Raw genomic sequence first — 72,089 nt, forward strand, 5'->3', positions numbered from 1 at the left:
CTCAGTCACTGGACCACCAAGGAAAGTCCCATTCAATTTCTTTATGGTGAAGAATATGGGAAAATAAACATCCATCAAGACATCTAGTAGTTTGAACATATTCTGTACCCCGTGAAGCTGCTCAGCATCATATATCTCCAGGGTGGCAATTCTGTGATTCAATTCTTACTCTCCTGAACTCTAATCCAGCACTCTGTCCTGGCACAATACCTGAATATATGTCCCCTTTCATTCAGATTTGGTCACCATCTGGATCTTGTGTTTCAACCTCAGTAAATTCACCTAGAGTGAGGCAGCTAGACCCAACAATTTATTAGCACCTGACCTGTTCTAATCTTCTTGGCTTTGCAGTTTTTCTGTCCTAGTGATACATGTTCAAACCTTATTTTGGAAGCATACTAAGTATATGCAGAAAAGTTCAACCATGCTGAAAATCAAATAAATAATTTATTTGTCAGTGTATTTTCTGTTTGGACATAGAACGTGATCTGATAAATGCTGAAATCCAGGATTTAAGCTCTATGAGGGCAAAGATTTTTGTCTTTTTTTCCTCCCTTCACTTCTGTGTTCCAGATATTTGCATCAGCCTGGCACACTGAGAACTTCTCAGTAAGTACTGTTGAGTAAATGAATTTGGCAAGAACTAGCAATGGTATTAAGAACAGGCACTATTTCATAACTCCCATTCAACTATTCTGAGTCTGTACTTGAAGTGGCTGATATCAGCCTGCAAGACTGGAAATCCAATCCATTTACAGTGATGGATTAGTAAAAGGAGGGATACAGAGAGTAGAACTGAGGTTAATAGAGACAACACTGTAAGAGGTGAAGACAAAGTACTCACTAGGCAATTTTGACAAAAATCCCTTGTGGAGGATGGATAAGAAACAAAACTTGATGTGACTAAAAGGCAAAATTTCTTGTTGGAGAGAGTGTGGAGAAAAGGGTACCCTCCTATACTGGTGGTGGGAATGTAAATTGGTACAGCCACTATGGAGATTCCTTAAAAAACTAAATATAGAAGTTCATATAGAATGTATGATCCCACAATCCCACTCCTTGGCATACATGCAGAGAAAACCATAATTCAAAAAGATACATGCTCTTCAATGTTTATTGCAACAAAACTGTTTATTCACCAAAACTGGGACAAGGAAGCAACCCAAATGTCCATCAAGAGAGGAATGATTGAAGATGTGTACATATATACAATGGAATATTACTACGTTATGAAAAAGAACAAAATAATGCCATTTTCAGTAACATAGATGGACCTAGAGATTATCAAACTAAGTGAAGTAAGTCATACAAATATATAGTATCACTTACATGTGGAATCCAATAAAAAATGATACAAACAAACTCACAAAACAGAAAGACTCACAGACCTCAAAATCAACCTCATGATTACCAAAGGGAAGCGTGAAGGGTGGGGGTAGTGATAAATTGGGAGATTGGAATGAACATATATACATTACTATGTATAAAATAGACAACTAATAAGGACCTACTGAATAGCACTAGGAACCCTACTCAATATTCTGTAATCACCTATGTGGGAAAAGAGTCTGAGAAAGTATGGATATATACATATAACTGATTCACTTAACTATATAGCAGAAACTAACACAACATTGTGAATCAAGTGTACTCCAATAATTTTTTTAAAATATTCTGTGGTAACCTATACAGGAAAAGAATCTGAAAAAGAATAGATCTGGGTACATGTATAACTGATTCACTTTGCTGTGCACCTGAAATTAACACAACATTGTAAGTCAACTATACTTCAATAAAAATTTTTTAAAAGAGGCAGGATTTCAAACACTTGAATGCCAATATAGTATACTGAGTAAATGCAACCTGTTGAGTAATTAAGCATAGGTCTACATTCTAAAATTCAATCAGTGGTCATTAAAAAACACTCTCTCTACATATGTAAAATTATTAAATAATAGTTGATAGTCTAAGTTCATGAAATGTGTTCCTAAGACAATTCTGAAATTGTTTAATGAGCTGAATGCAAGATATTTGCATTAAAATGTATATGCTTTGCTTAAATAAAATACATGTTTATTCAAATCACACATACAAGAAAGAGGCAGGATTTCTTTAGCCAACTACTGCTATCACTGTCAGCTCAAAACCCTGGATCAGTGTTCCCATCACTGAACACAGAGTGTTCTTCCAAGGACTTTTTGTAGAGCCCTCTTGATGTCCCTGTTCCTCAGGCTGTCGATGAAAGGGTTCAGCATGGGGGTGACCACAGTGTACATCACCGAGGCAATCATGCCTCTCCAGGAAAATGAATCAGAACTGAGATACACACCAAGACCTGTCCCATAGAACAAAGAAACCACGGACAGGTGAGATGCACAGGTAGAAAATGCCTTATATTTCCCATGAGCTGATGGGATTCTCAGAATGGAGGAGACAATGCGGGTGTAGGAGAAAAGGATCCCTGAGAAGGGAGCAATGCCAAGAAAGCCAGTCACCACGTACAGCAGGATGTAACTGATGAGCGTGTCTGAGCAGGCAAGTGTGAGGACCTGAGAAAATTCACAATAAAAGTGTGGAATGACCCAGTTGGTACAGAAGGACAGCTGTAACATCAGCAGACTCTGGATCAAGGAGTATAATAAGCTGATGAACCAAGACACAAGAACCAACAGACCACAGAGGCAAGGGTTCATGATGACTGTGTAGTGCAGGGGGTGACAGATGGCCACAAAGCGGTCATAGGCCATCACAGTCAGGAGAAAAGTGTCCATAACTCCAAAAACCGTGAAAAAATACATCTGGGTGGTGCAGCCTGCGTAGCTGATAGATTTGCTCTGTGTCTGGATGTTCACCAGCATCTTTGGAACTGTGGTGGAAGTGAAACAGACATCGGTAAAGGCCAGGTTGGAGATGAAGAAGTACATGGGGGTGTGGAGGTGGGAGTCTGAGCTGATGCCCAGGATGATGAGCAGGTTCCCAAGGACAGTGACCACAAACATAGATAGAAACAGCTCAAATAAGATGTGCTGGTGCTCTGAGTCTTGGGAAAATCCCAGGAGTAAAAATTCTAAAACACGTGTTTGATTTCCTGCTTTCATGTTGCTGATGCATCTGCTAGATGATTGAAGAAAGGGGGGAGAAACATGAAATAACCACTGGACTGACTCTAGAGTCTCTCTGTGTGTGTTAGAGGAGCCCACTAGGCTCCTGTGTCCATGGAATTCTCCAGGCAAGAATACTGGAGTGGGTAGTCTATCCCTTCTCCAGGGGATCTTCCTAACCCAGGGATCGAACTCAGGTTTCCTGCATTTCAAGCAGATACTTTACTGTCTGAGCCACCATGGAAGCCCATAGAGTCTTTCTACTTCTTTAATTTCTTAAAGTGAATGATTGGGTATAAAAGCATTAACATGACAAAACTTCAGAATCCTATATTGCTATTTGTCTATACAGCATTTCAACCACTGTCCACTGACCTTTGGGATACACATCCATCCTCTTCACTCTGGCTTGTTGTTGGTTAGTCACTAAGGTGTATCTGATTCTTTGCAACTGCATGGACTACAGCCCACCAGGCTCCTCTGCCCATGGGACTTTCCAGGCAAAATAATGGAATAGGTGGCCATTTCCTTCTCCAGAGTCTCTTCCTGATGCAGGGATCAAAATCGTGTCTGCTGCATTGCAGGCAGATTCTTTACTACTGAGTCACCAGGGAAGCTTCTATCTCTGGCTTCAGTTCAGTTCAGTTCAGTTGCTCATTCATGTCTGACTCTTTGCAACCCCATGAACTGCAGCATGTCAGGCCTCCCTGTCCATCACCAACTCCCAGAGTTCACCCAAACTAATCTCCAAGGATTTGGTGATGCCATCCAGCCATCCCATCCTCTGTCGTCCCCTTTTCCTCCTGCCCCCAATCCCTCCCAGCATGAGTCTTTTCCAATGAGTCAACTCTTCACATCAGTGGGCCAAAGTATTGGAGTTTCAGCTTTAGCATCATTCCTTCCAAAGAACAGCTAGGACTGATCTCCTTTAGAATGCACTGGTTGGATCTTCTTGCAGTCCAAGGGACTCTCAAGTCTTTTCCAAAACCACAGTTCAAAAGCATCAATTCTTTGGTACTCAGCTTCCTTCACAGTCCAATTTTCACATCCATAAATGACCGCCAGAAAAACCATAGCCTTGACTAGATGGACCTTTGTTGGCAAAGTAATGTCTCTGCTTTTAAATATGCTATTTAGGTTGGTCATAACTTTCCTTTCAAGGAGTAAGCATCGTTTAATTTCATGGCTGCAATCACCATCTGCAGTGATTTTGCAGCCCCCAAAAAAGTCTGACACTGTTTCCACTGTTTCCCCATCTATTTGACATGAAGTGATGGGACCAGATGCCATGATCTTCGTTTTCTGAATATTGAGCTTTAAGCCAACTTTTTCACTCTCCTCTTTCACTTTCATGAAGAGGCTTTTTAGTTCCTCTTCACTTTCTGCCATAAGGGTGGTGTCATCTGCATATCTGAGGTTCTTGATATTTCTCCTGGCAATCTTGATTCCAGCTTGTGGTTCTTCCAGTCCAGCATTTCTCATGATGTACTCTGCATAGAAGTTAAATAAGCAGGGTGACAATATACAGTCTTGACATACTCTTTTTCCTATTTGGAACCAGTCTGTTGTTCCATGTCCAGTTCTAACTGTTGCTTCTTGACCTGCATACAAGTTTCTCAAGAGGCAGGTCAGGTAGTCTGGTATTCCCATCTCTTTCAGAATTTTCCACAGTTTATTGTGATCCACACAGTCAAAGGCTTTAGCATAGTCAATAAAGTAGAAATAGATGTTTTTTCTGGAATTCTCACTTTTTCCATGATCCAGCGAATGTTAGCAATTTGATCTCTGGTTCCTCTGCCTTTTCTAAAACCAGATTGAACATCTGGAAGTTCATGGTTCACATATTGCTGATGCCTGGCTTGAACAATTTTGAGCATTACTTTACTAGAATGTGAGATGAGTGCAATTGTGTGGTAGTTTGAGCATTCTTTGGCATTGCCTTTCTTTGGGATTGGAATGAAAACTGACCTTTTCCAGTCCTGTGGCCACTGCTGAGTTTTCCAGATTTGCTGCCATATTGAGTGCAGCACTTTCACAGCATCACATTTCAGGATTTGAAATAGCTCAACTGGAATTCCATCACCTCCACTAGCTTTGTTTGTGTGATGCTTTCTAAAGCCCATTTGACTTCACATTCCAGGATGTCTGGCTCTAGGTCAGTGATCACACCATCACGATTATCTTGGTCATGAAGATCTTTTTTGTACAGTTCTTCTGTGTATTCTTGCCACCTCTTCTTAATATCTTCTGCTTTTGTTAGGTCCATACCATTTCTGTCCTTTATTCAGCCCATCTTTGCATGAAATGTTCCCTTGGTATCTCTAATTTTCTTGAACATATCTCTAGTCTTTACCATTCTATTGTTTTCCTCTATTTCTTTGCATTGATTGCTGAGGCAGGCTTTCTTATCTCTCCTTGCTATTCTTTGGAACTCTGCATTCAGACGCTTATATCTTTCCTTTTCTCCTTTGCTTTTCGCTTCTCTTGTTTAGGATCATCAAATCTAAAAGTTAGTGCAGGACTTCCCTGGTGGTCCAGTTGATAAGAATTCACCTGCCAATGCAGGGAACATGGGCTTGATCTCTGGTCCAAGAAGATCCCACATGTTGCAGCACAACTAAGCCCATATGTCACACCTGCTGAAGCCCTCATGCCCTAGAGCTCATGCTCCACAAGAGAAGCCACCGCAATGAGAATTCCACTCACTGCTACTAAAGAAAGCTCCGTGAAGCACCAAATACCTAGTGTAGAGAAAAACAAACAAGTACATTTTCTAAAAAAAAAAATAAATAAAAGTTAAAAGCAACTTTGAAACTTAGAGATAAATGGTTCATTCTTGCTCTAAAGCAAAAGTGGAACATGAGGCCCAGTGAAATACAGTAACTTGTTCTAGATTATTTACCTTGTCTGGGACCAGAAATGAGTTTGTTAACCATGCCTCAGAGGTGAGAAAATTTGAGAGAATATCTCAACTATCTAGACAGAGTACTGTGGGATGAGTAGAATTAAGGTTTATTTCTTATGTAAAAATGAAGAAAATATTTTCACTAAATAATAAAACACATTTACAAATGTTTAGGGGCTTCCCTGATAGTTCAGTTGGTAAAGAATCCGCCTGTGATGCAGGAGACCCTGATTCAATTCCTAGGTCAAAAAGATCCGCTGGAGAATGGATAGGCTACCCACTCCAGTATTCTTGAGCTTACATTGTGGCTCAGCTGGTAAAGAATCTGCCTGCAATGAGGGAGACCTGGGTTCAATCCCTGGGTTGGGAAGACACTCTGGAGAAGGGAAAACCTACCACTCTAGTTTTCTGTCCTGGAGAATTCCATGGGCTGTATTGTCCATGGTGTTGCAGAGTCAGACACGACTGAGCAAGTTTCACCTACAAATGTTTAATGCCTGGTATGACAAGGACATTGAGGGCAGGAGGAGAACGGAGCAGTAAAGGATGAAATTGTTAGATAGCGTTATTGACTCAATGGACATGAGTTTGAGAAAATTCCAGGAGATGGTGAAGGACAAGGAAGCCTGGCATGCTGCAGTCCATGGGGTCACAAAGAGCTGGACATGACTGATTGCCCAAACAACAGCAAATACCAAGACTATCACTATCTCATAGAAACAGGGCTATATGCTTCCTGGACATTTGTCACGTAATGAAACACCCTTCACCTGGGGAAGTTAAGGGACTGGTTTAAATGTCCAAGGAAAATGTGTCCATCAAGTCTTAAACCATTTCAGTACCATTAGATACTAGAATGGTCACAAATAAAATTTTGTTCTCTATGCTGCTGCTGCTGCTGCTGCTGCTGCTAAGTCGCTTCAGTCGTGTCCAACTCTGTGAAACCCCATAGGTGGCAGCCCACCAGGCTCCCCCGTCCCTGGGATTCTCCAGGCAAGAACACTGGAATGGGTTGTCATTTCCTTCTCCAATGCATGAAAGTGAAAAGGGAAAGTGAAGTCACTCAGTCGTGTCTGACTCCTAGCGACCCCGTGGACTGCAGCCTACCAGGCTCCTCTGTCCATGGGATTTCCCAGGCAAGAGTACTGGAGTATGGTGCTCATTAAATATTGGGAGGAAAGAAATTGCACCAAGATATTTACACATGAACCTGAAAGGATGAGTCGTATGTGGCACCCACATTACAGAGAAGTTTAGAATGGAGCTAAGAAGATGACACTCATCTAGAGTCCACCTGCCCTCTGATTCTCACCATCCCTGGTCCTGAGGGCCTTTTACCCAAAGTAATAGATCCTATAGCCAGCAATTAGGGATAACATAAGATCATACAATGATTGATACTGAAGGACAGGGAAGCCTGGCATCCTGCAGTCCATGTGATCACAAAGAGTCTGACACAACAGCGACTGAACAATACAATGACTGTCAGTGTTCTGTTTGCCTTTTACAAGTCTTTCTGCACACTTGCTATTCTGTAATGCACCTAATTACAAAGGAGAAAGACTACCATTGGCTGTCATCACTGTCAGTCTCCTTTGGTATTAAAATCCAAGTCCCCTAAGTTTCCTTAGGAGGATGAAGGATGGGTCAAATGGGCGAAGGGGGGTCCAAATGCGCAAACTTCCAGTTATGAAGTAAATAAGCCATGGGGTTCTACTGTATAACATGGAGACTGTTTGCATACTTGAAAGCTGCTAAGAGAGTAGAATTTAAAAGTTCTCATCACAAGAAAAAACTTTGTAATCTTTTTCTTGAGTTTGTGATCTTGTGACTTGGTCTTAACTGGCTTGTTGCAATCATTTTGAAATATTGAGTATTGAATGTCTTCAAATATTGAATCATTTTGGTATACATCTGAAAATAATATAGTGTTATATGTCCATTGTCAGTCAATAATTTAAAATAACTCAAGGCAGATAGTGTCTTTGGAAAGATAAAAATGACCATATCATATGCAAATTGTTTAACTACACATGAGTATCTTCATTCTATCTGACTTTGGAGAAGATGGGCAGTTTGTAATTGTCTATAAGGGCTTCTGATCAATTGAAAGGCAGTCCAATTTCCATGACTTATATATGAAGTATGATAGTTTGTAAAAGATTCCCATTATTTTTAATAAATGTAGGTTGTTCTCTTGCATTCCAACTTGCTTTATTCAGCAAAGTAGTAGAGGGTATATGAGAATGAGATTCTAGGTATTCCCTGGAGTGTGCTGTGTAAGTTAATGGATCAACTGCCTTGAAAGAGAGGAAAGTAATTTTGTCTCCTACTGATCTGCTGTGGGCTTCCCAGGTGGCACTGGTGATAAAGAACCTGCCTGCCAACACAGTATATGTAAGAGACCAGGGTTCGATCCCTGGGTGGGGATCGCAGATCTATCGCAGAGTTCTTGGCACACAGAAACCCTTCAAATGACTACAATGAGTGAATTAATAAGTAGATGAGTGTACAAACCAGTATTTCTCCAAAATCTCTGGGTGTCTATGACTCCCAAACCTTCAGCAACTCTTGTCCTCAAGGAAGTTACTATGTGGAAAGAAGATAAAAGAAATAAGATGTTAATATTAATAGAAGAGAGATAGAAAGAGAGGCAGAAAAGGAATATCAACTTTCTGCACATTAAATAACCAAGTCCAGACTTCCCTGCTGGCTCAGTTGTAATCAATCTGCCTGCCAATGCAAGAGACAAGAGTTCTATCCCTGGTCTGGGAAGATTCCACATGCAGTGGAGCAACTAAGCCCATGCACCACAACTACAGAGCCCACACTGTAGAACCTGGAAATAGCAACTACTGAGCACCTAGAGCTCATGTTCTGCAACAGAAGAAGCCACCACATTGAGAAACCCATGCACCACAACTAGAGAATACCCGCTGCTCTTTGCAATCAGAGAAAAAAGCCTGCACAGCAACAAAGACCCACATAGCCAAAAATAAATTAAACGGGCAACATGCTCACTCCCAATGTTGAACCTTCCGTAGTTCCAACAATTTAGCCTCTTTGCTCTGGCCATGATATTTACTTATTCTTTCACTTGGGATCTTTCTTCTTTTCAGTTTTAATTTTTTATTGAAGTAGAGTTGATTTAAAATGTTGTGTAATCTCTGCTGAAGAGTGAAATGATTCATTTACACATATACATTGTTTTCTATATCCTTCTCCATTATGGTTTATCACAGGATGTTGAATATAGTTCTCTGTGCTATACAGTAGGACCTTGTGGTTTGTCCATTCTGTCACCTGGGGTCTTTACCCAGGAAAGTATCAGCAATTGCTCTTCTAGTCCTTCTCTGAAATACCATGATACGTGCCTCTGACTTCCTGTCCTAATTATCTAAAGGTACAAACTTAAGGTAACTGAGAGACTAAATAGGGAAATTCCACATTTGCAAGAAATTTCACAAAGGATGAATTATCACACAGCTGTTTTTCTGTGATGATAAGTAAAGATACTCATCATCTTCTGATTTCCCTTTCTGGAATTTCTTCAACATTTATATTTCGAGTTCTTTCACTTCTGCTAAATACCTTTAATCTCTGAATGAGGAGATCCTTCCTTTTTTGTGCTCTCCCCTCAAACACTTGAAGACCTCCTTCCAGGACAGAACAATGGGGTGTGTGTGCGAGCTGTCTTTTGGCTGTTTGTGACCCCGTGGACTGTAGCCTTCCAGGCTTCTCTGCAAATGGGATGTTTTCCCAGCAAGAATACTGAAGTGGCTTGCCATTTCCTCCTCCAGGGGATCTTGTCAACTCAGGGATCAATCCCTCATCTCCTGTGTTTCCTGCATTACAGGTGGATTCTTGACCACTGAGCCATCTGAGCAATGGCAGGTAAGAGGATAAAGACACTCATTCCTTTACCTCTGGTTACAGGGCCTAAGAAACTGGAAAGGAAAGAGTCAGGGAGTAGGCAGACACTAGACAAATGCCCCCTCTCTCTATCTTCTCAGCATCACCTCATGGGTGACCCTCATCCTTTCAGGATCATACACAAACATCCTGGTGCAAGTTTTCTCTTCTTATAAGTATTTATGAACACCAGAGAGGATAGTACTTTCCCAGGTAATGCTAGTGGTAAACAACCTGCATGCCAATGAAATGTGGGTTCAATCCCTGGGTTGGGAAGATCCCCTGGAGGAGGGCATGGAATCCACTCTAGTATTCTTGCCTAGAGAATCCCATGGACAGAGGAACCTGGCAGGCTGTATATATAACTGTATATAAATATATATAAACTATATATATATATATATATAATATATATATATATAACTGAGGTGAAATCTCACTCTGTTGTGGCAACTTCACACAAGTAGTGTAGCCATTCACCTTCCCAAGCAATTATCCTCTAGAGCTATTTCTCTATAGACATCGTAGGGTTTTCTTTGCCTTGTGCTTAATAAGTCAATGCCCTTTCTACTCAATCATCTGTTTTTTCTACTTCCCACAACACTTACTGGGATATGCAGGCTTGCCAACATGGGATCACCACAGGGGCCAACTTCCCTAAATCCTGTTCTCTCATGGAGTGTGGGTAATGAAGGAAGAAGGTCTGTCCCACTAAAAACAAGGATATAGACCCCAAACATGGTCTGTTTGGGGTCTGTTGATTTCTCCTGGAGAAGGCATTGAGTGTGTTTGGTCTCGCACATGGAGGCCTTGGTGACTATAAGTTGATGTGTTACAGCTTTTGTGCCCCTAGAGACTGAATGCCTTCTGAAGCTTGTTAGACAAATTGATCAATGGATCTTCCATTCCCTGTTCAGTTTGACTCCTTAAGGACAAGGAGCACACAGGGAAGGATCTCTGACCTGCCCAGTTCCTTGTCCCTGTGAGACTTACAGAGGGTCTACCTGTGATTCCTCTATTTTGGGTCTGTTTACTCTGGGAAGAATCACTCTGGTCTCCCTTCAATCTCTTCTTTGAGACAAGTGTCAGCATTGTGGATTTGTAGTTTCCACATTAGAAAGATTGCAGAGTACCAAAGGGCGCCAGGATTCACTAGGGTAGTTCTCAAACTTAAGCCTGCATCAAAATTATCTTGAGAATGTGTTACACCACACACTGCAGAGTCCTACCTGAAGTTTCTGCCTCAGTAGATTTGGGGTTGAGTTTTTTGGGTGGTACTTAGTGGTAAAGTATCCACCTGCCAACACAGGAGACTCAAGTTCAGTCCCTGGGTCAGGAAGATCCACTGGAGAAGGAAATGCCAATCCACTCCAGTACTGTTTCCTGGGAAATCTCATGGACAGAGAAGCCTGGTGGCTAAAGTCCATGGAGTTACATGAGAGTTGGACACAACTTAGTGACTAAACAACAACAATGTTTGGGGCTTAGCTCTAATAGTTTGGATTTTTTTAAGTTTCCAAATTTTGCCAGTCCCCACGACAATCTTTTGAGAACTACTGTCCTGGGGTTCAGTTCAGTTCAGTTCAGTCGCTCAGTCGTGTCCGACACTTTGTGACCCCATGAACCATATCATCCTCTGTCGTCCCCTTCTCCCGCTACCCTCAATCTTTCCCAGCATCAGGGTCTTTTCCAAAGTGTCAGTTCTTCACATCAGGTGGCCAAAGTATTGGAGTTCCAGCTTCAACATCAGTCCTTTCAATGAACACCCAGGACTGATATTCTTTAGGATGGACTGGTTAGATCTCCTTGCAGTCCAAGGGACTCTCAAGAGTCTTCTCCAACACCACAGTTCAAAAGCATCAATTATTCTGTGCTCGGCTTTCTTTATAGTCCAACTCTCACATCCATACATGACCTCTGGAAAAACCATAGCCTTGACTACATGGACCTTTGTTGGCAAAGTCACATCTCTGCTTTCTAATATGCTGTCTAGGTTGGTCAGAACTTTCCTTCTAAGGAGTAAGTGTCTTTTAATTTCATGGCTGCAATCACCATCTGCAGTGATTTTGGAGCCCACAAAATAAAGTCTGACACTGTTTCCACTGTTTCCCCATCTATTTGACATGAAGTGATGGGACCAGATGCCATGATCTTTGTTTTCTGAATGTTGAGCTTTGAGCCAACTTTTTCACTCTCCTCTTTCACCTTCATCAAGAGGCTCTTTAGTTCTTCACTTTCTGCCATAAGGGTGGTATCATCTGCATATCTGAGGTTCTTGATATTTCTCCTGGCAATCTTGATTCCAGCTTGTGCTTCATCCAGCCCAGCATTTCTCATGATGTACTCTGCATAGAAGTTAAATAAGCAGGGTGACAATATACAGCCTTGATGTACTCCTTTTTTCCTATTTGGAACCAGTGTGTTGTTCCATATCCAGTTCTAACTGTTGCTTCCTGACCCACATACAGATTTCTCAAGAGGCACATCAGGTGGTCTGGTATTCCCATCTCTTTCAGAATTTTCCACAGTTTATTGTGATCCACACAAATAATTTGAGTATTATCCAAACTACCATAAAACTAATGGAAAGGAAGAAAACTTACACAAACATAGGCACAAAATTATACTAATTATGGGTATATGTGTATGTGTGTGTGTGTGTGTGTGTGTGTAAAAAATGTGTATGTATAGAGAAGAGACTGGTAGAAAATGAAATGAAGTGTTGACAGTGAAAAATAATCCAATTGACTGAGGTTTTTGTTAATATATAGCTTCCCATCTTATCCCAGGCTTACCTACTCAACATCTCCAGGAGAAGAGTTTGAGAATTTACTTTTTAAAAATGTTTATTTATTTGCTGGCATAGAGTCCTAGCTGTGGCACACAGGATCTTCGTTGCAGCCCACAGATGCTCTAGTTGTAGTGAGAGGGCTCCAGACCTCAAGGGCTCAGCAGTTGTGGCATGGGGGCTTAGTTGCACCCACATTACACATGCATTATAGTTCCCCTTCCAGGGATATATCCTGTATTCCCTGAATTGCAAAGTGGATTCTTAATCACTGAATCACCAGAGAAGTCCTAACTGAGGGGTTACTTTTGAAAGAAAATTACAATGCATGTGAGAGTTGAATGGCAAAGAAGGCTGAGTGCCAAAGAATTGTGCTTTTGAACTGTGGTGCTGGATAAGACTCTTGAGAGTCCCTTGGACAGGAAGGATATCAAACCAGGCAATCCTAAAGGAAATCAACCCTGAATATTCCCTGGAAGGACTGATGTTGAAGCTGGAGCTCCAATAATTTGGCCACCTGATGGGAAGAACTGACTCATTGGAAAAGATCCTGATGCTGGGAAAGATTGAGGGCAGGAGGAGAAGGGGATGACAGAGGATGAGATGGTTGGATGGTATCACTGAATCAGTGGACATAAGTTTGAGTAAACGCCAGGAGATAGTGAAGGAAAGAAAAGCCTGGCATGCTGCAGTCTATGGTGTTGCAAAGAGTCGAACACTATTTAGTGTCTGAGCAACAACAGTTTTACTTTATTTTATGTTTATTGCATATAGACTCACAAGCTGGATCAAGATTGCCAGGAGAAATATCAATAACCTCAGATATGCAGATGATACGACTTTTGTGGCAGAAAGTCAACAAGAACTAAAAAGCCTCTTGATGATGGTGAAAGAGCAGAGTAAAAAAGCTGGCTCAAAACTCAATATTCAAAAAACTGGGATCATGGCATCTGGTCCCATCACTTTATAGCAAATAGATGGGGGGAAAGTGGAAACAGTTGCAGATTTTATTTTCTTGGGCTCCAAAATGACTGTGGCTAGTGACTGCAGACATAAAATTAAAATACACTTACTTCTTGGTAGAAAAGCTATGACAAACCTAGACAGTGTATTAAAAAGAGGAGACATCAGTTTGCCAGCAAATGTCCATACAGTCAAAGCTATGGTTTTTCCAGTAGTCATGTACAGATGTGAGATTTGGACCATAAAGAAGACTGAGAGCTGAAAAATTGATGCTTTTGAACTGTGGTGCTGGAGAAGACTCTTGAGAGTCCGTTGGACAACAAGGAGATCAAACCAGTCCATCCAAAAAGAAATCAATCCTGAATATTCACTGGAAGGACTGATGCTGAAGCTTCAATATTTTGGCCACCTGAGGGGAACAGCCAACTCATTGGAAAAGACCCTGATGCTGGGAAAGAGTAAGGGCAGGAGGAGAAGAGGCCAACAGAGGATAAGATGGTTGGATGGCATCACAAATTCAATGGATATGAGTTTGAGGAAACCCTGAGAGATAGTTAAGAACAGGGAAGCCTGGAATGCTGCAGTTCATGGGGTTGCAGTCAAACACCACTTAGCGACTGAACAACAACAACATACAATATATACAATATCCATGTTGTGTATTTTATATTGTATATGTGTATATATAATGAAATTCATCATTTTAATCATTTTTATGTATAAAAGTTCTGTGGCATTGAGTACATTCACAATGTTGTGCAACCATTACCTCCATCTATTTCCGTAACATTTTCATCATCCAAACAGAAGCTTTAAATCCATTAAACAGCAACTCCCCATTCTTCTCTCTGATCAGACCCTGAAAACCTCCTTTCTACCTTTTGTCTCTATGAATTTGCCTATTCTAGATATATCATGTAAATGAAATCATATAACATTTATCCTTTTATGTCTGACATTAAAATACTTAATGGTAAACATTTCACTTAGTAAAATGTTTTCAAAATTCAACCATGCTGCAACACCTATCAAAATTTCATTCTGTTTTAAGATTGAATAATATTCCATTGTGTGTATATATCCCATTTTGTTTATTCTTACATTATTGATGGACACATGGCTTGTTTTTACCTTTTGGCTCCTGTGATTAATGCTGCTCTGAACATTGGTGTGCAAGAATCTGTTTGAATTCCTGCCTTTAATACTTTGGGGCACATACATACACAGAATTGATGAATCCTGAAAATATACCTTTAAAAGGATTTCAAGGGGCCTGAGCAGCTGTGGGGGCAACATTATTTAGCAGCAATGCCATCAGTTCCAGCCCACTGCTTTACTTTTTAGCTGCATGAGCATAGGAACATAGTCATTATGCCAAAGAGAAAATCCCCAGCGAATACATAAGGGAAGGATGGATCCAAAGTAACTGAATAGGGGCCTACCAGACAGTTTGCCAGGTTTTCAGCAAAACCTGCTTCTTCAAACCCTGAACCTAAACCAAGAAAAAAAATCTGCAAAGAAAGAACCTGGAACGAAGAGTAATATAGGGGCTGATTGTTGTTGTTTAGTTGCTAAGTCATGTCTGAATCTTTTGCAACCCCATGGACTGTAGCCCATCAGGCTCCTCTGCCCATGGGATTTCCCAGGCAATAATACTGGAGTAGGTTGCCATTTCCTTCTTCAGGGGATCTTCCTGAACCAGGGATTGAACCTGAGTCTCCTGGGTTGGCAGGCAGATTCTTGACCACTGAGCCACCTGGGCAGCCCAATGCTGGCTATAACCTGAGCCATATGTTTGAGTTGTTTTGAACATATTTGAATCCCCACCAGATGGTAGAATTTAAATGCGTGCTGACTACAAGCACAAAGAGCCCAGAAGACTGGTTGGAACCAGAAGGTTAATGATACTGACCCTCGATTACTCCATCACCAACCAACCAGAGAATTGTGCACCAGCTGATCATGCACTCCACAATCCTCTTCCTCACCCTGTCTTTAGAAACATCTCCTGGAAAGCCATCAGGGAGGTCTGAGCTATTTGAGCATTAGCTGCCTATACTCTTTGTTTGGCCTTGCAAATAAAGTCTGCACTTTCCTTTACCTGAACCTGAAGTTAGTAGATTGGCTTTTCTGGATGCAGGCAAGAGAACCCGGGTTTGGTTCAGTAACAGGATGGCTACCCTGAACACTGTTATATCTACTACTGAGAGATCTGTATGTAAGTTAAGAATAACAGCTAGAACTCGACATGGAACTACAGACTGGTTCCAAATAGGAAAAGGAGTACATCAAGGCTGTATATTGTCACCCTGCTTATCTAACTTATATGCAGAGTACATCATGCAAAACACCAGACTGGATGAAGCACAAGCTGGAATCAAGATATCTGGGAGAAATATCCATAATCTCAGATATGCAGATGACACCACCCTTGTGGCAGAAAGTGAAAAGGAACTGAAGAGCCTCTTGATGAAAGTGAAAGAGGAGAGTGAAAAAAATGGCTTAAAACTCAACATTCAAGAAACAAAGATCATGGCATCTAGTCTGATCACTTTATGGCAAGTAGATGGGGAAACAATGGAAACAGTGACAGACTTTATTTTGGGGGGGCTCCAAAATCACTGCAGATGGTGACTGCGGTCATGAAATTAAAAAACACTTGCTTCTTGGAAGAAAAGCTATGACCAACCTAGACAGCATATTAAAAAGCAGAGACGTTGCTTTGTTGACTGTCTAGTCAAAGCTATGGTTTTTCCAGTAGTCATGTATGAATGTGAGAGTTGAACTATAAAGAAAACTGAGTGCTGAAGAATTGATTCTTTTGAACTGTGGTGTTGGTGAAGACTCTTGAGAGTCCCTTGGACTGCAAGGAGATCAAATCAGTTCATCCTAAAGGAAATCTATCCTGAATATTCATTGGAAGAACTGATGCTGAAGCTGAAGCCCCAGTACTTTGGCCACCTTATGCAAAGAACTGACTCATTGGAAAAGACCCTGATGCCGGGAAAGACTGAAGGAAGGAGGAGAAGGGGATGACAGAGGATAGGATAGTTTGATGACATCACCAACTCAATGGACATAAGTTTGAGTAAGCTCCGGGAGTTGGTGATGGACAAGGGGGCCTGGCATGCTGCAGTCCATGGGGTTGCAAAGAGTAGGACATGACTGAGTGATTGAAATGAAATGAACCCTGAACACCCTCCCTTCCAGCATGCAGAACCTATGGAAAGTACAAATTGGTCCCAAGCAGGGGCTAAGTTGGACAGTGTATGAGACTGATGGGCCATCCGTTTCCTATCTGTCTCCAAGAGTTTAATCTCTTAGGACTTGGCAGAGAGAAGGGGTAACTAAATATCTTTTTTTTTTTTTCATTTAGTACTGGGGTGTAGCCAATTACAAATGTTGGGATCCTGAAAGGTGAACAGAGAAGGGATTTAGCCATACACATACATGTATTCATTCTCCCCCCAAACTCTCCTAGGATGCCACATAACATTGAGCAGAGTTCCATGTACTATACAGTAAGTCCTTGTTGGTAACCCTTTTAAATATAGCACTGTGTACATGTCTATACCAAACTCCCAAAGTATCCCTTCCCTTCTTCTCCGGCAACCATGCATGACTGGTTTCAGTTGTGTCTGACTCTTTGCCACTCTATGGACAGCAGTCCACCAGGTTCCTCTGTCCATAGGATTCTCCAGGCAAGAATACTGCCAGGCCCTCCTCCTGACAACCATAAGGGAACTCAATATCTTGAGTCATGGAGATTGTATCTTTCTCTAAGTCAATGCCTTCAAAATGGCAGGACCTTCAATTGGAGTAACTTGATGCCAGTTGGGACAAGAATAAAATCAAGCCCCGTGGTCTTGGAGACAGTTGCAGTCACACTTGGAAGGGATGGAATGCATGTTCAGGGGAGCCTCAAGTGCCATAATGCACAGAAACATGGAACACCATCTGCTTCATGGATTGCAAATAAGGAGAGTGGAACTGGGTGAGTGCCTTGCAAAAGAGGTGAACAGTTTACCACCTTCTTTCTCTCTGTCTCTTTCCATGTTTTACTGATTTAAGAGCTTTGCAGGAACTCTGCTATTCTCCATGTAGCTCCTTCAGTAAACCCATATTTGACACAATTTGTGGCAGTTTTAAGACATGGTTTACAAATTCTTTTATATTCCTCTCCCTGGTGGCTCAGCAGTGAGGGAGGTCTCACTTCAATCCCTGGGTCAAAGATCCCCTGGAGGAGGAAATAGCAACACACTCCAGTATTCATGCCTGGGGAATTCCATGGACAGAGGAGTCTGGTGGGCTACAGTCCATAGGATCACAAAGAGTTGGACATGACTAAAGCGTCTGAGCACACGTGAAAGTGAAGTCCATAACCCCTCTCTTGAATCAACTTGTAATTCTAAGTATGAATTGTAGTTGAAACTATTAATATCTACTGTCTCTAAAGAGTTTGTTGCTCAGTCTATTGAAATGTCAGTTTCTTAGTTTTAAAATAGGGCCAGTAAGAATTACAATTTTCCATAATATTTTTAGAATCAAGAATCAAAGATCCCAGCTATGTATTCTCACATGCTCCTACATTCAATGGCACAGGTATAAACCTCTTTCCTTATCTCTGTTGACTCTACCCAATTTAATTTTTATTTCATGCAAGCAGTTTCTCCAGGGACTAAGGGTGGGACAAACGGGGAGATACTGGTCAAAGGATCCAAACTTCCAGATAGAAGATGAATAAATTCTGGAGATCTAACTAGAGTCAGGGCTTCCCTAGTGACTCAGACAGTAGAGAATCTGCCTATTTAGAGAATCTGAAACTGCCTATGCAGAAGACCCCAGTTTTATCCCTGGGTCAGGAAGATCCCCTGGAGAAGGAAATGGCTACCTAAGCCAGTGTTCTTGACTGAAGAAGTGCATGGACAGAGGTTACAGTCCATGAGGTCACAAAGAATCAGACACAACTGAGGGACTAACACTTTCACTTTTTCAAATGGGAAGGGAATTCAAAAGAGAGGATATATGTGTGTGTATATATATATATATATATATATATGTCAGATTCTATATCTGATTCACTTTGCTATATAGTGAAAACTAACACATTGCAAGCAACTATACTCCAATAAAAATTAATTTTTTTAAATGTATTTGTTCATTTTTAACAGCCGTTGCTGCAAAGGGCAATGTGTACATGAATATGTGGAAGGGAAGGGTGCAGGATCTCAAGCTAGAAAAACAAAGATATATCTTTAAAATAATAAATTTTGATCTTCAAATGAGTGGTAACATTCCATGGCATGTGGAAGCTTCGCTGCTGCTGCTGCTAAGTCGCTTCAGTCGTGTCCGACTCTGTGTGACCCCACCAACGGCAGCCCACCAGGCTCCACTGTCCCTGGGATTCTTCAGGCATGAACACTGGACTGGGTTGCCATTTCCTTCTCCAATGCATGAAAGTGAAAAGTGAAAGTGAAGTCGCTCAGTCATGTCCGACCCTCAGCAACCCCATGGACTGCAGCCTTCCAGGCTCCTACATCCATGGGATTTTCCAGGCAAGAGTACTGGAGTGGGGTTCCATGTGGAAGCTTTAAGAAATGGCAATTAGCAAACATGCAAAAATCAACTGCTATAAACCACAGTATTTAATATTATTTTGAGAATTCAAACAAATGCATAAAATGAAAACAAGAAAGGGAGATAAACATTTTAAAGTGACAACAAATGTATCATCATTTGTTGATCAGATGTTGGAGGTGAAGATCTTTCAAATCTCTGAAGATGCAGCTTTGTGAGGGTCCTTCATCACTCATTTCAACAAATCCCTTAAGGCAGTTGTTTTCAAATTTTAGTCACCCATAGGATCCACTTGGGTGGCTTGTTAAACACAAGTAGCTAGGGCTGACTCTGGAGTTTCTGACTTAGCATCAATAGATCTAGGATGAAGGAAAAATGTGCATGTCTAACAAGCTCCCAGGTGATGCTGATGCTGCTGGTCTGGAGACAAAACTATGAGAAACACTACTCTTCTTTGTGTCCCTAGGACTCTGTCTAATAAGTTTTCCCTCCATTGCTTACATCTCCCTCCTCTATACCACCCCCAACCTTTACTTTGGTACCCTGCCTCTTTCAGATGACATCATGGAAACCCCTAGTTGTCTTGATTGTTTTCCTATAGCACACATTTTCTTCCAGAAAGTACAGGGAGATCATCCAAGAAGGGAATTCACACCATATGTCTGGGAAGCCCAAGATGCTTTGCCTTGGGGACACAGAAAGCTTATTTCAAAAGTTTCGAGAACTTTGGTAGCTGAATTCTCAGGCTGTCTCATTAAATAAATTGGCCTGTTGTCACTCTACTCTTTAAACAATTAAGCTCCCTTGGGGTAGAAGGAGAATAATAGAAAAGAAACTTTCTGCCACTGCTGTTTCCCTGAAGATCGTAGTAAAGAGAGGCAAATTTCTTTGTTCCAATTATTCTTAATTTATCTGGCTATGCTCAAACATTTACAGTCCAGATTATTCCCCTGGAGATTAAAAAGCTTTCTTCATGAAGAAGTCTCCCAGGGCTCCGTAAGATTCTACCCTAATTCTTTCTTCCCCTTTATAGGATTTGATTTCAAAGTTAGAAGTTTCTCCCTCAGGGATGCGTTAATGCTGCAAGTTGCCCAGTGGACTTGAATCTGGGAATCCCATTGTAACAGAAACAAAATGCTTTAGAAAGTTTCCTATTTCAAGAAAGGGAATGCAGCCATTAGTGATATTGCTACTGAGACATCAAGCATTTTGACAAAAGGAAATATCCCTTAAAACTTATTTACTCAGCCATTAAAAAGAATACATTTGAATCAGTTCTAATGAGGTGGATGAAACTGGAGCCTATTATACAGAGTGAAGTAAGCCAGAAAGAAAAACACCAATACAGTATACTAATGCATATATATGGAATTTAGAAAGATAGTAACGATAACCCTGTATGCAAGACAGCAAAAGAGACACAGATGTATAGAACAGTCTTTTGGACTCTGTGGGAGAGGGAGAGGGTGGGATGATTTGGGAGAATGGCATTGAAACATGTATAATAACATATAAGAAATGAATCGCCAGTCTAGGTTTGATGCAGGATACAGGATGCTTGGGGCTGGTGCAATGGGATGACCCAGAGGGATGGTATGGGGAGGGAGGTGGGAGGTGGGCTCAGGATCGGAAACACGTGTACACCCATGGTGGATTCATGTTGATGTATGGCAAAATCAATACAGTATTGTAAAGTGATTGGCCTCCAGTTAAAATAAATAAATGTAAATTTAAGAAAAGAAAAAAAATAACTTATTTGGCATGTGAGGTCACTGCAGACCTTAGGGAAGGCAGTTGTGATGGAGGTAGAAATACTCCTGATGAGTTGGTTGAGAAGAGAGTGAATGTTATGAAAATGGAAGTAGCAGATACTGACCAAATTCTTTAGAAGTTTGGAGCGATACCCAAAGGGGAGTATGGGTCTGTGAGTGTTTTATTTCCCTTGAAAGAAATGGGAATGGGGATGATTGGATATTATAACAGGTCAAATGAGATCATATATCCAGATGAGGCTCTACAACTGAGAACTGAAGCATCGTGTGTAGGATTCATTCAAGCATGGGCTTCTATTTCTATTAATAACTCCTGAATCTCTCAGCAGAAACTTCTTCTGTCTGTATGATTAATTAACTTTTTATGTCACTTATGCAGATTAATGATATCCAAACCAATACCACTTACCTCTCAGATAATAGTGGGGTGTTCTGAAGGCCGTCAACTCAACCTTTCCAAGATAACCTGACATTTTATCCTCCCCAAAATGTTGCTTTTTCTATGATCCCATCTCCTTGAAAGCATACACCATCAATTTTGGTACCCACAGAATTTTATTTTTTTCCAGTGTTCTCAACCAGACTGAATTTGTCCTCTCTGGAACAACTGGCAAAATCAGCCTGGCTGAGAACACTGGAATAACCAGTTTCTGCTTATCACAACTCAGTGCTGGTATCTCACGAGTAGAGACCAGGGATCCTGATAAACATCAGACAATATACAAGATAGACTCTATGACAAATATTAATCAGATCAGATCATATCAGTCGCTCAGTCGTGTCCGACTCTTTGCGACCCCATGAATCGCAGCACGCCAGGCCTCCCTGTCCAACACCAACTCCCGGAGTTCACCCAGACTCACGTCAATAGAGTCAGTGATGCCATCCAGCCATCTCATCCTCTGTCATCCCCTTCTCCTCTTGCCCCCAATCCCTCCCAGCATCAGAGTCTTTTCCAATGAGTCAACTCTTTGCATGAGGTGGCCAAAGTACTGGAGTTTCAGCTTTAGCATCATTCCTTCCAAAGAAACCCCAGGGCTGATCTCCTTTAGAATGGACTGGCTGGATCTCCTTGCAGTCCAAGGGACTCTCAAGTGTCTTCTCCAACACCACAGTTCAAACATCAATTCTTTGGCATTCAGCCTTCTTCACAGTCCAACTATCACATCCATACATGACCACAGGAAAAACCATAGCCTTGATTAGACAGACCTTTGTTGGCAAAGTAATGTCTCTGCTTTTGAATATGCTATCTAGGTTGGTCATAACTTTCCTTCCAAGGAGTAAGCGTCATTTAATTTCATGGCTGCAGTCACCATTTGCAGTGATTTTGGAGTCCAAAAAAATAAAGTCTGACACTGTTTCCACTGTTTCCCCATCTATTTCCCATGAAGTGATGGGACTGGATGCCATGATCTTCGTTTTCTGAATGTTGAGCTTTAAGCCAACTTTTTCACTCTCCACTTTCACTTTCATCAAGAGACTTTTTGGTTCCTCTGCACTTTCTGCCAAAAGGGTAGTGTCATCTGCATATCTGAGGTTATTGATATTTCTCCTGGCAATCTTGAGCTGGAGCTTCTGTTTCTTCCAGTCCAGCGTTTCTCATGATGTGCTCTGCATACAAGTTAAATAAACAGGGTGACAATATACAGCCTTGACGTATTCCTTTTCCTATTTGGAACCAGTCTGTTGTTCCATGTCCACTTCTAACTATTGCTTACTGACTTGCATACAAATTTCTCAAGAGGCAGGGGAATTTTCCACAGTTTATTGTGATCCACATGGTCAAAGGCTTTGGCATAGTCAATAAAGCAGAAATAGATGTTTTTCTGGAACTCTCTTGCTTTTTCCATGATCCAGTGGATGTTGGCAATTTGATCTCTGGTTCCTCTGCCTTTTCTAAAACCAGCTTGAACATCAGGAAGTTTACGGTTCACATAGTGCTGAAGCCTGGCTTGGAGAATTTTGAGCATTACTTTACTAGCGTGTGAGATGAGTCCAATTGTGCGGTAGTTTGAGCATTCTTTGGCATTGCCTTTCTTTGGGATTGGAATGAAAACTGACCTTTTCCAGTCCTGTGGCCACTGCTGAGTTTTCCAAATTTGCTGACATATTGAGTGCAGCACTTTCACAGCATCATCTTTCAGGATTTGGAATAGCTCAACTGGAATTCCATCACCTCCACTAGCTTTGTTCGTAGTGATGCTTTCTAAGGCCCACTTGACTTCACATTCCAGGATGTCTGGCTCTAGGTCAGTGATCACACCATCATGATTATCTGGGTCGTGAAGATCTTTTTTGTACAGTTCTTCTGTGTATTCTTGCTGTCTCTTCTTAATATCTTCTGCTTCTGTTAGGTCCATACCATTTCTGTCCTTTATCGAGCCCATCTTTGCATGAAATGTTCCCTTAGTATCTCTGATTTTCTTGAAGAGATCTCTAGTCTTTCCCATTCTGTTGTTTTCCTCTATTTCCCAGCATTGATCAGTGAAGAAGGCTTTCTTATCTCTTCTTGCTATTCTTTGGAACTCTGCATTCAGATGTTTATAGCTTTCCTTTTCTCCTTTGCTTTTCACTTCTCTTCTTTTCACAGCTATTTGCAAGGCCTCCCCAGACAGCCATCTTGCTTTTTTGCATTTCTTTCCCATGGGATGGTCTTGATCCCTGTCTCCTATACAATGTCACGAACCTCATTCCATAGTTCATCAGGCACTCTATCTATCAGATCTAGGCCCTTAAATCTATTTCTCACTTCCACTGTATAATCATCAGGGATTTGATTTAGGTCATACCTGAATGGTCTAGTGGTTTTCCCTACTTTCTTCAACTTAAGTCTGAATTTGGCAATAAGGAGTTTACGATCTGAGCCACAGTCAGCTCCTGGTCTTGTTTTTGCTGACTGTATAGAGCTTCTGCATCTTTGGCTGCAAAGAATATAATCAATCTGATTTTGATGTTGACCATCTGGTGATGTCCATGTATAGAGTCTTCTCTTGTGTTGTTGGAAGAGGATGTTTGTTATGACCAGTGCATTTTCTTGGCAAAACTCTATTAGTCTTTGCCCTGCTTCATTCCATATTCCAAGGCCAAATTTGCCTGTAACTCCAGGTGTTTCTTGACTTCCTACTTCTGCATTCCAGTCCCCTATAATGAAAAGGACATCTTTTTTGGGTGTTAGTTCTAAAAGGTCTTGTAGGTCTTCATAGAACCATTTAACTTCAGCTCCTTCAGCATTACTGGTTGGGGCATAGACTTGGATTAGTGTGATATTGAATGGTTTGCCTTGGAAACAAACAGAGATCATTCTGTCGTTTTTGAGATTGCGTCCAAGTACTGCATTTCAGACTCTTTTGTTGACCATGATGGCTACTCCATTTCATCTGAGGGATTCCTGCCCGCAGTAGTAGATATAATGGTTATCTGAGTTAAATTCACCCATTCCAGTCCATTTCAGTTCACTGATTCCTAGAATGTTGACATTCACACTTGCCATCTCTTGTTTGACCACTTCCAATTTGCCTTGATTCATGGACCTGACATTCCAGGTTCCTATGCAATATTGCTCTTTACAGCATCGGACCTTGCTTCTATCACCAGTCACATCCACAGCTGGGTATTCTTTTTGCTTTGGCTCCATCCCTTCATTCTTTCTGGAGTTATTTCTCCACTGATCTCCAGCAGCATATTGGGCACCTACTGACCTGGGGAGTTTCTCTTTCAGTATCCTATCATTTTGCCTTTTCATACTGTTCATGGGGTTCTCAAGGCAAGAATACTGAAGTGGTTTGCCATTCCCTTCTCCAGTGGACCACATTCTGTCAGATCTCCCCACCATGACCCGTCCATCTTGGGTTGCCCCACGGGCATGGCTTAGTTTCATTGAGTTAGACAAGGCTGTGGTCCTAGTGTGATTAGATTGACTAGTTTTCTGTGAGTACCAATAAATTTTATTAATAGAATGCTTGAGCAGTGACAAAATGTAAAAAGTAAGTGAAATCATTTCATAGTGGGAAGCAGAGTTTGGTTGTTAGAAAACTACCGAAATGAGTTTAGAAGACATGGCATTTGAAAACCATGATGTGTTTTTCATAGATTTGTTTTGTGATTTTCTGAATCTCCCCTCCCTGCTATTATGCTTATTCTTCAAGGAAACAGGTAAATCAACACCTTCTTGTATTGTCTTTTGAGACGTCCAATTGAGAAATGTCTATCCTCACTTTTTATCACTTTGTTTTTTGTGAATCATATAAACACACCCTGTATTTTGTGACAATCGTGTGCACACTAGTAGTTGGACAAAAACAGATCCTACTCTGTATACATACTAATAGAAATAAACCAAACATTGCTTCTTTGGGGAGTTGTAGAGCACTCTATACAAGGTCCAGTGATCCAGGAAGAAAGGGAGTTAGTGGAAGTATGTGATTTAAAATGGGAAATTAGTCACCCTATTTGCTCAAAAACCTGCCCAAGATCTTTAGGGGATAAAAACATCCTAAACATCTTGGGCTTTCAGGTAAGATTTGGATTCTCATATCAAATAGTGGAAAAAATCATAGGAAAATATAGAAACAGTAAATTTCAGAAAGAGAGGGCTATGATTATTTTGTAGTGATAGAAACAAGACTGCCCATGATCAAAGGTCCTGGATCATGTATAAGGAAAGACAGAATGGTATACTGGTGTACTATGAAAAATCCTGGTGGGAATATGACTTATGTGGAGAATTCAAAAAGAATCTCCTAAGTGATTAAAGCTATTCTAAGAGGAAAACCTGCATAAACAGAAAGCAGGAAGCCAGATAAGTATATATACACTATGTGTTTGCATATTCAGAACTTCTTGTTGCACATATTTGATTTTACTGCCTTTGTAGATCTTTTTTGTGATTGTTCAGTCACTAAGTTGCGTCTGATTCTTTATGCCCCTTGGACTGCAGCATGCCAGACTTCCTTATTCTTCACTATCTCTTGGAGTTGGCTCAAACTCATGTCTTATGAACCAAAAAGCAAGATGGCACAGGATTTGAGATTAGGCTATTCTGTGGCTAATCCTCCACAGGGAACTCTTGATGTCCTTGTTCCTTAGACTGTAAATGAAGGGGTTCAGCATAGGGATGACCATAGTGTACATCACTGAGGCCACCGCACTCTTCCTAGGGAAGATGAGAGAGCTGAACTTATATACACCCCAATGCCTGTTCCATAAAACAAACAAACAACTGACAAGTGAGAACCACAGGTGGAGAAGGCTTTATACCTCCCACCTAATGATGAGAGTCTGAGGATGGAGGAAATAATTCGAGAATAAGAGTAAAGGACCCCTGACAGTGGAACTCCACCAAAGATGGTACCAATGAAATAGATTAATATGCTACTGATGGAGGTGTCAGAACAAGTAAGGTTAAAGAGTTGAGAAAATTCACAAAAATAATGAGGAAGTTCCACACCTGCACAGAAGGTAAGCTGTGTCATCATCAAGTAGTGCAGCAGGGAGTTCAAAAAGCTAATGGAAAGTGATGCCAGGACCAACAAACCACAGAGGCGAGGGTTCATGATGACCAGATAGTATAGGGGGTGACAAATGGCCACCAACCGGTCATAGGCCATCACTGTCAGAAGCAGACTCTCCAAACACGCAAAAAGAGCAAAAAAGTTCACCTGAGCAATGCACCCTGCATAGGTGATGGATTTGCTGTGCGTTTGAAAATTCACTAGCATCTTAGGGATGGTGGTGGTGCTGATACTGATGTCAGCCAAGGACAGATTGGAGAGGAAGAAGTACATGGGGCTGTGGAGGTGAGGGTCAGAGCTGACAGCCAGGATGATGAGCAGATTCCCAAGCACAGTCACCAGGTACAGGGACAGGAAGAGCCCAAAGAGGAGGAGCTGAAGTTCTGGATCATCTGAGAAGCCCAGGAGGAGGAATTCTGAGACACGTGTATGATTCTGTGGTTCCATGTAGATGGGGCACCTTTTGAAAAAGAAGCGAGTGTTGAATACACACAACAATTGTACAGGTACTCAGATAAGTGTTCATACTTTGAGCAATTCATAAATAACGTGTTCATGCTTGAGGACCATACCCCCCAGTTTATTTCACAATTTTCTGAGTCTGAACACATCTTTATTGATTCCCAGGGCATTCACTTGTTTCTTCACACATCTGTTTTTGAGGCATAGGTCCAAAGAATATGAGACAAGTAAGGACATTTTGAGATCACAGATCCATGAACATAGTAAAACATTTGTTCCCTACATGTTAAGGAAAAATGTGGACTAAAAATTCCTCTTCTCTTTAAAAAAAATCAATCTCATTAAAGAACACAATGTGCTTACTTGCTCAGTCATGTCCAACACTTTATGACCTCATGGACTGTAACCCACCAGGTTCCTCTGTCCATGGGGAGTCTCCAGGCCAGAATACTGGAGTGGATTGCTATGCCCTCCTACAGGGGATCTTCCCAACCCAGGGATCGAACCCAGGTCTCCCACATTGCAGGTGAATTCTTTACCATCTGAGCCACTAGGGAAGCCCAAGAACGCTGGAGTGGATAAACTATCGCTTCTCCAGGGGATCTTCCCAACCCAAGAATCGAACCGGGGTCTCTTGCATTGCAAGTAGATTCTTTACCAGCTGAGCTACCAGAGAAGCCCAAAGAAGCACTCAAATGTGAAGCAGGAGATAGATGGGCCACTGGACCAGACAGCTAATGTTTGTCGAACAGAGCAAAACTGAAGTTTTTGTCTTTAGCCACACAAGAACGATGCCTGCTTCCCTTCCCCCACTGATACAGAGAGAATAACTAACGGGATATTCATTGCAGCAAAAATGGAGATGAATGAACAATCTTTGGCACACACCAGCCAAACAGGCCTACAAGAGTTAAACAATCTTGGTTATTCTTTAGTTGTTACTCCTAACAAACACCTGTGGCTGGACAATCTTTCACAAAGCGAATTACTCTCTGACTCCATATAGATCTTACTCTGCACCAGGCAATCTTCTCCCCTACACTGTCTTGTAGTATTCTGCATTTCAGAAAGATCATGGGCCAATAACCACAGGGGCACCAGACCTGGTTGCTGAGTTGCCTGATGCCAGCTGTGACCATTTTGAAACTTTGCAAAAGAAAAAAATCCAAGACCTTCAAGAGGATATAAAACCTCTCCCTATTCCTGAGAAAGGGGTGGGGGCATAGTTCTCGAGGTGCTAACCTGCTGTGCTTCCCTTTTACCTGGCAAAGAAAATAAAGAAACTCTTTTCTATTTCCTCCAGACTCTGTCTCTGTATTTATATTTGGCCTTGGCAGACAGGGAGCCAAGATTTTGGCATCATTAATACCATGATTATCCACTTCACATATTAAAATGCAAAAATTTAGCAATACTTGCTTTAGAACTTATATTTATTACTGATAAAAATAGAGAGGTTTTGGATTTCTCTGATGGTCAAGTGGTTAAGAATCCATACTTCCAATGCAGGTGGTTCAGGTTTGATTCCTGGTGGGGGAACTAAGACCATATAGGTGTTTCAGCATATAAAATCATGCAAAGTACTACCTGAGGGTTAGAATTCATTTATTTTTCAATTTCTTATTATGATACAGATAAAAGAATTCTAATGCTGCCTTCCATCCTACACAAGAGAGTATTTCCAAAATATATAAGCCTATGACTATTGCCTCAGTTCTAAAAATTGAAATGGCAACTTTCCTATTAATGACCTAGGCTTATTTTCCTGACCAAGATATCAGACAAAAGCAAGTACACGCTCCGATTGTCAAGGGATAAAATTAAAAAGATCCTTCTTCCGACTTGCATAGGGAATGATGTTTCCATAGCTCAGATTTACAGAATGGTCTGGAAAATAGTGGCTCAAACAGTAAAGAATCTGCCTGCAGTAGAGGAGACCTGAGTTCAACCTCAGCATTCAGAAGATCCCCTGGAGAAGGGACTAGCTGTCCACTCCAGGATTCTTGCTTGGAGAATTCTGTGGACAGGAGGCTGGCGGGCTACAGTCTGTAGGGTAGCACAGACACGGATACAACTGAATGATTTTCATTTCACTGGAAAATGTATTTCTATTCATAGAAAACTCCATCATTCATAATATTCAAGTAAAATGCTCCTGAAAACCACTTGTTCCATTCTGCTAATTCACAGATAAACTCACCATATCCCAGCAGGAGGAATCTATGGTTCTAACTGCATTTGCTCATCTGGGACTAAAGCAGGTTTCAAAAGAAAACAATCAGTTCACTCTGGTGGGAGCCATGGGGTGGGAATAAGGAAGCCTTTGTGTGAGACCCGCATCTTTCACCCACTAAATGTGGAGTGTGTATAAATCTCCCCACCTCTCTGCACTGGTATCCCTTACATTGCAGTCAGACCAATAATAATATCATTTGTAGGACAGTGTGATGTTGAGGAAGGGGAAATTTCTCCATCTACCACTGCTGAGTGCTTGTGGCCAAACTAATAATAACATTGACACAAGTCAGATTAACAGAGAAAAAGGATAACAAATTTGAATTCATGCACATGAAGGTCTCATAGATGGGGCCTAAGAAGTGTCTGAAGCAGGCAACTTGTATCCCTTTTCAGAGAAACAATAAATTGATGAGGAATTTATGGGACAAAGAAATTTAGGCTTTGGGTTCTTCATTAGTAAAGAATCTTAACAGCTTGGACTTGGGGTAGTATATTAAAGAAATAACAAGCTTTGCTTACATATAACTTCTAGGCTCCAAATCCCCCATCTCTGATGATAAAGGGGTCCTTCTATCTCCAGATACAGGACAGCCCCTTTCATGTGAGAGATTTATTTACTAATTTCAGAGAAAGAGACAAGAATCAGAATCTCCTTGAATCAGCTGCTTCTTGAATAACATCAATTATAACTAACCAATATGCCATTTTGCGTGTTTTGGGGCAGCCCAACCTGATCCCCAGTAGTGGCTCAGTTGTGTCTGACTCTTTGCAGTCCAAAGGACTATAGCTTCCCAGGCTTCTCTGTTCATGGGATTCTCCAGGCAAGAATACTAGAGTGGGTTGCCATGCCCTCCTCCAGGGGATCGTCCCGACCCAGGGATTGAACCCGTGTCTCTTGCATCACCTGCATTGGCAGGAGGATTCTTTACCACTAGTGCCACCTGGGGAGCCCCTGTGTGTGCTAAGTTGCTTCTGTCATGTCCAACTCTTTGTGACCCTATGGACTGTAGTCCGACAGGCTCCTTTGTCCAGGTCAAATATTCAGTCACAGTTTTTAAATAAAAATTTTTTAAATTTTTATTTTATACTGGAGTATCCCACCACTGCCACACCTTGTGTTTTGGGCTTCCCTGGTGGCTCAGCTGGTAAAGACTCTGCCTGCAATGCGGGAGACTTGGATTTGATCCCTGGGTTGGGAAGATCCCCCAGAGAAGGGAAAGGCTACCCATTCTAGTATTCTGGCCTGGAGAATTCCATGGAGAAGTCCATGGGGTTGCAAAGACTCAGACCCGACTGAGTGACTTTCATTTCATTTCTCTGAAGTCCCAGTGGCCTAATGGATAAGGCACTGGCGTGGGCTCGAGTCCCATCTGGGGTGGGGATGGATAAGGCACTGAAAGTTCTCCTTTGGGCTTCCCTTATAGCTCAGCTGGTAAAGAATCTGCCTGCAATGTGGGAGACCTGGGTTTGATCCCTGGGTTGGGAAGATCTCCTGGAGAAGGGAAAGGCTACCCACTCCAGTATCCTGGCCTGGAGAATTCCATGGGCTGTATAGTCTATGGGGTCACAAAGAGTCGGGCATGACTGAGCGACTTTCACTTTTTTAGGACTTCCCTGGTGGCTCAGATGGTAGAGCGTCTGTCTACAATGTGGGAGACCTGGGTTCGATCCCTGGGTTGGCAAGATCCCCTGGAGAAGGAAATGGCAACCCACTCTAGTACTATTGCCTGGAAAATTCCATGGATGGAAGAGCCTGGTAGGCTAGAGTCCATGGGGTTGCAAAGAGTCGGACACAACTGAGCAACTTCACTTTCACTTTCACATAGTTGATTAACAATGTTGTGATAGTTTTAGGTGTACAGAATTTGGTTTATTATTGAAGTAGTTAGCTAATGAAATACAATTCTAATATTAGTTTAATGATCTTATATTCTATTATGGTGGTGGTTTAGTTACTAAGTCATATCTGACTCTTCCAACCCCATGGACTGTAGCCTGCCAAGCTCCTCTGTCCATGAGATTCTCCAGGCAAGAATACTGGAGTGGGTTGCCATTTCTTCTCCAATATTTTATATATATGAAGTAGAATTAGAAGCCTATCACATCTCAGGGAATTCATTCAGAGAATGAGTGGAAATCCTAAAATATGTCTCAGTCCACACAATAAAATTAACTTCCCTTTTTCTTTCTCTTTTTCTCTCTTTTTTTTTTTCATTTTTATGATCCACTCTTTTTTAAAAAATTACTGAATGTTGTGAAAGTAAAAAGTGAATGTGTTAGTTGCTCAGGTGTGTCCATCTCTTTGGGACCCCATGGACTGTAGCTCACCAGGCTCCACTGTCCATGGATTTCTCTAGGCAAGAATCCTGGAGTGGGTAGCCATTTCCTTCTCCATGGAATCTTCCTGACCCAGGAATTGAACCCAAGTCTCCCACATTGCAGATGGATTCTTTACCCTCTGAGCCCCAGGGAAGCCCAATTGAAGGTTATGCTGCTGCTGCTGCTAAGTCACAAATTCTATTAAATGTAAAATGATAGCTCCTGTAGAAAGTGACACAGAGTCATGCAAGCACCATTTTATCTTTTGTCTAGCCCTACACATCACTGGAAGGAAGGAAACTCAGGCAGGAAAGTGCCCAGTGGGTGGAAGCCACATTGCCTACACATAGCTTATGAGAACCAGAAAGAGTCCATTCAATATCTAGCAAAAAAATTTCTTGTTGCAATCTCTTTTGTGACAAGCAAGGAAAGGCTCTGGGGAATCAGAAATAATTGAGTCTCAATTTTTTCCAGGCATTCAGAATCTACTAGTGTAAAGAACAAAAAGTAAAATGTTCTCTCAGGGTCTAGGGAAAACCAAACCTCAGATCACAAGATATTTTATTTGAGTGATTGGTACTTAACCTTGAGAATAACAATAATTATAACAATACTTAAAATTCATTTGGTTTTACTATAATGCATCCATCACACATTTATTCACATGCTTCATACTCACTTTGTTTCATTCTTAATACAGTTTTGTCAACTATGTATCAACTTAGATGGCAACACAGGCTTAAAGATATTAGTAACTTGCCCAGTTCTTTGTCATTTAGATAATAAACAGGTCAGATAAGAATCAAAATTAAATTGTGGGTCTCATGCACTGAACTTGTCCACTCTGTTTCCCTACATTTCAGAGGTAGTTTAAGCAGAGGTTCAGGAGTCTCTTCTGATTTTCCTAAGATATATTAAAACCTTTGAACTGTTTCTTATTTTCTGCCTAAGAATAGAACCCAACGCTCTGACTCTACACTCCCTTAGTGATCAAGAGGGTGTAAATTACAAGAATAAAGGAGGAAGTGGACAGTGAAGCAAAATTCAAGACCAGGGGCAAGATAAAGAACTGACTTGAATTGTTGTAAGCAGAATCTTTCTAGAATCCCCACCTTCAACTCAGACTTCCTTCCTATAACTAAAGTAGCAGGTGCTGCACATGGTCACCACTGTGTCTGCCATGAATACCCAGAAAGAAGAGCACAGTGATCAAGGGATATCTGACTGGGATGAAAGAAAAGAGAGTTTGTTTTTGTTTTTAATAACGGTTTGATGACATTTCTTAAATATGCCTTCAGTGCTAAACATTGGTGAAGGGTTGATTTCTCTTCAAATCCAACCCTCTTACAAACAGTGAAAGAACTGAAGATCAAAGTCAGGTCTCAAATACTGCTTGCCTTCTTGTACCAACTTAAAGCATTTTCAAGTCCATTCTTCCTTACAGAGGTATTGCATTGCTCCTAAATTCAGCTCCCTTGAATGCAGATTGGGTTAGTAGGACAGGATACTATCTAGGTGCCTTATGGATGGAATATCACAGTCTGCATTCAGATCTGATTTTACCCTCTTCCTCCTTCAGGGTTTATAAAAATAAACCTTAAAAATAAACCACAGTACCTTAAAGTATTGTGTTCCCATCCAGAACTACAAAGTGATGATAATGTTGCTCTATTTTGGGAGTGGCAATTGCAATAAAAAGTAACTAGCTACATAAAAGAACTTGGCTCAACTCCTGGCATTTGGAATCCTTAGGCAATATTTTATGATACTATATAGGTTACTCTCATCGTTTTCATCAGCATCCCCTTCAAGATCTTTTGGAGCACTTGGAAGATAATTTAGAGGGAATGCTTTTCTGCTTAGGTAGAAAAGATGCCCCCCAAAGATAAAACCAATGTCAGAGGAAAATAGAAATTTAAATAAGAGTTCTCGGAGCCCCACCACTAACAACAGCAACTTCATAGGGCTCTGAGCTGAATCTGTGCATTTTGGTGCCCTCCCACTGGCTATCTCAACTGTCCCATTGCTTTGATGATAAGAAAAAAGGCTCTCCCATACCTCCTGCATTCAGTGTCTCCCTCTGCACTTAGCACACTCTGCTGTGTCTCTACTGAAGCAGGACTGAGGGATGCAGATTGCCTGCCCCTCCTCTACCTACTGTTTGGATGAGGACTGAGGCTTTATCCTCAGGACTGGCAGCAAGGCAGACTCAGGTGTGGGCCTCCTGGTGCAGACAACTCTGGGAGGGTGAGACTCAAAGTACAGAATTTGGCTATATGAAGGGCTGGGAAGTACAGGGTAATTATTTAGAGTGATATGCTCTAAATATATCTAGAACATCAATAGACCTTGATGCTCATAGCGGATAATTAGCTAAATTGGTCCAATTTTTTTTTTTTTCCTCAATCTCTGAGGATTTGTTAATTTAATGGAGGAGGAAAAGGAGAAAAGTGAATGTGTTAGGAGCTATCTGAACCTTTTCTCTTTCCAGGAATAGGCTGACCTCTACTTACCTCTGATGTCCAAATCGTTTACCTTATTGGAAACTTCAGATACTTTTTTGCACATGCATATATCCATTATTTTTTATATTCTTTTCCATTATAGATTATTACAAGACATTGAATATAGTCCCCTGTGCTATATAGTAAGTTGTTGTTTAGATATTTTATATACAGTAGTTAATATGTTAATCCCAAGCTCCCAATGTATCCTTTCCTCTCCTTACCCCTTTAGTAACCATCCGTTAGTTTTCTAAGACTGTGACTCTACTTCTGCTTTGTAAATAAGTTCATTTGTATTACTTTTTTAGATTACACATATAAATGATGTCATATAATTTTGTCTTTGACTTACTTCATACTATAATTTCTAGGTTCACTCATGTTGCTTCAAATGGCATTAGTCAATTCTTTTTCATGGGTAAATAATATTCCATTGTATACAACACTACACCTTCTTTATCCATTCATGTTAAAGGACATTTATGTTGCTTTCATGGCTTAGGTACTGTAAACAGTACTGTTATGAACTTTGGGTTGCATGTGTATTTTAAAAAAAATTTTATTGGAGTCGAGCTGATATACCATGTTGTGTTAGTTTCATGTATAAAGCAAAGTGAATCAGTTATGTGTATACATATACCCACTTTTAGACTCTTTTCCCATATGGGCCATTATAGAGTATTGAGTATAGTTCCCTCCACTATACAGTAGATCCTTATTAGTTATCTATTTTACATATAGGAGTATGTATATGTCAGTCCCAATCTCCTAATTTATTCCTCCCCCCTTGCCCACTGATAGCCGTAAGTTTCTTCTCTATTTCTGTTTTGTATATAAGTTCACTTGTACCCTTTCTTAAGATTTCACACATATAAGTGATATCATATGCTATTTGTCTTTCTGTGACTTATCTTAGTATGATAATCTCTAGGTCCATCCATGTTGATGCAAATAACATAATTTTGTTCCCTTTTATAGCTGAGTAATATACTGTAGTGTGTTTGTACCACATCTTCTTTATCAATTTCTCTGTCGATGGATATTTAGGTTGCTTCTATGTCCTGGCTATTGTAAACAGTGCTGCAATGAACATTGGGGTAGAGGTATCCCTTTTTAAAACTTGTTTTGACTGTACTGGGTCTTCATTGCAGTGTGCAGGCTCCTTGTTGCAATATGAGAGCTTTCTCTAGTTGTGGCATGTGGGCTTTTCTAGTTGTCATTTATCCATAGTGACTTGGGTGATTTATCCACAGGCACAATTAGACTCACACAGTCACTGGAAATACCATGCCACTATCTTAAACCTCAATTATATACCCTTGGCCAAGACATATCATTAAAATCATCTTTTCCCCCCTCCCCCAGAGTTCACTTTGCTATCCTCCAATTACAGAATCTCACAATATACCTTTTTTCTCCCCTAATATGATTTTTCAGTCAGAGTTTAATCAAGAAGAGAACTCACTATTGTTAATCAAGATAATTTAACAGAAGTAATTAAATAAATGGGCTTCCCTAGTGGCTCAGTTGGTAAAGAATCTGTCTGCAATGCAGGAGACCCAGGTTTGATCCCTGGGTAGGGAAGATCCCCTGGAGAAAGAAATGGCAACCTACTCCAGTATTCTTGCCTGGAGAATTCCATGGACAGAGGAACCTTGTGAGCTACAGTCCATGGGGTCACAAACAGTCAGACATAACTGAGCATAAGAACATAATCAATTAAATATTTACTAAAAGATGAAAAACATGAATGAAACATCCATCATGTGTTCAGTCATGTCCTTTCTAAGTTACTTCACTCTGTATAATAGGCTATAGGTTCATCCACCTCACTAGAAGAGATTCAAATTCATTCCTTTATATGGCAGAGTATTATTCCATTGTATGTATATACCACCACTTCTTTTTTTTAAATTTTTTTAACTTTACAATATTGTATTGGTTTTGCCATATATCAAAATGGATCTGCCACAGGTATACATGTGTTCCCCATCCTGAACCCTCCTCCCTCCTCCCTCCCCATACCATCCCTCTGGATCATCCCAGTGCACCAGCCCCAAGCATCCAGTATTGTGCATTGAACCTGGACTGGCGACTCATTTCATATATGACATTATACATGTTTCAATGCCATTCACCCAAATCATCCCACCCTCTCCCTCTCCCACAGAGTCCAAAAGACTGTTCTATACATCAGTGTCTCTTTTGCTGTCTCGTATACAGGGTTATTGTTACCATCTTTCTAAATTCCATATATATGCATTAGTATACTGTATTGGTGTTTTTCTTTCTGGCTTACTTCACTCTGTATAATAGGCTCCAGTTTCGTTCACCTCATTAGAACTGATTCAAATGCATGCTTTTTAATGTCTGAGTAATACTCAATTGTGTATATGTACCACAGCTTTCTTATTCATTCCTCTGCTGATGGACATCTAGGTTGCTTCCATGTCTTGGCTATTATAAACAGTGCTGCGATGAACATTGGGGTACATGTGTCTCTTTCAATTCTGGTTTCCTTGGTGTGTATGCCCAGAAGTGGGATTGCTGGGTCATATGGCAGTTCTATTTCCAGTTTTTTAAGGAATTTCCCTACTGTTCTCCATAGTGGTTGTACTAGTTTGCATTCCCACCAACACTGTAAGAGGGTTCCCTTTTCTCCACACCCCCTTCTGCATTTATTGCTTGTAGACTTTTGGATCCCAGCCATTCTGACTGGCATGAGGTGGTACCTCACTGTGGTTTTGATTTGCATTTCTCTGATAATGAGTGATGCTGAGCATCTTTTCATGTGTTTGTTAGCCATCTGTATGTCTTCTTTGGAGAAATGTCTATTTAGTTCTTTGGCCCATTTGTTGATTGGATCGTTTATTTTTCTGGAATTGAGCTGCAGGACGTGCTTGTATATTTTTGAGATTAATTCTTCGTCAATTTCTTCATTTGCTATTATTTTCTTTCATTCTGACGGCTGTCTTTTCACCTTGCTTATAGTTTCCTTCTTTGTGCAAAAGCTTTTAATTTTAACTAGGTCCCATTTGTTCATTTTTGCTTTTATTTCCATTACTCTGGGAGGTGGTTCATAGAGGATCCTGCTGTGATGTATGTCGGAGAGTGTTTTCCCTATGTTTTCCTCTAGGAGTTTTATAGTTTCTGGTCTTACATTGAGATCTTTAATCCATTTTGAGTTTATTTTGGTGTATGGTGTTAGAAAGTATTCTAGTTTCATTCTTTTACAAGTGGTTGACCATTTTCCCAGCACCACTTGTGAAAGAGATTGTCTTTTCTCTATTGTATATTCTTGCCTCCTTTGTCAAAGATAAGGTGTCCATAGGTGCGTGGCTTTATCTCTGGGTTTTCTGTTTTGTTCCATTGATCTGTATTTCTGTCTTTGTGCCAGTACCATACTGTCTTGATGACTCTGGCTTTGTAGTAGAGCCTGAAGTCAGGCAGGTTGATTCCTCCAGTTCCATTCTTCTTTCTCAAGATTGCTTTGGCTATTCGAGGTTTTTTGTATTTCCATACAAATTGTGAAATTATTTGTTCTAGTTCTCTGAAAAATACCGTTGGTAGCTTGATAGGGTTTGCATTGAATCTATAGATTGCTTTGGGTACTATACTTATTTTCACTATACTGATTCTTCCGATCTATGAACATGATATATTTCTCCACCTATTTGTGTTATCTTTGATTTCTTTCTGTGTTTTATAGTTTTCTATATATAGGTCTTTAGTTTCTTTAGGTAGATATATTCCTAAGTATTTTATTATTTTTGTTGCAATGGTGAATGGAATTGTTTCCTTAATTTCTCTTTCTGTTTTCTCATTGTTAGTATATAAGAATGCAAGGGATTTCTGTGTGTTAATTTTATATCCTGCAACTTTACCTTATTCATTGATTAGTTCTAGTAATTTTCTGGTGGAGTCTTTAGGGTTTTCTATGTAGAGGATTTGGCATAGTCAATAAAGCAGAAATAGATGCTTTTCTGGAACTCTCTTGCTTTTTCCATGATCCAGCGGATGTTGGCAATTTGAACTCTGGTTCCTCTGCCTTTTCTAAAGTCAGCTTGAACATCAGGAAGTTCACGGTTCACATATTGCTGAAGCCTGGCTTGGAGAATTTTGAGCATTACTTTACTAGCGTGTGAGATGAGGGCAATTGCGTGGTAGTTTGAGCATTCTTTGGCATTGCCTTTCTTTGGGATTGGAATGAAAATTGACCTTTTCCAGTCCTGTGTCCACTGCTGAGTTTTCCAAATTTGCTGGCATATTGAGTGCAGCACTTTCACAGCATCATCTTTCAGGATTTGGAATAGCTCAACTGGAATTCCATCTCCTCCACTAGCTTTGTTCATAGAGATGCTTTCTAAGGCCCACTTGACTTCACATTCCAGGATGTCTGGCTCTAGGTCAGTGATCACACCATCATGATTATCTGGGTCATGAAGATTTTTTTGTACAGTTCTTCTGTGTATTCTTGCCATCTCTTCTTAATATCTTCTGCTTCTGTTAGGTCCGTACCATTTCTGTCCTTTATTGAGCCCATCTTTGCATGAAATGTTCCTTTGGTATCTCTGATTTTCTTGAAGAGATCCCTAGTCTTTCCCATTCTGTTGTTTTCCTCTATTTCTTTGCATTGATCACTGAAGAAGGCTTTCTTATCTCTTCTTGTTATTCTTTGGAACTCTGCATTCAGATGTTTATATCTTTCCTTTTCTCCTTTGCTTTTCTCGTCTCTTCTTTTCACGGCTATTTTTAAGGCCTCCCCAGACAGCCATTTTGCTTTTTTGCATTTCTTTTCCATTGGGATGGTCTTGATCCCTGTCTCATGTACAATGTCACAAACCTCATTCCATAGTTCATCAGGCACTCTATCTATCAGATCTAGGCCCTTAAATCTATTTCTCACTTCCACTGTATCATCATCAAGGATTTGATTTAGGTCATACCTGAATGGTCTAGTGGTTTTCCCTATTTTGTTCAATTATATCTGAATTTGGCAATAAGCAGTTCATGGTCTGAGCCACAGTCAGCTCCCAGTTTTGTTTTTGCTGACTGTGTAGAGCTTTTCCATCTTTGGCTGCAAAGAATATAATCAATCTGATTTCGGTGTTGACCATCTGGTGATATCCATGTATAGAGTCTTCTCTTGTGTTGTTGGAAGAGGGTGTTTGTTATGACCAGTGCATTTTCTTGGCAAAACTGTATTAGTCTTTGCCCTGCTTCATTCCGTATTCCAAGGCCAAACTTGCCTGTTATTCCAGGTGTTTCTTGGTGTCCTACTTTTGCATTCCAGTCCCCTATAATGAAAGGGACATCTTTTTTGGGTGTTAGTTCCAAAAGGTCTTGTAGGTCTTCATAGAATCGTTCAACTTCAACTTCTTCAGCGTTACTGGTTGGGACATAGACTTGGATTACTGTGATATTGAATGGTTTGCCTTGGAAACAAACAGAGATCATTCTGTCGTTTTTGAGATTGCATCCAAGTACTGCATTTTGGGCTCTTTTGTTGACCATGATGGCCACTCCATTTCTTCTGTGGGATTCCTGCCCGCAGTAGTAGATATAATAGTCATCTTGTTAAATTTACCCATTCCAGTCCATTTCAGTTCGCTGATTCCAAGAATGTCCACATTCACTCTTGCCATCTCCTCTTTGACCACTTCCAATTTGCCTTGATTCATGGACCTGACATTCCAGGTTCCTATGCAATATTGCTCTTTACAGCATTGGACCTTGCTTCTATCACCAGTCACATCCACAGCTGGGTATTCTTTTTGCTTTGGCTTCAGCCCTTCATTCTTTCTGGAGTTATTTCTCCACTGATCTCCAGTAGCATATTGGGCACCTACTGACCTGGGGAGTTTCTCTTTCAGTATCCTATCATTTTGCCTTTTCATACTGTTCATGGGGTTCTCAAGGCAAGAATACTGAAGTGGTTTGCCATTCCCTTCTCCAGTGGACCACATTCTGTCAGATCTCTCCACCATGACCCGTCCATCTTGGGTTGCCCCACGGACATGGCTTAGTTTCATTGAGTTAGACAAGGCTGTGGTCCTAGTGTGATTAGATTGACTAGTTTTCTGTGAGTATGGTTTCAGTGTGTTTGCCCTCTGATGCCCTCTTGCAACACCTATCATCTTACCGGGTTTCTCTTACCTTGGGCGTGGGGTATCTCTACACGGCTGCTCCAGCAAAGAGCAGCCATTGCTCCTTACCCTGGACGAGGGGTATCTCCTCACCAGCGCCCTTCCTGACCTTCAACGTGGGATAGCTCCTTTAGGCCCTCCTGCGCCCATGCAGCCAGGGCTCCTTGCACATGGGGTTGGTCCTCCCGGCTGCCGCCCTTGGCCTCGGGCGTGGGGGCATGGGGCATCTCCTCCTGGTGGCCTCCCCTCTCTGACGAGAGGTAACTCCTCTTGTCGCCACCCCTGACCTCGGACGCGGGTTTTATTGACTATGCCAAAGCCTTTGACTGTGTGGATCACAATAAACTGTGGAAAATTCTGAAAGACATGGGAATACCAGACCACCTGATCTGCCTCTTGAGAAATTTGTATGCAGGTCAGAAGCAACAGTTAGAACTGGACATGGAACAACAGACTGGTTCCAAATAGGAATTCGTCAAGGCTGTATATTGTCACCCTGTTTATTTAACTTATATGCAGAGTACATTATGAGAAACGCTGGACTGGAAGAACACAAGCTGGAATCAAGATTGCCAGGAGAAATATCAATAAGCTCAGATATGCAGATGACACCACCCTTATGGCAGAAAGTGAAGAGGAACTAAAAAGCCTCTTGATGAAAGTGAAAGTGGAGAGTGAAAAAGTTGGCTTAAAGCTCAACATTCAGAAAACAAAAATCATGGCATCCGGTCCCATCACTTCATGGGAAATAGATGGGGAAACAGTGAAAACAGTGTCAGACTTTATTTTTCTGGGCTCCAAAATCACTACAGATGGTGACTGCAGCCAGGAAATTAAAAGACGCTTACTCCTTGGAAGGAAAGTTATGACCAACCTAGATAGCATATTCAAAAGCAGAAATTACTTTGCCAACAAAGGTTCGTCTAGTCAAGGTTATGGTTTTTCCAGTGGTCATGTATGGATGTGAGAGTTGGACTGTGAAGAAGGCTGAATGCCAAAGAATTGATGCTTTTGAACTGTGGTGTTGGAGAAGACTCTTGAGAGTCCCTTGGACTGCAAGGAGATCCAACCAGTCCATTCTGAAGGAGATCAGCCCTGGGATTTCTTTGGAAGGAATGATGCTGAAGCTGAGACTCCAGTACTTTGGCCACCTCATGCAAAGAGTTGACTCATTGGAAAAGACTCTGATGCTGGGAGGGATTGGGGACAGGAGGAGAAGGGGACGACAGAGGATGAGATGGCTGGATGGCATCACTGACTCGATGGATGTGAGTCTGAGTGAACTCCTGGAGTTGGTGATGGACAGGGGGGCCTGGTGTGCTGCGATTCATGGGGTCACAAAGAGTTGGACACGACTGAGCGACTGATCTGATCTGATCTGATGTAGAGGATTATGTCTTCCGCAAACAGTGAGAGTTTTACATCTTTTTGAATCTGGATTCCTTTTATTTCTTTTCCTTCTCTGATTGCTATGGCTAAAATTTCCAAAACTATGTTGAATAGTAGTGGTGAGAGTGGCACGCTTGTCTTGTTCCTGACTTTAGAGGAAATATTTTCAGTTTTTCACCACTGAGGATAATGTTTGCTGTGGGTTTGTCATATATAGCTTTTATTATGTTGAGGTATGTTTCTTCTATTCCTGCTTTCTGGAGGGTTTTTTTTTTTTTTATCATAAATGAATGTTTAATTTTGTCAAAGGCTTTCTCTGCATCTATTGAGATAATCATATGGTTTTTATCTTTCAATTTGTTAATGTGCTGTATTACACTGATCGATTTGCAGATATTAAAGAATCTTTGCATCCCTGGGATAAAGCCCACTTGGTCATGATGTATGATCTTTTTAATATGTTGTTGGATTCTGTTTGCTAGAATTTTGTTAAGGATTTTTGCATCTATGTTCATCAGTGTTATTGGCCTGTAGTGTTCCTTTTTTGTGGCATTTTTGTTCGGTTGTGGTATTAGGGTGATGGTGGCCTCATAGAATGAGTTTGGAAGTTTACCTTCCTCTGCAATTTTCAGGTGAGTTTGAATAGAATAGGTATTTAGTTCAGTTCAGTCACTCAGTCATGTCTGATTCTTTGCAACCCCATGGATTGCAGCGTGACAGGCCTCCCTGTCCATCACCAACTCCCAGAGTTTACCCAAACTCATGTCCATTGAGTCGGTGATGCCATCCAGCCATCTCATTCTCTGTCATCCTCTTCTCCTCCTGCCCCCAATCCCTCCCAGGATCAGAGTCTTTTCCAATGAGTCAACTCTTCGCATGAGGTGGCCAAAGTATTGGAGTTTCAGCTTCAGCATCAGTCCTTCAAATGAACACCCAGGACTGATCTCCTTTAAAATGGACTGGTTGGATCTCCTTGCAGTCCAAGGGACTCTCAAGAGTCTTCTCCAACACCACAGTTCAAAAGCATCAATTTTTCGGTACTCAGCTTTCTTCACAGTCCCACTCTCACATCCATACATGATCCTGGAAAAACCATAGCCTTGACTAGACAGACGTTTGTTGGCAAAGTAATGTCTCTGCTTTTGAATATGCTATCTAGGTTGGTCATAACTTTCCTTCCAAGGAGTAAGCATTTTTTAATTTCATGGCTGCAATCATCAACTGCAGTGATTTTGGTGCCCCCAAAAAGAAAGTCTGACACTGTTCCACTGTTTTCCCATCTTTTTCCATGAAGTGATGGGACCAGATATCATGATCTTCGTTTTCTTAATGTTGAGCTTTAAGCCAACTTTTTCACTCTCCTCTTTCACTTTCATCAAGAGGCTTTTTAGTTCCTCTTCACTTTCTGTCATAAAGGTGGTGTCATCTGCATATCTGAGGTTATTGATATTTCTCCTGGCAATAGGTGTTAGCTCTTCTCTAAATTTTTGGTAGACCTCAGCTATGAAGCCGTATAGTCCTGGGCTTTTGTTTGCTGGAATGTTTCTTATAACAGTTTTGACTTCCGTGCTTGTGATGGGTCTGTTAAGATTTTCTATTTCTTCCTGGTTCAGCTTTGGAAAGTTATACTTTTCTAAGAATTTGTCCATTTCTTCCAAGTTGTTTGTTTTGTTGGCATATAGTTGCTGATAGTAGTCTCTTATGATCCTTTGTATTTCTGTGTTGTCTGTTGTGATTTCTCCATTTTCATTTCTAATTTTGTTGATTTGATTCTTCTCCCTTTGTTTCTTGATGAGTCTGGCTAGTAGTTTATCTATTTTATTTATCTTCTCAAAGAACCAGCTTTCAGCTTTATTGATTTTTGCTATAGTCTCTTTTGTTTCTTTTGCAATTATTTCCGCCCTAATTTTTATGATTTCTTTCCTTCTACTATCCCTGGGGTTCTTCATTTCTTTCTAGTTGCTTTAGATGTAGAGTTAGGTTATTTATTTGACTTTTTTCTTGTTCTTGAGGTAAGCCTGTATTGCTATGAACCTTCCCCTTAGCCCTGCTTTTAGTGTCCCACAGGTTTTGGGTTGTTCTGTTTTCATTTTCGTTCGTTTCTATGCATATTTTGATTTCTTTTTTGATTTCTCCTGTGATTTTTTAATTTATCCCGTGATTTTTTGGTTATTCAGCAGCGTGTTGTTTAGCCTCCATATGTTGGAATTTTTAATAGTTTTTTTTTTTTTTTCCTGTAGTTGACATCTAAACTTACTGCATTGTGATCAGAAAAGATGCTTGGAATGACTTCAATTTTTTTGAATTTACCAAGGCTAGATTTATGGCCCAGAATGTGATCTATCCTGGAGAAGGTTCCATGTGCATATGAGGAAAAGGTGAAATTGATTGTTTGGGGGTGAAATGTCCTATAGATATCAATTAGGTCTAACTGATCCATTGTATCATTTAAAGTTTGTGTTTCCTTGTTAATTTTCTGTTTAGTTGATCTATCCGTAGATGTGAGTGGGGTATTAAAGTCTCCCACTATTATTGTGTTATTGTTAATTTCCCCTTTCATACTTGTTAGCATTTGCTTTACGTATTCCAGTGCTCCTATGTTGGATGCATATATATTTACAATTGTTATATCTTCTTCTTGGATTGATCCTTTGATCATTATGTAGTGACCTTCTTTTTCTCTTTTCACAGCCTTTATTTCAAAGTCTATCTTATCTGATATGAGTATTGCTATTCCTGCTTTCTTTTGGTCTCCTTTTGTGTGAAATATCTTTTTTCAGCCCTTCACTTTCAGTCTGTATGTGTCCCTTATTTTGAGGTGGGTGTCTTGTAGACAACTATCATGTTCATTCTGCTTGAGAAGGAAACCATGCTCCCAACACTCCCTTCATCCCTCTCTGTCTCCCTCAGCACTTACTGGGCTGGGCTGCATCCATGCTGGAGCATGACCAAGTAGCACAGACTCACTACCCCTCTCCTTCCTGGAGTTTGATGGAGTCTCAAAGTCCTTCCTTAGGACAGGCAGGAAGGCAGACTCAGGATGGAAGCCTTTGATGCAGATTCCTACAAAGGATGGAGACATAGGTGTGGAGCCACAAATTCAGAACTGCCAAACTAAAGATGCAATAGAAGCAAATTAGTCCTTTTAATGATGAACATTTAAAAGACAGTTGGTTAATGCGTTATTTTAGGACAAAAGGCAAGAAAGAACAAAGAAGTAACAGCAATCATAACTGACTGAAGAAGCTATTCCACCAATAGCTTGAGGGGTGTAAAGGGACTGACTGAGTTTTTAAAGCAAAAAGACATTTCCAGACCACTGTTGAAAATATGTAAGTTTAATACAAGATGCAACATAGAGTAGTGATTTCAAGCACCTCACTTGGAACTGAAGCCCATATATATGATGTAGAGAAGTTATGTGAAGAAATTTATTAGAAATAATGGGAAAAACACATCACTTGCTACAACATCAGGATCTTCATATCCCCCCCCCCCAACCTTTGCCCTCTGATCTCTTCTGGATCTTTAGCATTTGTCCATGAGCAGTTAAGACCCAAGATGTAAAGTTCACCTTTGAAGGAACGATCTGACTTGGATCAGTAGTTGACAACCTTGGACACACACTAGAACCATCTGAGTGCTTTTCAAAAGCTTCATGCTCAGAACATGCCTTGTGCTTAGTCACTAAGTCATGTCCAACCTTTGCCACCCCATGGACTGTAGCCTTCCAGGCTCCTCTGTCCATGGGAATTCTACAGGCAAGAATACCAGAGTGGGTTGCCATGCCCACCTCCAGTGTATCTTCCCAACCCAGGGGTCAAACCCAGGTCTCCCTCATTGCAGGCAGATTCTTTACCATCTCAGCCACCATAAAAACTCCAAAACACACCCAGATACAGTTAAATCAGGATATCTGGTGGTGAGAACCAATGGTCAGTATTTTTAACCTTCCCAGGTGACTGCAATAAAACCCAAGGTTGAGATGCAGTAGCATGTCTCCTCACACATAACTGCATGCAGACATTTGAAAAATAGAATTTACTGTGAAAAATACATAAGGACTGTGACAAACTTGCAAATTTTCAGTGTATTAAAAGGGGACATGAGTGTACCTATGACTGATTCTTGTTGATGCATAACATAAAACCACAAAATTCTGTAAAGCAAATATCCTTCAATTTAAAAAATTAAGTGGCAGGGAGAGAACAAGATGGCAGAGGAGTAGGTGGGCAGGGAGTATATCTCTCTCTAACAAATACGTCAGGAATACACCTTCAGACACAGAAATGCATGCAGAACACCAGCTGAGAGTGGACAGAAGTACCTGGCCAGTGGAAAAGAATATATAGAACCATGCAAAACTCGGTAGGATGAAGGAATTAGGGGGAAAACAGGAGTATTAATGGGACTGGACCTGCCCTCAGTGGGTGGGGGAACTGAAGCAGGGGTCCTATCCCCACATGAGGGCAATTGTCTGAGTCGGAGGAGAAACGTGTAAGGCTGAGAGTGAAACAGCTGATCTGTGGCAGCCTAAATGGAATGAGAATCAGACAGTCCTTGCCATAGCCGTACATACCCTAGACAAGGATGCAGGTCCCCTGGAAGGTGCAGAGACTGGGAGCTGGAGTTTAAGGATTGTGGAGTAATCCCAGGGGGATTGAGGGGATATGAGGGAGGAGACTGTGGTGGGAAATGCCCACAGAAGAAAGCCAGGCAGCCATGGAAGCAAGGTGATACTGCCGAGCCATGCATAGGGAGGTGGAGCCATCATCATAGCCTCTCTCCCCACATGCCAGCATTGGCAGCTGAACAATAGAGAGGCTGGCCCATCAAATGCCTGATTATCTGAACTACAGAGTGGGACCCCACCCAGGGTGCTCCTTTAAGTGCCTGACATGCCGATCTACAGAGTAAGACCCCAGCTAGGAGGGGGCCCTCTATGTGCCTGATGTGCCAAATGACGAAGGACCCCAGGCAAGGGAGTCCTCTAAGTACCAGAATGGGCAGAGCTATGGAGAAAGACTGGCCAAAGAGGCCTTCTGATCACCAGCTATAAGAGGCTTGAATAAAGATTCTGATAGGGCCATAACACCTGTGGCAGAGGCAGTCCATGTCCCTGCACAGTTGGCAGTACCAGAGTCCCTGCAAGCCAAGGAGTTGTGCCATATTCACGCTCAACTCGCATTGGGGCAGAGCTGCCACAGGCAAAAAAAAAAAAAAAAAAAGTCTTGCATCTATGTGCACAGAGTCGTTTCTGTCATGTCCAGCTCTTTGTGATCCTGTACACTGGCCTTCCAGGCTTCTCTGTCAGGGGGGTTCATCAGGCAGAAATATAGGATCATATTGACCAATACTGGCTGCCATTATCCTTCTCAGATCAGATCAGATCAGATCAGTCACTCAGTCGTGTCCCTTTGCGACCCCATGAATCGCAGCACGCCAGGCCTCCCTGTCCATCACCAACTCCAGGAGTTCACTCAGACTCACATCCATCGAGTCAGTGATGCCATCCAGCCATCTCATCCTCTGTCGTCCCCTTCTCCTCTTGCCCCCAATCCTCCCAGCATCAGAGTCTTTTCCAATGAGTCAACTCTTCGCATGAGGTGGCCAAAGTACTGGAGTTTCAGCTTTAGCATCATTCCTTCCAAAGAAATCCCAGGGCTGATCTTCAGAATGGACTGGTTGGATCTCCTTGCAGTCCATGGGACTCTCAAGAGTCTTCTCCAACATCACAGTTCAAAAGCATCAATTCTTTGGCATTCAGCCTTCTTCACAGTCCAACTCTCACGTCTGTATACGACCGCAGGAAAAACCATAGCCTTGACTAGACGAACTTTGTTGGCAAAGTAATGTCTCTGCTTTTTAATATGCTATCTAGGTTGGTCATAACTTTCCTTCCAAGGAGTAAGCGTCTTTTAATTTCATGGCTGCAGTCACCATACCCTTCTAGAACACTATATTTCCTGCTGCCCTTGCCGCTGACTCCCCTGAGTAACTGGGGCTGCCAGAACCCCCAAACTCAAGCAGCTGAACCACTTCCACACCTGGCCTTCACAGGGGTAAACCCAAGTTCTCCAGGGCAGCCTCAGGAGCAAACCCCAGTGGATTACCCACATGCAGAAGTGAAAATAAAACAATGGAAACTCAGGGGCAGTATGGCTAAGGAAGAAGACCCAAAACCTTCCTACTAGCTGTACAAGCTGCAAATTCTACATGATCAACAAGGCAAACTCTGTGTCTATGGAATATATAAAAGGACGTTGAGAGCTCCCACAAAAGAAAATGCACTAGTTCTGATAGCTGTGGACATTGGAGGCAAGAACACACAGGAATAGGACCAGATTAGAATCTGAGCTGTTCCCACAGCAGGTCCAGCGAACAGCACAGTGTTGGAAGGCATCCTAAGGAAGTGAGGTGGACTGTGACTCCCAGTGAGGGGAAGGACTCTTACAGCAGTGACTCAAGAAAAACATTTATTATTCTTATGATTTGACTTGTTCTGCAGATTCTTTTGGAATTTTTTTCTTTCTTTTATTTCCTATTTTTACCCCTGTGTTGTAGTTGTTGATTTTAATGGCACTATGAAACCTAATTAAGGTTTTGAGCTTTCTTTTTTCTCAGTAACATTTTTTATTGTTGTTATAAACCTCTGCCTCTATGTTGGGTTTTTGCAGTTCTGTGGAATTTTCCTTTTTTGCTCTCTCTCTTTTTTTGATTTTAATTTTTAATTTTAATTTTTTTCTATATTTATTCCTTTGTTTGCCTTTTCTACTGTTCTTTTCCCCTTGCAGTTAATCTTTAATATATATAAATCTTCATCTACCTCTATTTAACTTTGTGTATCTATTCTTTCTTTCTTTTCGTTCTTTCCTTTCCTTTCAACATATTTGTTAGTTTTGTTTGCATTAATTTATTCCCTAATTAACACCTTGCTTTAATTTTGCTTTCCAGTTTGTGCTTAAGTTAGTTTTGTTCTTAATTGGTAAATGTAATTTTTTACTTCCTTTGTTTGCCAAGCCAATCTACTGTACTTTATTTTTGTTAAACTGTTTGACTTTGCTTATGGGTGTATATGTATATGTGTATATTCCAATATTTTCATTATTATTTGCCTGATTTTGTAACTGCCATTTGTCTGGGGTTCATTTTGGTTTCTCATTTTTTTGGTATTTGTTTTAATATCATTTAATGCCATAACAAACCACTTGTGGAATCTGTTCCTGACAGAAATCAAGCCCTGAGCCTTTGGAGTGGAAGCACTGATGCCAAGACCCTAAGCTACCAGAGAACTAACTTTAGGGAGTATCAAAGAGAGAGAACTCACACAAAGGAAACCACTTGAATGGAAGACGTGGCATCACCCAACCATCAGTAGCACCCTGTGCAGGATGCCTCATCTAAACAACAAAGAAAAAAAAGTACAAACTCAATCATCAGCAGACAGGATTACCACCTCTCTCAACCTTGCCCATCAGAGGACAAACAAACAAACAAATAAAAAACTCAGCACAAATCTCACCCTATATGAAGCTTGTAGAAACCACTGTTCAAACTTAGGAGGGAAGAAACCAAAAGAAAGAAAAAAAATCAACCTTAAAGCCTGAGAAAAGGAGACCTCAAACACACTAAGTTAAAAAAAAATAATGAAAAGGCAGAGAAATACTACACAAATGAAGGATCAAACTAGAAACACAGATGTTCAAATAAATGAAGAGGAAATGGGCAAAATACCTGAAAAAGAATTCAGAATAATGATAGTAAAGATGATCAAAAACCGTGAAAACAAAATGAAGAAAATGTAAGAATCAACTAACAAAGACCTAAAAAATTAAAGAACAAACATACAGAGACAAAAAACACAATTACTGAAATTGAAAATACTCTGGAAGGAATAAATAGCAGAATATCTGAAGCAGAAGAATGAATCAGTGAGCTGGAAGATAAAATGGTGGGGAAAACTTCTGAAAAGCAGAATAAAGTAAAAAGAATGGAAAGAACTGAGGATAGACTCAGACCTCTGAGACAATATCAAACGTATTAGCATTCAAATTATAGAGGTCCCAGAAGAAGAAGAGAAAAAGAAAGGGTCTGAGAAATTTTTTGAAGAGACTATATATGAAAATTACCCCAACTTGGAAAAGAAAAGTCAATCAAGTCCAAGAGGCACAAAGAGTCCTATACAGGACAAACCCAAGGAGAAACACACCAAGATACAGACTAATCAAACTAACAAAGATTAAATGTAAAGAAAGAATATTAAAAGCAAAAAGGGAAAAACAGCAAGTAACATACAAGGGAAACCCCATACACTTAACAGCTGATCTTTCAGCAGAAACTCTACAGGCCAGAAGGGAATGGCAGAATATATTTAAAGTACTGAAAGGGAAAAATCTACAACCAAGATTACTGTACCCAGCAAGGATCTCACTCAAAATCGATGGAGAAATAAAAAGCTTTTCAGACAAGCAAAAGTTAAGAGAATTCAGTATCACCAAACCAGCTTTAAAACAAACGTTAAAGGGACTTATATAGTCAAGAAATACAAGAGAAGGAAAAAGTTCTACAAAATCAACCCAAACAATTAAGAAAATGGCAATAGGAACATATATATCAATAATTACTTTAAATGTAAATAGATTAAATGCTCCAACCAAAAGACACAGACTGGCTGAATGGATACAAAAACAAGACCCATATATATGCTGTCTACAAGAAACCCACCTCAGACCTAAAGACACATATAGACTGAAAGTGAGAGGATGGAAAAATATATTCCATGCAAATAGGAAGCAAAAGCAAACTGGAGTAGCAATCCTCATATCAGACAAAATAGACTTTACAATAGAGAAGATTACAAGAAATGAAGATTACGAGAGATCAGATTACATACTAATCAAGGGATCAATCCAAGAGGAAGACATAACAATTGTAAATATCTATGTACCCAACATAGGAGCACCTCAGTACATAAGACAAACACTAACAGATATAAAAGGAGAAAAAGACAGTAGCACAATAAATGATACATTAGATGAGGAGGACCTCATTGATATCTTCAGGACATTTCATCCAAATGCAGAAGAATACACCTTCTTTTCAAGTGCACATGAAACATTCTCCAGGTTAAACCACATCTTGGGTCACAAATCAAACCTCAGGAAATTTTTAAAAATTGAAATCATATCAAGCATCTTTTCCAACCTCAAGGCTATGAGACTAGATATAAATTTCAAGAAAAAAAACTGTAAGAAACAAAAACACATGGAGATTAAATTATATGTTTCTAAATAGCCAACAGATTACTGAAGAAATCAAAAGGGAAATAAAAAATTTCTAGAAACAAATGAAAATTAAAACACAACAACTCATAACCTATGGGTACAGCAAAAGAAGCTCTAAGAAGGAAGTTTATAGCAATACAATCCTACCTCAAGAAACAAGAAAAACATGGACTAGACAATCTAACTTTACACCTAAAACAACTGGGAAAAGAAGAAGAAAAAATCCCAGAATTCGTAGAAGGAAATAAATTATAAATATCCTAGAAGAAATAAATGAAAAAGAAATGAACCGGTGGGCTGCCGTCTATGGGGCCGCACAGAGTTGGACATGACTCACACGACTTAGCAGCAGTAGCAGCAGGGATGGGCCAGAGCTGAGAGTCAGATATGACTAGTGGGAGCAACTGGGCAAACAGCACCCCCCCCCCCAAAAAAAAAAAGAAATGAACGGAACAATAGTAAAGATTAATGACTAAAAGCTGCTTCTTTGAGAAGATAAACAAAATTGACAAACATTTAGCCAGACTCATCAAGAAAAACAGAGAGACGAATCAAATCAACAAAATTAGAAATGAAAAAGGAGAGGTTATAGCAGACAATGCAGAAATAAAAAGGATTATAAGAGACTAATATGAACAACTATATGGCAATAAAATGGGTAAACTGGAAGAAATGGACAGATTCTTAGAAATGTTCAATCTTCCAAGACTGAAGCAGGAAGAAATAGGAATTATGAACAACCCAATTACAAGCACTGAGATTGAAGCCGTGATCCAAAATCTCCCAGAAAACAAAAGCCCAGGAGCAGATGGCTTCACAGGAGAATTCTATCAAAAACATTTAGAGAAGAGATAATGCCTATCCTTCTAAAACTCTTTCAAAAAATTGCAGAAGAAGGAACACTTCCAAACTCCTCATTCTACAAGGCCAACATCACCCTGATACCAAAACCAGACAAAGACAACACACAAAAAAGAAAATTACAGGCCAGTATCACTGATGAACATAGATGCAAATATCCTCAACAGAATTTTAGCAAGCAGAATTCAGCAACACATCAAAAAATTCATACACCATGATCAATTCAGGTTTATTCCAGGGATGCACAGGTTCTTCAATATGCACAAATCAATCAATGTGATACACGTTAATAAATTGAAAGATAAAAACCATATGATAATCTCAATAGATGCATTAAAATCCTTTGACAAAATTTGGCACCCATTTATGACTAAAACTCTTCAAAAAATGGGCATAGAAGGAACCTACCTCAACATAGTAAAGGCCATATATGATAAACCTACAGAAAACATTTTTTTCAATGGTGAAAAACTGAAAGCATTCCCCCTAACATCAGGAACAAGACAAGGGTGTCCACTTTCACCACTATTATTCAACATAGTTTTGGAAATCTAGTACAGCAATCAGAGAAGAAAAAGAAATAAAAAGGAATCCAGATTGGAAAAGAAGTAAAGCTCTCACTGCTTGCAGATGACATGATACTGTACATAGAAAACTCTAAAGATATTATCAGAAAATTACTAGAGCTAATCAGTGAATTTAGCAAAGTTGCAGGATACAAAATCAATACACAGAACTCACTTGCATTTCTATACACTAACAATGAAAAGTCAGAAAGAGAAATTAAAAAATCAATCCCCTTCATCATTGCAACAACAAGAATTAAATATCTAAGAATAAACTTATCTAAGAAGACAAAAAGCTGTACAGAGAAAATTATAAGACACTGATGAAAGAAATCAAAGACAACATAAACAAATGGAGAGATAGTCTATGTTCCTGGGTAGGAAGAATCAATGTTATGTAAATACTATACTACCAGATGCAATCTACAGATTCAATATGATCCCTATCAAATTACCAATGACATTTTTCACAGAACTAGAACAAAAAATTTCACAGTGCATATGGAAACACAAAAGACTCTGAATAGCCAAAGCAGTCTTGAGAAAGAAGAATGGAGCTGGAAGAATCAACCCTCCTGACTTCAGATTATACTACAAAGCTACAGTCATTAAGACAGTGTGGTACTGGCACAAAAACAGAAATATAGACCAAAGGAACAAAATAGAAAGCCCAGTAATTAACCTATGCACCTGTGGCTACCTTATTTTTGCAAAGGAGGCAAGAATATACAATGAAGCAAAGACAGCCTCTTCAATAAGTGGTGCTGAGAAAACTGGACAGCTACATATAAAAGAATGAAATTAGAACACTTTCAAACACCATACATAAAGGTAAACTCAAAATGGATTAAAAACCTAAATATAAGACAAAAAACTATAACACTCTTAGAGGAAAACATAGGCAGGACACTCGATGACATAAATCAAAGCATAAATTCTATGACCCACCTCCTAGAGTAATGGAAATAAAAACAAAAGTAAACAAGTGGGACCTGATTAAATTTCAAAGCTTTTGCACAGAAAAGGAAACTATAAACAAGGTGAAAAGACAACCCTCAGAATGGGAGAGAATAATAGCAAATGAAACAACTGACAAAGGATTAATTTCCAAAATTTACAAGCAGCTCATACAACTCAATACCAGAAAAACAAACAACCCAATCAAAATGTGGGGGAAAGACCTAAACAGACATTTCTCCAAAGAAGACATAAGATGGCTAAACACATGAAACAAACACATGAAAAATGCTCAATATTGCTCATTATTAGGGAAATGAAAATCAAAACTACAATGAAATATCTCCTTACACCTGTCAGAATGGCCATCATCAAAAAGTCTACAAACAATAAATGCTGGAAAGGGTGTGGAGAAAAGGGAACAAACACTCTTGCACTGCTGATGGGAATGTAAATTGATACAGCCACTATGGAAGACAGTATGGAGATTCCTTAAAAAACTAGGAATAAAACCACCATATGACCCAGCAATCCCACTCCTAGGCATATACCCTGAGAAAACCAAAATTGAAAAAGACCCAGAGGGATGGTATGGGGAGGGAGGAGGGAGGAGGGTTCAGGATGGGGAGCACATGTATACCTGTGATGGATTCATTTTGATATTTGGCAAAACTAATACAATTATGTAAAGTTTAAAAATAAAATTAAAAAAAAAAGAAAAAGACACATGTATCCCACTGTTCATTGCAGCACTATTTACAATAGCTAGAACATGAAAGCAACCTAGATGCCATCAACAGATGAATGGATGAAGGAGTTGTGGTACCTATACACAATGGAATATTATTCAGCCATGGAAAGGGATGCATTTGACTCAGTTCTAATGACATGGATGAACCTAAAGCCAATTATACAGAGTGAAGTAAGTCAGAAAGAGAAACATAAATGTTGCATTCTAACATGTATATAGAGAATCTAGAAAAATGGTTCTGAAGAGTTTATTTGCAGGGCAGCAATGGAGAAACAGACATAGAGAATTAACTTATGGAAATGGGGACAGGGGAAGAGAGGGTTTATGTATGGAAAGAGTAACATGGAAACTTTCATTACTGTATGTAAAATAGATATCCAATGGGAATTTGCTGTATGGCTCAGGAAACTCAAACAGAGGCTTTGTATCAACCTAGGGGTGTGGGATGGGGAGTGAGATGGGAGGGAGGTTCAAAAGGGAGGGGATTTATGTGTACCTATGTCTGATTCATGTTGAGCTTTGACAGAAGACAACAACCTCAACATGAATCAATCAATGTGAATCATGAACAACAAAATCACGTGACTCAAAAATTCTGTAAAGCAATTATCTTTCAATAAAAAATAATTTTAAAAAATTTGTAAAGAAACAAAACCAAACAAACAAACAAACAGAAAGAGAAACATGTGGTCTTGCATTATCCTGGTTTTAAGTAAAAATAAAAGACAATTGTCACTTTCATCAAAGAATTTTATTGAACAACATATTAGTTTTGTTCTACTAATTTCTGCCATAATCCAGGCAACTTCATAATTCATAGTTGGATAATTATGCATTTTCTGGATGCTTTTCATGGAGTACTGTTTTCAGTTGGTCTAATTGGGAGCATTACTTGTTGGAATTAATCATTTGATTTTCTAGGAGGAGCTTATATTAATAACAGAGGACTCCTTTCCATTCCACCATATACATCACCTTCTTTGGGTGAACACCAGCCTTTGGTGTGGTTGGTGGTGATTCATTTCACTTGCACCATGATCTCTTCCATTCCACATTACTGTACAGTATCCACTGTACATCACCTGTCACAATTTGTTTTAAAAACAGAACATTTTCCTTACATTTAAGTAGAGAATCACAAGCAGAAATACAGTCAAGAAGGCTTTTTCACTTATGTGAAATCCAGATATTAAAGCAATAAACATAATCAAGCTGGTGCAAATTATTTTCTCACCTCGTATCTTGATTTGATCTCTATCAACTTCAACTTGTCTACCCAACCATGGAGCATCATCCAGTGAGAAATCTCCAGTACAGAACTTCACAAACCACTGTGGACATGTTCAATCAGTCACAGCACCTTCTATATAAATCCTTTCTCATCTCTCAGTTGAGATTTTACCTATCTTGAAATAATAAAGCACCATATGTCAAAAAATAAAAATAAAAAAAGTGGCAAAAAAAGGGAATGATTCACCTTTCAAGGATGCTTGCACCACCAAAGAAAATTATTGAATCTCCGTAGATACAATGAGATTCAGTCAAGGAGTGATTATGATACACAAAGGATCCTCAATGTCCCTACTGTCATGTTAAACCATGAAAGAGAAGCAATATTCAGGTGTCAATCAAAGAAAGGCAAGGGGGTCATAAGACTTACAAAACTGATAACATGAGAGAGGTAGAATTTTTATATCTCCAGGTTTAGTTTTGCTACATTTTCAAGACTACACTCAAATGGGTGGCCAGAACCTAAGAGGAGATTGTTCTGCTAAGGAATCTCCACAAGGCCCTTTTGATGCCCCAGTTTCTCAGACTGTAGACGAAGGGGTTCAGCATGGGGGTGACCACAGTGTACATCACCGAGGCTGCAGCATTCTTCCTGGGAGATTGTGAAAGAGCTGAGCTGAGGTATTCACCCAGGGCTGTTCCATAAAATAAGCAAACAACTGCCAGGTGAGAACCACAGGTAGAGAAGGCTTTATACCTCCCACCTGATGAGGGGACCCTCAGAATGGAGACAAGAATTTTATAGTAAGAGAAAAAGATCCCTGAGGTAGGGATAAAACCAGACATGGCACCAATAATATACCTGACTATACTATTTTTGAGTGTGTCAGAACAGGCAAGGTTGAGGAGTTGGGAAGGGTCACAGAAGAAACTAGAAATTTCTACATTCTTGAAGCAGGAAAGTTGTAGCACAATCATATTGTGCACCTGGGAGTCCAAAAGGCTAACACAAAAGGACACCAAGACTAAGGAGCAACAGAGGCGTGGGTTCATGATGACCGTGTAGTGCAGTGGGTGACAGATGGCCACAAACCTGTCATAGGCCATCACGGTAAGAAGAGTACAATCCATATACCCAAAAAGGATAAGAGTAGACATCTGTGTCAGGCAGCCCGCATAGGAGATGACTCTGCTGTGACTTTGGATGTTCACAATCATCTTAGGGATGGTGGTGGAGATGAAACTGATGTCAGCCAAGGACAGATTGGAGAGGAAAAAGTACATGGGGGTATGGAGGCGGGGGTCAGAGGTGATGGCTAATATGATGAGCAGGTTCCCCAGCACGGTGACCAGGTACATGGACAGGAACAGGACACAGAGCAAAGGCTCCAGTTCTGGATCATCTGAGAGGCCCAGGAGGAAGAATTCTGAGACACTGGTTAGATTTCCAGTTCTATGTAGGTTGGATATCTTTGGAAAAAGAAAAGAGGACTTGGAAAATAGGAAATACATAAATGGTCAGTCATGCAGCACTGTGTCCATATTTTGGATTCAACTAACTTATTTCTAAGATTATATATCCCTGTTCCTTCAACAATATTTCTCACTGTGACAAATTATATTTGCTTAGAATTTTTCCTTCTTGATTTCTGTGTTATACATGTCTGTCTATAAACTCTTAGATTATAAAACTTCACAGAAAAGTGAAAGGGAACTAGAACATCCATGATCTCAGTTAAATACAGCCTACTTATTTAGAAATAATACAGAAAGAGAAATTCCCTTCCTCTTTATGAAAAATTATACTTCAAAGAAATGAAATATTTGTATAAATCGTATTTCATTTAAATTCAATTCTAGATATTTCCTTTATTTGGAATATTTTTTAAATCTCTATGAAATGAAGGACTTGGTCGTCTGGATTCTAAATTAAAAATGAATGTTCACAGTCAGAAAGCATTTTTAGGTGATATTCAGGGTTTTATTGGTTTCTCTGTCTTCCCTCCTTCATGAAATAAGTAATTACTCAGTTATCAGGGTTCTGTTTTAAGAATCTCTTAGTATATATTTCATTTGACTTTAGTGTACTGAAAACTTTGATCTGCATGGGTTAATTAAGTGCACATGATCATACAGCATCAGTAACTATAATTACAGCATTAGTGTACAGAGCATTTCAATGACTAAACAATAATGAAATTTTAGAAACGCTCTTGAAATTTTTTTTTTAATTTTATACAATGTTATTTGTTTCCATACCATCTCATTTAAATGTCTAATGTGTGAGACCACTTTAGATCTTTTGGACTCTATTCTGTGTTGGTGAAATAACACTACCTTATTGTTTTGCTTTTTTGTTTTCAGTTTATTGGAATGATTGACAAAATTGCATATATTTGTGTTGTGCCACATGAAGGTTTTTAAAGGAGGTTTTGAAAAATGAAAATCATCATTAAAATGATGATTTAACAGAATACAAATCGTGAATAACTACCACAATCAAATTAATTAATGTTTATGTCACCTTACATAGCTTCTGTTTGTGCTCACGCGCCTATGTGGTAAGTTAAACAGACCTCTCACAGCAGATTTCAAGAACACACAATACAAAATTATTACCTATAGTCATCAGACTGCATATTAGAGCCCCAGAATGTATTCATTTTATAACAAAAGTTTATATCCTTTGACCAACATTTCTCCACCTTCTCCACTACCAGTTCTCAAAACTACAGCTCTTTCTTTTAAACTTCTTATTTTATATTGGAGTATAGCCAGTTAACAATGTTGTGATAGTTTCAGGCAAACAGCAAAGGAACTCAGCCATACATATAAATGTATCCATTCTGCCTCAAAATCCCCTCCCCTCCCCGCTGCCACATAACATTGAGCAGAGTTCCCTGTGCTATACAGTAAGTCCTTGTTGGTTGTACATGTGTACCTTTGGCCAAATCATGTTGATGTAAGGCAAAAACCATCACAATATTTTAATTACCTTCCAGTAAAATAAATAAATCAATTAAAAATATAAATGTAACAAAGAACAAAAAAAGCATATAGCAGAGTGTACATGTTGATTCCCTCCCTAACTATATCTCCCCTCATGGCTGAGTAATATCTTATTTATACACACCATATTTTCTTTACCTGTTCATCTGTCAACATACATGTATTCATATTTTCACTATTTCAAATAATATTGCAATGACAAGGGAATGCATTAAAAAGATTTAAATAGAATCATCCCAACACATCTTGCAGTATCCTTATCTATGAAATTATGATAGTAATTGAACCTACAGAATAATATCATTCAAGAAAGTTTTTAAAAACCAGTGATTCTCACTTCCGTTTCATCAATTATTCATGTGTGCTCATTTAAAAATGCTTAGTTACCCCAACTTCAGCCCAGAACCAGTTTCAGGATCTCTACTGGCGAGTGTCTTGGTCTCCCTTCTGTGAACCAGGGCTTGATCAACACTGCCTTAGAATGAATATTGCCCAACACTTAGAAAAATCTCCATGAATATTATCAATTAATACTGTCATGAATACCCTGCTGCTAAGTCACTTCAGTCGTGTCTGACTCTGTGCGACCCCATAGACGGCAGCCCACCAGGCTCCCCCGTCCCTGGGATTCTCCAGGCAAGAACACTGGAGTGGGTCGCCATTTCCTTCTCCAATGCATGAAAGTGAAAAGTGAAAGTGAAGTCGCTCAGTCGTGTCCGACCCTCAGCGACCCCATGGACTGCAGCCTACCAGGCTCCTCCGTCCATGGGATTTTCCAGGCAAGAGTACTGGAGTGGGGTGCCATTGCATGAATACCCTACCTATTCTTAAAATATAAACATTTAATAATATTGCTTCAGATTCCACATATTACAGAAATTTGAAACATTAATGATAAAAGTTAACTTCTTTTGGAATCTCAGTTCTATCCCATTTCTCTGCATACATGTCCCCAAAAGCAACTAGTGTGATGAACTTGATAGATGTTTCCTTGTAAATGTTTCCATAATGTCAATATTCATTTGACGTTATGCATAACCAGCTTTTAAAAACTTTTCCCTAAATAGAATACTATCCATATTGCCTATGAATGCACTTCTTTACCCAACATTTTGGTTAAGTCTCTTGTGAAGTACATACAACTACATCAAACAATTTCCTGACACATGTTATTACATAAGGAAACATACCATTTTCTTCAGTTGGTAAGTTTATATAAATTAATTTCACTTTAACAAATTTTACACATTTAAATGCAGTAATATATAATTTAATATATTTTATATATTAAATAAGTATTTAGTTTACATTACGTATATTATTTTTTATTTATATCAGTTTTTGCTTACAACAATCCTATGAAAATTCTTGTACCTCTCTCTGTTTCAGACAAATGGAAATTAGTACATAACATGTGAGTGGCAATTAGTTAAGTTCTCAAAATGGGTGCATAACCAGTTTGGTATGTGTGTGTGTGCTCAGTCATGTCTGACTCTTTGTGATCCCATGGACTGGAGCCAGCCAGGCTCCTCTGTCCATGGGATTCTCCAGGCAAGAATACTGGAGTAGTACCAGAGTCCAGTCCTGGTAGGATCCAGGGATTCCCTCAGGAGGACGGTGTTGGCGATTATAATAGCAAAAGCTGAGAGATTTTAGAGGCTCATTAATAACTGGTTTATGCGGGAAATCAATAAAGTTCATGACACCGAACTTGCTCTGACTACGGAGGCCGTAGGCACCCTCTCGAATAGCAGAAGGTGCTCCACCTTGGGTGCATTCTCGAGTGGGTCTTAGAAGCCCAGGCAAATAAGTAGTCCCAGAGGACCCCCACACTCCAATTAAATGTCCTGAAGGAAGAACAGAAAAGAAAAGGAGGAAAAGGAAACAAGAAAGAACGACACTGGGAGACCAAGCTTTGAGAAAGGCCCGTAGCTTTATTTTCAAAGGGACCTTATATACCTTAAGTTGTGCCTAGAGAATAATAGGAGGTGTGAAATCATGCAAAGTCAGCAGTCTTTGATCCTTATCGAGACCAGGCTTTCTCTTCTGCAAGCTTATCGTATACAAATGGTTTAGGTGATTTACACCATCTTCTGGCCAGAAAACCTGTTAACATTTTATGACTCTGATAAAGGTTTGTCAACCATAACACTTATTTTCTCTAAGAGTAATTATTTTAAAGTTTGGCACCATCCTCCGAAGGTGTTAGATAAAGTTGCATTCCTATAGGGCAGAGGTGCAATGGGTTTACAACAAGGAAAGAATTTATTACCTTAAGGGTCTAAAGTTGTTAGCACCAAGGCCACTACTTATTTTTCGTATGTACCAACTATATTAATTAATACATTTTTAAGGATAAATACAGGGGATGTGGAAACTTGGCAGCAAGCATTGGCTCAACAATGAAATCTTCTACTAGTTCTAACAATTTCCAACTCCCCGAGAGGCTCTATACTGTTTGAATATCTTAGGCTTCCCATGCCTCTCACGGCTGGGAGACTGTAAACAATCGCATGCGTAGCTGTAGGAGTCCGGGTAAACCTGTCAGGCAAATTAGAGAGCCGTCTGAGGGGTTTGGATTGAAACACTCCTATTATGCCCAGGAGGCTAATTAGCTAGAGCTCTAAGTTGATTTCCTTCAGAGAAAATGTGGTTGGGGATAGCCCACCATGACTGTCAGAGGAGTTGGTGAAAGTCATGAAGCAGTAAAACAGACAGACTCTGGTTTTGGGATAGACACTCAGGCAGGCCCAGAGGGGCACCCCTCAAGTTCTTGCTCGCCTTGCCCACCAGAACTCTCCCACATGACCTTGTCGTGGGTGGGGACTCCCATGCTGGCTCCCGGCAGAGTGGGTTGCTATTTCCTTCTCCAGCGGATCTTCCTGACCCAGGGATTGAACCCGGGCCTCCTGCATCACAGGTAGATTCTATGTTGTCTGAGCCACCAGGGAAGCTAATTCCTTATATTTGTTTCAATGCAAAAATAACATTCTGTCAACGGCATTCATAACATTTTCACCCTATATAGGAAATCTTTTCAACCTTAAATTTCAAAGCTGTACTGCAATGCATGATTATTCATTGAAAACCTTATAGTCATCCATGTTAGTGCCATTATGACCTCTGTAAACTGTGGCCTTAGTCCAGTGATTCACAGATACTCACTGAACCAAAAGGGGACGAAGCAATTCTCTACCTTCCTTTCACCTCTGGGACCCAAGTAGGTTTGAAAAGAAACACATGAGCCACAGTGGAGATGACTGAGAGCTGGTACATGAAAAATCAGATCAGTGATTTGAGTCCTGGGTCTTTCACGCCTATAAGTGGAATGTGTGCAAATATCTCAAGCTCTCTGTGCTTCTCTTCTTCTTGGCATAAAGATCTACCACCCACTCTAGAACATATGTGGCACCAAAGGGAAACTGGAAACAATACTTGGTCATTTGTATAAATAATTTTAATCATTATTGGGATAGTATGCTTATTAATAGGGCTTCCCAAGAGGCACTAGTTGTTAAGAACCCACCTGCCAATGCAGGAGACATGAGATGCAGGTTTGATCCCTGGATCAGAAAGATCCCTTGGAGGAGGGCATGGCAACGCATTCCAGTATTCTTGCCTGCAAAACTCCATGGACAGAGGGGTCTGGTGGACTACAGTCCATGGCATTGCAAATAGTCGGACACAACTGCAGTGAGTTAGCAGGCATGCATGTTTATTAATAAAATACAATGCCCAAAATGTAATGAGGTATCATGGAGTATATAGCAGAGAGATCAAAGCCTTTCCTATCTCAGAGCTGGAGCACAGTTAACGTGAAACCCTAAAATAAGTCTCAGCCCATGCATTAAAATATACATGTCCTATTCTTTTCTCTTTTATTCCCCTCATATTCATGAAAATCTCTTCAATGACTTCTCAGTGATTGAATGCTGCAGATGCTATTAAATGGAAAATAACAAGTCTCAAACAAAGTCCACGACATAGACAGAAACGAACAGTATTTTAATTTGTCTCTAGTCCTGCAGGACATTCTGAAAAGGATGAGAAAACTGGCATAAATGGTCCACCATGTAGAAGCCATATTGCTCACAAGTAGTTTCTATGAAAAAGAGAAGAGTTTATTCAACACTTAACCGGGTTTTTTATCCTTGGTGTCTCCTCTGTGCCAACAAGATATAGGTTTTGGGGAATCAGAAATAAATGAGCTTCACTCAGTTCTCTTCATCTATGAAGAATGTACTCATAGAAACAAAAATAAAATGTTAAGTCAGGGATGTAGGGAAACCACATCAGATCTCAAGATATTTAAATCTGATGACATGACAATTACTCTTATCATTATTAGTAACAAATTCAATTATGTATTTTTCCCTTTCTTTGTGCATCCATCACATAGCTATTGCACCGAGGGTAGGCATTATTTGCTTAGTCCCAATTCAATGGTTCTGTATGAAAGAGGAATCACTCAGTTGATAATCTTAAGTTTCAAGATTCTAAGAAATTGCTCCACAACACACTAAGAATAAGTGGAGCAAGCAGGATTCAAAATTAAGGTTTTCTTCTCTGAGTCCCATGCCCTAAATTTCATTTTCAGACTTTCTGAAAGTTTTCAGCAGAGGTAGAGAGGTATAACTACAGATGCATCTGGAGTATATTATTTTAAGCATTTTCATTTTCCTGCATAAGACTGGACCACAAGACTGATTTTGTGTCTCCTTTTGTGATTGACTTAGCTCATTATAACTATAGAGGAGACAGTGGACAGGTGAAGTGAAATCACAGAACAGCATCAACAGAGATCTACCCTAAAGTATTAGGTGCCGATTATTTCTATGGCTTCGTCTGTGATTTCAGACGTTCTTCCCATAGTTGATGAGGCAAGTGCCACCTACTCCCCAACACTGTGTCCTCCAGGAAATTCCAAGGGGAAGGGCACAGTAAGCAGGGAGTGCCAGGAAGTGACAGGACTGTTTGGGTGAAAAGGGGAAGACTGCCCAGATGCCATGTGTCTGGAGTCAGTCTCCCCAGATTGACAGGCTTCAGATTTGGCTTTAATACTTTCTAACTCATGAACTGGTAGATGTGACATAAAATGCTGTGCCTCTTTCCTCTTTTTAAAATTATAATAATGTGTGCACTAACAATTTGGGAGAGATTATGCAGACAGAATCGAACAAGAAACATAAAACGTACCTCAGAGTCTGACACTTAGGAAGCCTTGAACAACAGTACATGATGTTATGATCAGTTTTATCCTCCTCATTCTCATCACTGCTTTCATATGATTTAAATGAGTGAAGGGAAGTTTACAGACCCATTAGCTGCTCTTGTGGGAAGGATGCCAGACAGAACCAGAAACAGTAAGGTGTATGCAGAACTCTGAATGAGAGTTCTCATATGCCAACCAGAACTTAATAGATAAATTTCAAAAGTCTCTATTCCAAAACCATGTAGATGGGTGCCTTCCTACCTTTTATGAAAACTATTATGTTTGCTGCTCTTGAGGGGGAAAGAATGCTCAAATAGTCCCTCTGTCAATTACTGTCTCCCTCAGCACTTACTGGGCTGGGCTGCATCTCTGCTGAAGCAGGACCAAGGAGCACAGACTCTGCCTCTCTCCTGCCTGGTGTGTGATGAAGTCTCAGGTCCCTCCTCAGGATAGGAAGGAAGACACACTCAGATTGGACCTTCTGATGCAGGTTCCTCCAAAGGATGGAGACATAGGTGTGGACTCACAATATTAGAACAGGCAAACTAAAGAACTGGAGGCACATGGCCAATTACTTTCAGTGTTATGACCTTAGAGCTCAGTGCCCAAAGCTCATCATTAGCCAGATGGTCCATGTTGTCCCAATCTCTGGAGACTTGTTAATATTAACAGAACAAGAAAAGGAGAAATGTGAATGTCCTGGGAATGTTCCTCCTCTCCTCAGGTGGTTGTGCACCTCTCCTCTTTATTTCTTACTTCCAAGTTGTGTGAGGATAACGTAAAATTCAGACTTTTTTCTCAATTTAATCACACAATGTGTGATTTTGATATTTGTAAGTCCACTTTATTTATCATGAAATCTAGGTGTATTAGGACTTCTATACCAAGGATATGATACACTTTCCATTTTCTCAGTTAATAGTTGTCTGTAAGTAAGTATAAATTTTTATTTTCATTGCCTTACTCCTTGCTTTGAATGACATTTTATATCATGAAGATTTACATTTTGTCTCTAGTTTGAATGAGTCTTTGTTTCTGAGTTTTTCTCTAATGGAATTATGTTGCCATATTAGAAAAATGATTTTATTTTTTTAATTTATTGAATATAAATGATTTACAATGGTGTGTTAGTTTCAGGTGAACAGGAAAGTGAATCATTTATACATCATATATACCTACTGTTGTTTAGATTTCTCCCACATTAGTCACTAGAGGGTATTGAAAAGAGTTCCCTATGCTATACAGTAGGTCCTTATTAGTTATATATTATTATATATAGTTGTGTATATATGTCAATCCCAATCTCCCATGTATCCCTATCCCTTCATTACCCAATAGTAACTATAAGTTTAGTTTCTACATCTGTAACTCTATTTCTATTTGTAGATAAATTGATTTGTACCTTTTTTTAAGATTCCACATATAAGTGACACCATGACATTTGATTTTCTCTGTCTGACTTACTTCACTTAGTATGACAATCTCTAGGTCCATCCATTTTGCTGTGAATGACATTATTTCATTCTTTTTATGGATGGGTAAATTACCAACATCTGCTGGATCATTAAAAAAGCAAGAGAGTTCCAGAAAAGCATCTATTTCTGCTTTATTGACTATGACAAGGCCTTTGACTGTGTGGATCACCATAAACTGTGGAAAATTCTGAAAGAGATGGGCATACCAGACCACCTGACCTGCCTCTTGAGAAACCTGTATGCAGGTCAGGAAGCAACAGTTCGAACTGGACATGGAACAACAGACTGGTTCCAAATAGGAAAAGGAGTATATCAAGGCTGTATATTGTCACCCTGCTTATTTAACTTCTATGCAGAGTACATTATGAGAAACACTGGGCTGGAAGAAGCACAAGCTGGAATCAAGATTGGGGGGAGAAATATAAATAAGCTCAGATATGCAGATGATACCACCCTTATGGCAGAAACTGAAGAGGAACTAAAAAGCCTCTTGATGAAAGTGAAAGAGGAGAGTGGAAAAAGTTGACTTAAAGCTCAACATTCAGAGAACAAACATCATGGCATCTGGTCCCATCACTTCATGGCAAATAGATGGGGTAACAGTGGAAACAGTGTCAGACTTTGGTTTTCTGGGCTCCAAAATCACTGCAGATGGTGATTGCAGCCATGAAATTAAAAGATGCTTACTCCTTGGAAGGAAAGTTACGACCAACCTAGATGCATATTCAAAAGCAGAGACATTACTTTGCCAACAAATGTCCGTCTAGTCAAGGCTATGGTTTTTCCAGCAGTCATGTATGGATGTGAGAGTCGGACTATAAAGAAAGCTGAGCGTTGAAGAATTGATTTTTTGATGATTGTCATTCTGACTGGTGTGAGGGGATATTTCATTATAGTTTTGATTTGCATTTCTCCAGTAATTAGTGATGTTGAGCCTCTTTTCATGTGCTTTCTATTTTTTTAATTATGCAAACCATAAATTTATATCAGGAGTGATACAGCATATAATATTTTAAAAGTTAGACAAATATTACATTTAATAATTTCACAATTAAAATGGTTTTTTTATTCTCCCAGGTAGTAAACCATATAATAAAAGAAAAAAAAAGAAAAGAACTTATCGTCAACATATGCTTTTTAGCCATCTGTATGGCTTCTTTGGAGAAATGTCTATTTAGATTTTCTGCTCATTTTTTTTTCTGCTCATTTTTTAATTTGCTTTTTTGGTTGTTAATGTGAAATGGACTAAAGACCTAAATTTAATACCAGTTACTATAATATAAAACTATTAGAAGAAAAATGAGGCAGAACACTCTCTGACACAAATTGCAGTAACATCTTTTTTTGATCTACCTTCTGGAGTACTGAAAGTAAAAACAAAAATAAACAAATGGGACCTAATTAAACTTAAAAACTTTTGAACAGCAAAGGAAACCATAAACAAAACAAAAAGACAATCCTTAGAATGGGAGAAAATATTTGCAAATGGAGCAACCCACAAGAAATTGATCTCCCAAATATACGAACATCTCATGCAAGCTCAGTATAAAACAAAGGAAAGTCTTTAGTTTTTACTTATTATTTGGTAACTGAAATTTGCTGAAATATTTCAGAGCACCTCCAAGAAGTTTGCAGTCAAGATATTGGTTGGGGTTGCAGGCAGTTGAAGTCTTGATGAACAGAGGATCACTTTCAAGCTCACTCACAGGGCTTTTGGTAGGATTCGCAAGTACCCAGGATATTATTCAGAGAATTCCAGAAATTCCTTGTTACATGGGCCCCTGAAGGAGTAGAGCACAACATGGAAGTTGGGTTCTATCAACCAAAAGAGAAAGAGAGAAGCAGCAAGAAGAAAGCTAGATTTATCTTTTTACTCTAATGCCTGGCATGACTTCCCAAAATTTCTTTCTCATTGTTATAATTGAGTCACTATATGCAATTCAAGTCAATGGGCAGGAAATACACCGTAATAACAAGAGTTGGGATCAGTGAGATCGTCTCAGATCCTGCCCACCACACAGGCCTCATCCACTATAAGGACTTTGTTCTCCAAGCAATTCAAGACTCAAATCCTGTCCATCTGCTTTCCTGTATATTCCCAAATTCATTGAACCACCATAATATCAACAAAAATTCCCTGGACAGAAACTAGCATATGGGTAGACCTTTCCCTTCACTGAATACTTCTGCAGACCCCACTCTACGGCTTAAGGTCATGCAGTCTCAAGTTGACCCCTGTTTTCTGATACACTAGGAGAGCGCCTCCATCAACATCAGACCAATATGCAGCCATTCCATTGACAGATGTAACAAACGTTCCCAGTGAATCTAATTTATTCTCACTAAAGAGGAATCAACTCACTCAAGAACATATTTTCTTCACATTTTTTTGTGCTCTCAACTCTTGAAGACTTTAATAAAGTATGGTTTTTGCTTATCTGTTTTCTTCTAGTGGATAAAGTGAGATGTAAGCGGGTAGTAGTGTGATGTAACCTTCTAAATCCTGTCCGTGCAGCCTTTCTGACTCACAGACCTCTGTGCTGAGGAATGCAGAGAATGGTTTATCATTAAACAATATGAAGAAAACTTTAATTTATACCAAATTCAAATTCAATATCCAAGAAATGATGTTATTTACCTGTGTGGGAATAAGAAACAGAGAATATTGTTAGGGGAGTGGTTGTTCAGTCGCTCAGTCTGATCTGACTCTTTGTGACCCTATGAACTTAGCATGCTAGGCTTCCCTGTCTTTCACCATCTTCCACAGTTTGCTCAAACTCATGCCCCTTGAGTTGGTGATACATCCAACCATCTCATCCTCTGTCTTCCCCTTCTCCTCCTGCCCTCAATCTTTCCCAGCATCAGGGTCTTTTCCAATGAGTCAGCTATTAGCACTAGGTGGCCAAAGGATTGGAGCTTCAGCTTCAATACAGTCCTTCCAATGAATATTCAGGGCTGGTTTCTTTTAGGATTGAGTGGTTTGATCTCCTTGCTGTCCAAAGGATGCTCAAGAATCTTATTCAGCACCATAGTTCAAAGGGATCAGTTCTTCAGCACTCAGTCCTCTCCTTGTCCAGCTCTCACATCCATACATAATTACTGGAAAAACCATAGCTTTGACTATACGGACCTTGGTCAGGAAAGTGATGTCTCTGCTTTTTAATACGCTGTCTAGGGTTGTCATTGCTTTTCTTCCAAGGAGTAAGTGTCTTTTAATTTCATGTCTGCATTCACCATTTACAGAGATTTTGGAGTCCAAGAAAATAAAGTCTGTCACTGTTTCCATTGTTTCCCCATCTATTTTCCAAAAAGTGATGGGACCAATTAGTCAAGAGCACATGGCAGATATTTAGAAGTGGATATGAGAGAGAGAGAGCGAGACTGAGTGTTGGGGCATTTAAAATAATGAGTCCCGTGCAAAAATATGTTATTAAACAGAAGTTATTCGATAATGAATAGAATAGATAAGGTACTAGGTTCAGTGACAAAAGGGCGTCCCAGGTGGTGCAGTGGTAAAGAATCCACCTGCCAATGCAGGAGACGTGGGTTCAATTCCTGGGTTGAGAAGATCCCTTGGAGGAGGAAATGGCAAACCACTCCAGTATTCTTGCCTGGTAAATCTCATGGACAGAGTAGCCTGGCAGGCTATGGGGTCACAAAGAGTCAGACACAACTGAAGCAACTGACCATCAGTAACAAACATGATTTCCAGCACATGTGATATGAAAACCAGTACTAGTTATGTTTGGACCAAAAATGTGACATGTGCTTTGTACTTTTCCCAGTTCTCATGATAAGTATCCTTTACTAAGTGGTAAGTAAGCAGAGGTGGGTTAGAGAAAGTGGAAGTGAGATTGGGAATCATTTAAAATATTTGGACAGTAGCAAAAATAGTATTAACCTAAACTCATGGCATATTGTGTAGAAGGGATATGATATCAGAGTCATTGCCAAAGATGTGTGTACAGGACATGGTGTATGAAACACACAGATACTGATGTGCATATAATAAAATTAGTGATTACCTTTTCTCAATTCCTCTTCACAAACATGAGTATCTTTTCAGGAAATGGGAATGTTTTCACCATGTGAAATGAAATTGAGAAATTTCTATCCTCACTTTTTCTCCCTTTGTTATTTGTAGTACTTTTCAAACCCCAACCTATATTCTGTGAGTCTTAATCTTTTGTTTTCTTTACTTTTTTAAGTTAATTTAACTGGAGGATAATTACTTTACAATATTGTGATAGCCTCTGCCATACATCAACATGAATCAGCCATAGGCATGCATGTCCCCTCCGTCCTGAACCCCACTATTTCTGTTTTGTAGATAGGTTTATTTGTGCCTGTTTTTAAAATCCCATGTATAAGTGATATCATATGATATTTGTCTTTCTCTGATGTACTTTACCCAGTAGAACAACCTCTAGGTCCATCCATGTTGCTAAAAACAGCATTATTTATTTATTTTGTGTGGCTGAGTGGCCACTGGCCAGGAATAATGAAATTAGTTCTTTGAGTGAGAAAACTTAATAGAGTAAAGTTGGTTAAAGAATTACTGAAGGACTGAAAGGCAAGAAAGAATAAAGAAGTAACATAGGAATCCTAAGTGAAGGTTGAAGTTAATGCCCCAAGGGCTTGAAGGGTATGAAGGGACCAGGTGAACTTTAGGAGCACAGAGGTTTTACTGACCACTACAGAAAGTATGTAAGATGACGACAAGATGGAGAATAGAGCAGTGATTTCAAGTCCCCTAATCCAAAGCAAAGCCCAGGTGGTATGATGTAGAGAAGCTAAATGAAGAAAATTATCAGAAACAATGTGCAAACACATTGTCTCGTGCTAGAGTAGAGGCTCTTTATATCTTGCCCCTCCAACCTCTGATCTCTTTCAGATCTTGAACATTTGTGCATGAGCAGTTAGGACCCAAGGTTTAGAGGTCACCTTTGAGTGAAACACCTGACTTACCTCAGTAGTTTTCTATGTCGGCCATACAGTAGAAACACCTGAGTACTTTTTAAATCCTCATACTCAGACCATACCCAAGTCAGTTAAATAGGAATATCTGGTGGTGAGACCCAGTGATCAGTATTTTTAAGCTTCCCAGATGATTTAGATAAAAGCCAATGTTGATAAGCAGAGGCATGCATCCTCACACAAAACTGCATGCAGAGATTTGAAAAATAGAATTTACTATGGAAAACATATGGGCTTCCCTGGTGGCTCAGACGGTGGCTCAGAATCCACTTACAATGTGGTAGACCTAGGTTCGATCCCTGTGTTGGGAAGATCCCCTGGAGGAGGGCACAGCAACCCACTCCAGTATTCTTGCCTGGAGAATCCCAATGGACAGAGAAGCCTGGCGGGCTACAGGCCATGGGGTCCCAAAGAGTCAGACATGATTGAAGCGACTAGGCACATACACAGAGAAAATACATAAGGGCTACAGAAAAATTGTAAATTTTCAATATATTAAAAGAAAAATTTTTAAAGACTTTATTTTTATTAGCCACTATACCATAATACAAAAGGTAACTACAAATCAAGAACTAAAACCTGAAGAATAATATAAAAAGACAGGAAAACTAGAGGAGGAGCTAAGATGGTGGAGGAATAGGATGGGGAGACCACTTTCTCCGGAACAAATTCATCAAAAGAACATTTAAACGCCAAGCAAATTCCACAAAACAACTTCTGAAAGCCGGCAGAGGACATCAGGCACCCAAAAAAGCAGCCCATTGTCTTTGAAAGGAGGTAGGAAAAAATATAAAAGACAAAAAAGGAGACAAAAGAGGGAGGGACAGAGCTCCATCCCGGGAAGGCAGTCTTACAAAGAGAGAAGTTTCCAAACACCAGGAAACACTCTCACTGCCGAGTCTGTGCCGAGCCTTGGAAGCACAGAGGACAACATAACAGGGAGGAAAAATAAATAAACAATTAAAACCCACAAATTTCGAGCCCAACAGCAACTCCCCCAGTGGAGAAGCAGTGCAGATGCCTGCACCCGCCACTAGCAAGCGGGAGCTGGGCAGGGAGGCGCGGACTACATCGCTTAGAGTAAGGAACTGGCCTGAATACCCTGAGCGCTATCTGAGTGAAATAACTTGGGCTAGCAAAACCAGACTGCGGGGATAACTACCACGCGAAAAGCCAGCCCTAACCTAAGACACTGCCAGGCTCATGCACAGAACAAAGACTGAACAGAGATAGCCAGCTGCAGACTATCCCCCTCTGGTGGCAGGCAGCCAGAGCCGGATGGGGGCAATCGCAGCCCCAGAGAGACATTATCTATAAAACTGTAAGCAGGCTTCTTTGCTAACTAAGACTTCTTGGGGTTCTGGACGGTCAACATCCGCCTGAGAAGGTGTGCCGGTTGTACACCCAGAAAACCAAGTGGTGGGGAGGTGATAAGTCGCAGCGACCGCGCTCGCCAAACACCCCATCACCTGAGCTGCTTGGACCTGGGAAGGGCACAAAACGCAGGCTCAACCGAGTTTGCGCCTCTGAAGACTACCCGAGTGCCTGAACCTGAGCGGCTTAGACCTGGGAGGTGCATGCAGCCCAGGGCTGGCCTTGGATGGTTCCCGGCAGAGCAACCCAGAGCCTGAGCAGTGTGGGCAGGGAGGGTACACATGCCATGAGCGGGGGCAGGTCCTTAGTGGCTGAGGCACTGCGAGCACACGCCAGTGTTATTTGTTTGCAGCGTTCCCTCCCTCCTTACAGCGCGACTGAACAAGTGAGCCTAAAAAAAAAAGTGTCCACCACCACCCCATTTGTGTCAGGGCGGAAATCAGACACTGAAGAGACCAGCAAACAGAAGAAGCTAAAACAGAGGGAACCACCTTGGAAGCGACAGGTGCAATAGATTAAAACCCTGTGGTTAGTACTGACTACATAAGAAAGGGCCTATAGATCTTGAGAAATATAAGTCAACCAAGGAACTAGCCGAAAATGAACTGACCCCACAATACCCACAACAACACCAGAGAAAGTCCTAGATATATTTTTACTATTTTTACGAACATTCTTTCTTTCTTTTCTTTTTTAATTAAAAAAAAAATTTTAAGTCCTCTATTACTCCTTTAATTTTCACTTTTATAACCTACTCAGGTCAGATCAGATCAGATCAGTCGCTCAGTCGTGTCCTACTCTTTG

At 40.2% G+C, this 72,089-nt stretch overlaps 2 protein-coding genes, 1 long non-coding RNA gene and 1 pseudogene across 4 annotated transcripts; 1 reads left to right on the top strand and 3 right to left on the bottom strand.

Moving 5' to 3' along the window:
- Positions 1–1,684: 1,684 nt before the first annotated feature.
- Positions 1,685–3,280, bottom strand: LOC147368516 (olfactory receptor 7D4-like). 2 transcript variants are annotated; one of them, XM_086409170.1, is made up of 2 exons: positions 2,196–3,221; positions 1,685–1,717 (listed from the first exon to the last, which is right to left on the bottom strand). In XM_086409170.1, the coding sequence occupies exons 1-2, from the start codon at positions 3,096–3,098 to the stop codon at positions 1,685–1,687; spliced, it is 936 nt and encodes a 311-aa protein (XP_086265296.1). In that variant the 5' UTR covers positions 3,099–3,221. The 2 variants fall into 2 exon arrangements, with proteins under 2 accessions (XP_086265296.1, XP_086265297.1); XM_086409171.1 differs by lacking the exon at positions 1,685–1,717 and having other exon boundaries at positions 2,166–3,280.
- Positions 3,281–26,049: 22,769 nt separating this feature from the next.
- On the bottom strand, positions 26,050–27,170 carry LOC147368517 (olfactory receptor 7E178-like; annotated as a pseudogene).
- A 16,637-nt stretch (positions 27,171–43,807) lies between these two features.
- Positions 43,808–50,011, top strand: LOC147368518 (uncharacterized). The gene is made up of 2 exons (XR_015166682.1): positions 43,808–43,967; positions 48,820–50,011. It is a non-coding gene; the product is annotated as an uncharacterized LOC147368518 (long non-coding RNA).
- Positions 50,012–55,760: 5,749 nt separating this feature from the next.
- On the bottom strand, positions 55,761–56,708 carry LOC147368519 (olfactory receptor 7E178-like). The gene has a single exon (XM_086413459.1). The coding sequence runs from the start codon at positions 56,595–56,597 to the stop codon at positions 55,761–55,763; it is 837 nt and encodes a 278-aa protein (XP_086269585.1). The 5' UTR covers positions 56,598–56,708.
- Between the last annotated feature and the right edge of the window lie 15,381 nt (positions 56,709–72,089).

This window comes from Bos grunniens, chromosome 7, assembly GCF_055505025.1.
Source record: "Bos grunniens cultivar Pamir isolate PY7600 chromosome 7, Bosgru_T2T1.0, whole genome shotgun sequence".
Lineage (NCBI taxonomy): Eukaryota > Metazoa > Chordata > Mammalia > Artiodactyla > Bovidae > Bos > Bos grunniens.

Excerpts from the sequence above, each read along its gene's own strand:
- LOC147368516 (XM_086409170.1), bottom strand. The coding sequence starts at position 3,098 with ATGAAAGCAGGAAATCAAACACGTGTTTTAGAATTTTTACTCCTGGGA. Across the intron at positions 1,718-2,195 it reads TCAAGAGGGCTCTACAAAAA|ATCTATTCTTTTTCAGATTC; the intron begins GTCCTTGGAAGA and ends ACATGTACCCAG.
- LOC147368519 (XM_086413459.1), bottom strand. The coding sequence starts at position 56,597 with ATGTACCTGGTCACCGTGCTGGGGAACCTGCTCATCATATTAGCCATC.